The 72,089-nt window shown below is 45.7% G+C and overlaps 3 protein-coding genes across 6 annotated transcripts; 1 reads left to right on the forward strand and 2 right to left on the reverse strand.

The window, feature by feature from the left end:
* The first annotated feature begins 4,508 nt into the window (after positions 1–4,508).
* Positions 4,509–16,304, forward strand: LOC141161181 (forkhead box protein J1.2-like). 2 transcript variants are annotated; one of them, XM_073645955.1, is made up of 3 exons: positions 4,509–4,635; positions 13,044–13,530; positions 15,131–16,304. In XM_073645955.1, the coding sequence occupies exons 2-3, from the start codon at positions 13,072–13,074 to the stop codon at positions 15,776–15,778; spliced, it is 1,107 nt and encodes a 368-aa protein (XP_073502056.1). In that variant the 5' UTR covers positions 4,509–4,635; positions 13,044–13,071; the 3' UTR covers positions 15,779–16,304. The 2 variants fall into 2 exon arrangements, with proteins under 2 accessions (XP_073502056.1, XP_073502057.1); XM_073645956.1 differs by having other exon boundaries at positions 4,522–4,635; positions 13,066–13,530.
* Positions 16,305–28,347: 12,043 nt separating this feature from the next.
* NAA60 (N-alpha-acetyltransferase 60, NatF catalytic subunit) lies at positions 28,348–42,120 on the reverse strand. The gene is made up of 8 exons (XM_073648232.1): positions 41,851–42,120; positions 38,718–38,800; positions 33,334–33,449; positions 32,004–32,133; positions 31,825–31,921; positions 31,520–31,754; positions 30,653–30,815; positions 28,348–28,441 (listed from the first exon to the last, which is right to left on the reverse strand). Exons 3-7 carry the CDS (start codon positions 33,441–33,443, stop codon positions 30,659–30,661), a joined length of 729 nt encoding a protein of 242 aa, XP_073504333.1. The 5' UTR covers positions 33,444–33,449; positions 38,718–38,800; positions 41,851–42,120; the 3' UTR covers positions 28,348–28,441; positions 30,653–30,658.
* A 3,196-nt stretch (positions 42,121–45,316) lies between these two features.
* On the reverse strand, positions 45,317–52,754 carry INTS15 (integrator complex subunit 15). 3 transcript variants are annotated; one of them, XM_073648233.1, is made up of 7 exons: positions 52,630–52,754; positions 52,127–52,325; positions 49,601–49,822; positions 49,323–49,488; positions 48,761–49,246; positions 48,149–48,188; positions 45,317–46,938 (listed from the first exon to the last, which is right to left on the reverse strand). In XM_073648233.1, exons 2-7 carry the CDS (start codon positions 52,316–52,318, stop codon positions 46,581–46,583), a joined length of 1,464 nt encoding a protein of 487 aa, XP_073504334.1. In that variant the 5' UTR covers positions 52,319–52,325; positions 52,630–52,754; the 3' UTR covers positions 45,317–46,580. The 3 variants fall into 3 exon arrangements, with proteins under 3 accessions (XP_073504334.1, XP_073504336.1, XP_073504337.1); XM_073648235.1 differs by having other exon boundaries at positions 52,612–52,720; XM_073648236.1 differs by having other exon boundaries at positions 52,590–52,711.
* Between the last annotated feature and the right edge of the window lie 19,335 nt (positions 52,755–72,089).

Genomic DNA, 72,089 nt, shown 5'->3' on the forward strand with positions numbered 1-72,089 from the left:
GAGGACCCTACAAGACCTGCCATATACAGGGAAAATACTCCAAGACCCTTTGTATACTGAGAGCACCCCACAAGATCTGCCATATACCAGGAACACCCCACAAGACCTGCCGTATTCCGGGAACACCCCACAAGACCTGTCGTACACAGTGAACATCCCACAAGAACTGCTGTATACTGGGAACATCCCACAAGAACCGCTGTATACTGGGAACACCTCACAAGACCCGCCATATACAGGGAAAACACTCCAAGACCCTCTGTATATTGGGAACATCCCACAAGAACCGCTATATACTGGGAGCACCCTACAAGACCTGCCATATACAGGGAAAACACTCCAAGACCCTCTGTATACTGGGAACAATCCACAAGACCTGCCGTATACCAGTAACACCCCACAAGACCTGCCGTATACTGGGAACACCCCACAAGACCTGCCGTATACCAGGAACACCCCACAAGACCCGCCATATACCAGGAACACCCCACAAGACCTGCTGTATACCGGGAACACCCCACAAGACCTGCCGTATACAGGGAACATCCCACAAGAACTGCCGTATACTGGGAACATCCCACAAGAACCGCTGTATACTGGGAACACCCCACAAGACCTGCCGTATACCGGGAACACCCCACAAGACCTGCCGTATACAGGGAAAACACTCCAAGACCCTCTGTATATTGGGAACATCCCACAAGAACCGCTGTATACTGGGAGCACCCTACAAGACCTGCCATATACAGGGAAAATACTCCAAGACCCTCTGTATACTGGGAACAATCCACAAGACCTGCCGTATGCCAGTAACACCCCACAAGACCTGCCGTATACTGGGAACACCCCACAAAACCTGCCGTATACCAGGAACACCCCACAAGACCCGCCATATAACAGGAACACCCCACAAGACCTGCTGTATACCGGGAACACCCCACAAGACCTGTCGTATACAGTGAACATCCCACAAGAACTGCTGTATACTGGGAACATCCCACAAGAACCGCTGTATACTGGGAACACCTCACAAGACCTGCCATATACAGGGAAAACACTCCAAGACCCTCTGTATATTGGGAACATCCCACAAGAACCGCTGTATACTGGGAGCACCCTACAAGACCTGCCATAAACAGGGAAAACACTCCAAGACCCTCTGTATACTGGGAACAATCCACAAGACCTGCCATATACCAGAACACCCCACAAGACCTGTCGTATACTGGGAACACCCCACAAGACCTGCCGTATACCAGGAACACCCCACAAGACCCGCCATATACCAGGAACACCCCACAAGACCTGCTGTATACCGGGAACACCCCACAAGACCTGCCGTATACAGGGAACATCCCACAAGAAGTGCTGTATACTGGGAACATCCCACAAGAACCGCTGTATACTGGGAACACCCCACAAGACCTGCCGTATACCGGGAACACCCCACAAGACCTGCCGTATACAGGGAAAACACTCCAAGACCCTCTGTATATTGGGAACATCCCACAAGAACCGCTGTATACTGGAAGCACCCTACAAGACCTGCCATATACAGGGAAAATACTCCAAGACCCTCTGTATACTGGGAACAATCCACAAGACCTGCCGTATACCAGTAACACCCCACAAGACCTGCCGTATACTGGGAACACCCCACAAGACCTGCCGTATACCAGGAACACCCCACAAGACCCGCCATATACCAGGAACACCCCACAAGACCTGCTGTATACCGGGAACACCCCACAAGACCTGTCGTATACAGTGAACATCCCACAAGAACTGCTGTATACTGGGAACATCCCACAAGAACCGCTGTATACTGGGAACACCTCACAAGACCTGCCATATACAGGGAAAACACTCCAAGACCCTCTGTATATTGGGAACATCCCACAAGAACCGCTGTATACTGGGAGCACCCTACAAGACCTGCCATATACAGGGAAAACACTCTAAGACCCTCTGTATACTGGGAACAATCCACAAGACCTGCCGTATACCAGTAACACCCCACAAGACCTGTCGTATACTGGGAACACTCCACAAGACCTGCCGTATACCAGGAACACCCCACAAGACCCGCCATATACCAGGAACACCCCACAAGACCCGCCATATACCAGGAACACCCCACAAGACCTGTCGTATACAGTGAACATTCCACAAGAACCGCTGTATACTGGGAGCATCCCACAAGAACCGCTGTATACAGGGAAAACACTCCAAGACCCTCTGTATACTGGGAACAATCCACAAGACCTGCCGTATACCAGTAAAACCCCACAAGCCCTGCCGTATACCGGGAACACCCCACAAGACCGCCATATACTGGGAACACTCCACAAGACCTGCCGTATACCGGGAACACCACACAAGACCTGCCGTATACCGGGTACACCCCACAAGACCTGCCGTATACCAGGAATACCCCACAAGACCCGCTGTATACCAGGAATACCCCACAAGACCCGCTGTATACCAGGAACACCCCACAAGATCTGCCATATACTGGGAACACTCCACAAGATCTGCAGTATACCGGGTACACCCCACAAGACCTGCTGTATACCAGGAACACCCCACAAGACCCGCCATATACCAGGAACACCCCACAAGACCTGCCGTATACCGGGAACACTCCACAAGACCTGCCGTATACCAGGAACACCCCACATGACCCGCCGTATACCAGGAACACCCCACAAGACCTGCCGTATACCAGGAACACCCCACAAGACCTGCCGTATACCAGGAACACCCCACAAGACCTGCCGTATACCGGGAACACTCCACAAGACACGCTGTATACAGGGAACACCCCACAAGACCTGCCGTATACCGGGAACACCCCACAAGACCTGCCGTATACCGGGAACACTCCACAAGACCTGCCGTATACCGGGAACACTCCACAAGACCTGCCGTATAACAGGAACACCTCATAGAATTTGCTGTTGAGGATACATCCCCTCCCTGACAGGCGCCATTGCCCCCAGATGTTAATGTCAGAGCTGAGCAGTGAAATCTTCTGAGTCGTCCTCTACAATCAACTTGCTAAATTTTCTATTCATATATTTCTTATTTATATCTGTTTTTGGGAAAGCTGAGTAGCAATGAATATGCACGAGCCAATGGAGATCCCACAGGGTCGTCACCCAGCTTTTCTCAGCTGTTCTGCCGTTCAGGGCTTTAAGAAAGTTGGGTGGCAATGCTCTGCTATCTCTTATGTGTAGTAAAATCCTTGCAGATATCAAGTACAGAATAATAAAACAGAATACAAGAAGGTTGTGGAGGGTGAAGAACCCTACAACCCAAGATGGCTGGAAAAGCACCTGTAACATAAAAGCCAGGACCACAAATGACAAAATGGCTATAAACTGCCCCCTACATGTAGTAAAGTGTCCGGGCGCAGCCACAGAATGAAGGATCCTGTCCGGTTACCACCTATATTACCCAGAAATGGGAGGCACTAACAACAGTAACATCGTTATATCTATAAAAGTACCATCTACCAAAATATAACGTTTTTTTTTTTTTTGTTAAAAAAAGAAGAAAACGCCAGAATTGCTGTTTTTTTTGTTGCTGTACTTCCCCCCAAAAATGCAATAGAAAACGATCAAAACGCTATATGGACCCCAAAACATACCAATAAAAACTACAGCTGCCATCCTAAAAGAAAAAAGTTTAGAAAAAGAAAAAAGTTACTGGTCTCGGAAAATAGTGACAAAAATCAAACTTTTTTTTTAAACTTTTTACAAAGTTCTGAACTTTTTTAAAAGCATATAACAGCAGAGAAGACCATAGTGGACCTATGTAGGATTACACAAGATTGATCTTCCTACAGAACGTTCATCCATCAAGTCGCCATGGCTCGAGATAGAACCAAAGGCCATTAAATATATATATATATATATATATATATATATATATATATATATATGTATGAAGGAGCCCCCGCCCCCAATCATGATGGTGCAAGTGGGGCAAATTGGGCGAAATCTATCCAAAATGCTGAATGATACAAACTCACTCAACTTGCACATTACACTCTTTTTTTTTACATACATGTATATTAATGACTTGCACCAAAAAATAAAAAATGCTGCACATTTTACGCTACTTATCGCAATTTATTTAAAAATTTGGGCAAATTTTCCCTATAAATGTCCCGCACAGATTAACATTTTTGAAAGTAAATTTTTCGGCAATTTCGTAATAATATTTAATTCTGACATTTGCTACAATTTTAACTATATATTTAACATTGTAGCAAACGTCAAAATGAAATATTATTATGAAATCACCAAAAACTTTACTTTTAAAAAATGTTTATCGAAAGCTCAAGTTTCCATCCCACTCCACCTGCAGAGGACACACCAGGCTGCTCTCCTGCGGCAGCCACAGAGGAGGGGTTTGTAGACAATACCTTTAAACGGTTGAAAAACCTCCACAATCTGATTGGACCCTGCATGCACAGGGTACTTGGCAACCGACAACCAATCAGATGTCAGAGTTCTGTTTAAAGGGCTAAGCTCCCTGGGGAGGTAAGGTGGCAGAGGCTGCAGCTCAGTGTACGGTGGGATCATTTATCAGAGAACATCGGCCCCAACCCTCGAATCCTTCCCCCAGGTGAGACCTTCTTATGCTTTATATGTCTTTCATGCAATTTTAGCTTGTTATCACTTTTAGATTCTTCCTAGAGAAATGCTTCCATAACTGGGGTGGAACTACAAGTCTCAGCATGCCGGACTAATAGGGCACACTTATGGTGGTGACCCATTACCGAGAATTAACCTTAATGATGCAAACCCCCCTCCCAAAAAAAAAAGACAAATTCAGCTCTGCTACATCTCTATAGATAAAAGTGCATAGATGGCATAGGGGTGTTGTAGGGTCGGGGGCATCGTGGGTTCGGAGGAGTATTGGCCACCTGTTTGCCGATCAGATTGCCAGGTGATTTGATCCGGTCACACATATCTCAGGGAAGCGTCACCTCCTGCACATCAGCTGTTACAGGGAAGACCGCCGACATGGCGGATACGCCTCTACTTCTATATCATCTCCATTGATCCTCACATCAAAGGACAAAATCCTCAACTTTCCCCACTTTTTCCGAGCAAGGCACTTTTTTATAGAAAGTATTATATATCTGCAGTTTTCTGTACTGTCCCAGTGCGCGGAGGTAGCAGAGCTGAGCTTGTCATCTGGCACACAGCGTTGTGACACTGAGTTGTGGGGTCTATGGTAATGCACAGTATCGTCCTGCATCTGTATAGTCATTTATCACACTGATAAGCAGCCTGGTAGAAGTGCACGACACGTTCAGCTCAGCTACATCTGAACATTACAAGTACCATTCTCTTCTTACATTGATTGTAATACAAACCACAGCGATACTGTATCCTGCTATCACATGGGGCATCACACTTTACTACTATATCACCCTGTAATACCGCTACATCTTACTAGCATGTCACACCGTAATACCATCATATGTTACTAGTGTATCAAACTGTAATACCACTGTCACACCGTTATACCATCATATGTTACTAGTGTATAAAACCGTAATAACATTATATCACACCGTAATCCTATCATATGTTGTTAGTGTATAAAGCCGTAATACCTCTGTCACACTGTAATACTATCATATGTTACTACTGTATAAAACCGTAATACCACTTTAATCACACCGTAATCCTATCACATGTTGTTAGTGTATAAAGCCATAGCACTATTATATGAAACCGTAATACTATCATATCATACTGTAATACTATACTACCACCCCATAATACTATCAAATTACATTGTAATGCTACCATATCACACTGTCATACTATCATATCACACCATAATGCAATCATATGTTGCTAGTGTATAAAGCTGTAATACTACATGACACCGTAATACTATTATATCACACTGTAATACTATCATATCACCCAATAATACTATCAAATTACACTATAATACTACCATATCACACCGTAATACTATCACATCACCCATAATACTATCATATTAAACCGTAATGCTATCATATGGTGCATCACACTTTACTACAACTATGTCACCCTGTAATACCATTATATTTTACAAGCATGTGACACTTTAATACTATCATATCTTACTAATGATTAAAACCATAATAATAACATATCTTATTAGTGTATAAAACTGTTATACTATAATATCAAACCATAATACTATTATATCACACTGTAATGCTAGCATATCTTAATAGCTTATAAAACCGTAATACTATCATATCACATCATAATGCTAACATATGGTGCTCCACATTTTAATACAACTATGTTACCCTGTAATACCATTGTATCATACTAGCATATCATACCGTAATAGTCATATCTTACTGATGTATAAAACCGTAATACTAACATATTTTATTAGTGTACAAATCTGTAATACTATCACATCTCAGTCGTGTATCACACCGTAACGCCATCATAACTTACTATCCCTGGGGGACACAGGCAGAAGAGGGCCCCTGTGCAGGAGCGATATATGGGCCCTTCACAGTCCAATATATAGTCATAATGCACAATTCCACCTGCTCTGGGGGTGGTAGTGGTCTCCTTACCTCTTGGGCAACTGTGCGGTTGTACAGGTTGCACCAATGGTATGTCCACCCCTGCTTAATACCATATTACACCATAATACTATAAAATCACACCGTAATCATACCATATCGCACTATCCTACTATCATATGTCAACTATATTCAACCAGTGTTTGATCATGTAATGTTATCACCTGACTACTATATCCTACTATCACGCTATTATATCGTACTATCAAATCAGAAAGCACTGAAAGAAGAGGACCCTCTATACCACACTTGTGAAACTCTGGCCCGTGGGCCAAATCTGTCCCGTGACCCAAGAACCATCACCCCTATGTGGGGCCCATTATACTGTATGGAGGACTATGTGGGGCCATTATTCTGTGTGGGGGACTATGTGGTGCCCATTATACTGTATGGAGGACTATGTGGGGCCATTATACTGTATGGAGGACTATGTGGGGCCATTATTCTGTATGGAGGACTATGTGGGGCCATTATTCTGTATGAAGGACTATGTGCCATCATTCTGTATGGAGGACTATGTGGGGCCCATTATTCTGTATGGAGGACTATGTGGGGCCCATTATACTGTATGGAGGACTATGTGGGGTCATTATTCTGTGTGGGGGACTATGTGGGGCCATTATTCTGTATGAAGGACTATGTGGGGCCATTATTCTGTATGGAGGACTATGTGGGGCCATTATTCTGTATGAAGGACTATGTGGGGCCATTATTCTGTATGGAGGACTATGTGGGGCCATTATTCTGTATGGAGGACTATGTGTGGCCCATTATACTGTATGGAGGACTATGTGGGGTCATTATTCTGCATAGAGGACTATGTGCTGCCCATTATACTGTATGGAGGACTATGTGGGGTCATTATTCTGTGTGGAGGACTATGTGGGGCCATTATTCTGTATGGAGGACTATATGGGGCCCATTATTCTGTATGAAGGACTATGTGGGGCCATTATTCTGTGTGGAGGACTATGTGGGGCCATTATTCTGTATGGAGGACTATATGGGGCCCATTATTCTGTATGGAGGACTATGTGGGGCCATTATTCTGTATGAAGGACTATGTGGGGCCATTATTCTGTATGGAGGACTATGTGGGGCCATTATTCTGTATGGAGGACTATGTGGGGCCATTATTCTGTATGGAGGACTATGTGGGGCCATTATTCTGTATGAAGGACTATGTGCCATCATTCTGTATGGAGGACTATGTGGGGCCCATTATTCTGTATGGAGGACTATGTGGGGCCCATTATACTGTATGGAGGACTATGTGGGGTCATTATTCTGTGTGGGGGACTATGTGGGGCCATTATTCTGTATGAAGGACTATGTGGGGCCATTATTCTGTATGGAGGACTATGTGGGGCCATTATTCTGTATGAAGGACTATGTGGGGCCATTATTCTGTATGGAGGACTATGTGGGGCCATTATTCTGTATGGAGGACTATGTGTGGCCCATTATACTGTATGGAGGACTATGTGGGGTCATTATTCTGCATAGAGGACTATGTGCTGCCCATTATACTGTATGGAGGACTATGTGGAGTCATTATTCTGTGTGGAGGACTATGTGGGGCCATTATTCTGTATGGAGGACTATATGGGGCCCATTATTCTGTATGAAGGACTATGTGGGGCCATTATTCTGTATGGAGGACTATGTGGGGCCATTATTCTGTATGGAGGACTATGTGGGGCCATTATTCTGTATGGAGGACTATGTGGGGTCATTATTCTGCATAGAGGACTATGTGGGGCCATTATCCTGTATGGAGGACTATGTGGGGTCATTATTCTGCATAGAGGACTATGTGCTGCCCATTATACTGTATGGAGGACTATGTGGGGCCATTATTCTGTGTGGGGGACTATGTGGTGCCCATTATACTGTATGGAGGACTATGTGGGGCCATTATACTGTATGTAGGACTATGTGGGGCCATTATTCTGTATGAAGGACTATGTGCCATCATTCTGTATGGAGAACTATGTGGGGCCCATTATTCTGTATGGAGGACTATGTGGGGCCCATTATACTGTATGGAGGACTATGTGGGGTCATTATTCTGTGTGGGGACTATGTGGGGCCATTATTCTGTATGAAGGACTATGTGGGGCCATTATTCTGTATGGAGGACTATGTGGGGCCATTATTCTGTATGAAGGACTATGTGGGGCCATTATTCTGTATGGAGGACTATGTGGGGCCATTATTCTGTATGGAGGACTATGTGGGGCCCATTATACTGTATGGAGGACTATGTGGGGTCATTATTCTGCATAGAGGACTATGTGCTGCCCATTATACTGTGTGGAGGACTATGTGGGGTTATTATACTGTGTGGAGGACTATGTGGGGCCATTATTCTGTATGGAGGACTATATGGGGCCCATTATTCTGTATGGAGGACTATGTGGGGCCATTATTCTGTATGGAGGACTATGTGGGGCCATTATTCTGTATGGAGGACTATGTGTGGCCCATTATACTGTATGGAGGACTATGTGGGGTCATTATTCTGCATAGAGGACTATGTGCTGCCCATTATACTGTATGGAGGACTATGTGGGGCCATTATTCTCTATGGAGGACTATATGGGGCCCATTATTCTGTATGAAGGACTATGTGGGGCCATTATTCTGTATGGAGGACTATGTGGGGCCATTATTCTGTATGGAGGACTATGTGGGGCCATTATTCTGTATGGAGGACTATGTGGGTTCATTATTCTGCATAGAGGACTATGTGGGGCCATTATACTGTATGGAGGACTATGTGGGGTCATTATTCTGTGTGGAGGACTATGTGGGGCCATTATTCTGTATGGAGGACTATGTGTGGCCCATTATACTGTATGTAGGACTATGTGGGGTCATTATTCTGCATAGAGGACTATGTGCTGCCCATTATACTGTATGGAGGACTATGTGGGGTCATTATTCTGTGTGAAGGACTATGTGGGGCCATTATTCTGTATGGAGGACTATGTGGGGCCCATTATTCTGTATGAAGGACTATGTGGGGCCATTATTCTGTATGGAGGACTATGTGGGGCCATTATTCTGTATGGAGGACTATGTGGGGCCATTATTCTGTATGGAGGACTATGTGGGGCCCATTATTCTGTATGGAGGACTATGTGGGGCCCATTATTCTGTATGAAAGACTATGTGGGGCCCATTATTCTGTATGGAGGACTATGTGGGGCCCATTATTCTGTATGGATGACTATGTGGGGCCCATTATACTGTATGGAGGACTATGTGGGGTCATTATTCTGTGTGGGGACTATGTGGGGCCATTATTCTGTATGAAGGACTATGTGGGGCCATTATTCTGTATGGAGGACTATGTGGGGCCATTATTCTGTATGAAGGACTATGTTGGGCCATTATTCTGTATGGAGGACTATGTGGGGCCATTATTCTGTATGGAGGACTATGTGGGGCCCATTATACTGTATGGAGGACTATGTGGGGTCATTATTCTGCATAGAGGACTATGTGCTGCCCATTATACTGTGTGGAGGACTATGTGGGGTCATTATTCTGTGTGGAGGACTATGTGGGGCCATTATTCTGTATGGAGGACTATATGGGGCCCATTATTCTGTATGGAGGACTATGTGGGGCCATTATTCTGTATGGAGGACTATGTGGGGCCATTATTCTGTATGGAGGACTATGTGTGGCCCATTATACTGTATGGAGTACTATGTGGGGTCATTATTCTGCATAGAGGACTATGTGCTGCCCATTATACTGTATGGAGGACTATGTGGGGCCATTATTCTCTATGGAGGACTATATGGGGCCCATTATTCTGTATGAAGGACTATGTGGGGCCATTATTCTGTATGGAGGACTATGTGGGGCCATTATTCTGTATGGAGGACTATGTGGGGCCATTATTCTGTATGGAGGACTATGTGGGTTCATTATTCTGCATAGAGGACTATGTGGGGCCATTATACTGTATGGAGGACTATGTGGGGTCATTATTCTGTGTGAAGGACTATGTGGGGCCATTATTCTGTATGGAGGACTATGTGGGGCCCATTATTCTGTATGAAGGACTATGTGGGGCCATTATTCTGTATGGAGGACTATGTGGGGCCATTATTCTGTATGGAGGACTATGTGGGGCCATTATTCTGTATGGAGGACTATGTGGGGCCCATTATTCTGTATGGAGGACTATGTGGGGCCCATTATTCTGTATGAAAGACTATGTGGGGCCCATTATTCTGTATGGAGGACTATGTGGGGCCATTATTCTGTATGGAGGACTATGTGGGGCCCATTATTCTGTATGGAGGACTATGTGGGGCCCATTATTCTGTATGAAAGACTATGTGGGGCCCATTATTCTGTATGGAGGACTATGTGTGGCCCATTATACTGTATGGAGGACTATGTGGGGCCATTATACTGTCATTATACTGTATGGAGGACTATGTGTAGCCATTATGCTGTATGGAGGACTATGTGGGGCCATTATTCTGTATGAAGGACTATGTGGGGCCCATTATACTGTATGGAGGACTATGGGGGGGCCATTATACTGTATAGAGGACTATGTGGGGTCATTATTTTGCATAGAGGACTATGTGGGGCCATTATTCTGCATGGACAACTTTATGGGGCCATTATTCTGTATGGAGGTTTATGTGGAGCCCATTATTCTGTACACTGGTTGGCCCGCGACTTTGTCCAAGTTTTTCATTTTGGCCCTCTGTGTGTTTGAGTTTGACATCCCTGCTCTATATGGTACATGGGTCTCTATATTTTCAATAGCTCTTCATCAATTGCCACCATTATAGGCCGACAATTATAAAATCTTCAGTAAATGTGAGCCGTAAAATCCATTACCTCTGCCCCTTATACAGTGTCCTCCTTTATTAACTTCTAGTGCCCGATGTATCTGCACTTTACAAATATGTTATAGCCGCCTCTGATCAGATCTTATTATCCCACCCTCATACTTTCATGTCTCACTCTTATGTCCCACTGTCACATTGTCTGATCTAAGTACGGTATTTCGTGTGATCACGGTATGCCATAATGGGACATGGGATCCTTATAATTTAGTGATTCCTCGTTACAAGCTAGGAGAGGGTTTGCATTAGCGTATGTGACTGCGCTCCCTGGGTGACCCGGGCACACGCGCAGGCTGCTGGAACAAGCGCTATTTGTTCTGAGAACGTTTGAACAAACAGTCCCTGGGGTGAGGTCTTGGGGGAGGTGGTGCCGCGGTGACTGTGCCCATTGCGGGATATTATCCGGCTATATTTACTGTCATTAGGGAAGAGGCAGCTAAATGGAGAGCAAACGGCAAACAAGTGGGGACAGAGGCTTGAAGGAAAGGCATGTAACTAGCCTGTTTTATATGGCACCATATAGATGACAACCTATGTTACTCCCTCCTCCCTCTTGTAAATTGCCCTAAACTGCAATACCATATACAACCTGCAGACAGGGGGGCGCTGTCTTTTTTTTTTTTTTTATTGGTGGAAAAACCCTTTTAATAATTCAATTTGCTACTGTTGGTAACTGTGCATGTGCGACGTATAATACAAGACTCTCCCTCCAGTCTCACAGGTACCAAGGCATGGGTGCCACTGGTACCTCTGCAGCCCTATGGCTATGACCATGTGGTTTTTTATGACATATGGGTAAGATGAGTTAATCATTATCGTATCTCTGCTAGAAGTAACTTTAATCGTCATCATGATAAATAGATTAAGGAAATTATAATAATTTCTTAAAGGGATTGTCCATGTTCGGAAAACATTTTTTTGGGTAAGAAGGGTCACACAAGATAATAAACTGATAGAATAATTGTAATCTACATGGAGCATCCATTCATCACCCATTTTAGATATTTTAGAACATTCCTTAAAGGGACTGTCCACTATCTACAAGAAAAAAAGGTTCAAAGAAAATAGAGGGTCGGACAGTGCCCTGAATGTAGTGGGGAGGGTAGAATATTTTTTTGTAACCCATTAGGAAACTTAAAAAAAAAAATGGTAGAAGTGGACAACCCCTTTAAAAGATATTAAAGGAGCATCATTCAAGCATATGGACTGCAGTCTCATGGTACAGTGACCTGGGCATGCATGCAAGGAATTTGGGTTTGTTATACTAGTAATGATTATGGGAGTTGCTTTATCTCTTAAAGTGATATTCCAGAAAGATGATTGCACACATCCCTGGTTCTCCCATACTCCATGATTGAGAAGGGTCATATAACACTGTTCATCCTAAGCATCCTGGTTCATGCAGACCTACTTTGATAGTTACACAGATGGAGCAAAATAATAATAAAAACAAGGACCATAGATGGATGTAGATGGTTGTATGCCAACAGCTAGGTCTTACTTACTAAATAATTGTGATGAATTTATTACAGATCTGCCATTGGTCCTTTGCAGGGGACCATGCCTGTCCTTTCTTCCAACCATCAAACTTCTCACATGGATAAGGACAATATCCGAGAAGATGACAGTTTAACCAACCTACAGTGGCTTCAAGACTTTTCCATTTGGAGCTCAGACTTGACTTCATTTGCTAATTCTTGTCCTCCTGCAACCAACAAGACTCAAGGTCCGTGTAGCCCTCCAGCTGGAGATACGGCCTCCTTCCAGGCTCCTCGTACAGGGAAACAGAGGTCCAACATCGGATCCAATGCCTGGCCATCTTTACCTTCTTCTGGACCAAATCCCATGCAGGAAGTGGATTATAGAACAAATCCTAATGTTAAACCGCCATATTCCTATGCCACCCTCATATGCATGGCCATGGAGGCCAGCCAGCAGAGAAAACTGACCCTGTCCGCCATATACAACTGGATCACCCAGAACTTCTGCTACTATAGGCATGCTGACCCGAGCTGGCAGGTAAGATCTGTTTACTGCTATAACCTTGGACAAGATCACCAATTTCCAAAGTATCTAGATGGAGGTCCTAGCAAGAGGGATAGCCAAAGCTGCCACGTACCATGTCCCTACCTGATGTGGCCCCCAGAGTCACCAGGGTCAGGTATAACTTAGGTTCTAGTAGACCATATTGTGGCCATAAAAAGTGAACTAAGTCAAGGCCTACTTGGTTTTAGGACTGGTACCAACTCAAGTTTTCCCAGTATCAAGGACGATTGAAGCGTATGAGTGTGTATGTTGTAGATGTAGGCATGTGGCAGAGGACCAAGGGTAGTCTCGTAGTCAGGAAGGTGTCCCATAAATGTTTGTTCATACTATTTTTTGCTGAGTTTTTGGAATTGAAACTGAGCAGAAACTCCAATTTTTTGAGGAGTTTTGTGTTTTTGAGGAAAATTTGGACAGTCACCGGCCGCCAACTTCCTGCTCCAAAAACTCTATAGAAAACTCAGTGTGAGCATACCGTAACTGTTCTCTGAAATAAGCCCCCAATCTGGTCCTTTAGTCCACATATATTGCATAACTAGTTTTCTCCCAGACCTTCCAATTCAGAACTCTAGAAACTCAACGTAGAGTCCTCTAACAGGTCCCTTAAGGACTTTTTATATCTGGTTCATCTGTAGTATTTAATGACGCTACAAGTATAGGATCGAGGTAGGACCTAATTTGAAAACTTGAGGATCAGCAAATCTTAACTATAAATCTAAATAAGAAAACGGAGATTGAGATGGTGATGACTGACATCATCTTTACTGTCTGTGTAGGAGACACGAGGTCTAGGATATTGGTGACCTAAAGTATCTGCATACAGAAGGTAATAGCTATAGGACAAAGGTAACTGAGCTTTGTCAGTGACGGTAGATGTAATTCAATAATTTAGGGTCATATCACAAGGTAAAGGCATATTTTGGAAGCCCCTTCACATGTGGTTGCAAATTCTGCATCCCCTATAATTACGTCCCCATCAGGCAGCAATGTGGACATAGACTATCTTGCATAGCCTGAATTTTTGGCTAGAAATACTTCCTTCTTAGATACATACCCTGGGATATTACATTTGTCCTTTTTTTGTTTTGACCCACAGAGCATCTGTGCGTCTACTCTTACTTCTTGATAGGACATGAAAGGACTTCAGTGTAAAGGGCATAAGAGGAGTTTTGTATGGCGAGGGAATCAATGACCTGTTCATGTTGAGGTGGGAATCCTCCTGTGACTATGGTACACTGCATTATTCATGACCAGCCTCATCTTTTGGTGAGGTCCTTGCCAGGTGTCCTTCTATAGTCAACTGTAGACTACCTGCCTGGCTGTCAGAGACAGCTGCATAATGGGGCACTTTGTCCTGCCAGTAAGGGACACCTGAGCAGGTATGATGTGGGGGAAGACAGAGATGATGGGATCATTCATCAACTTTTCAGCAGTCATACTCCATTAACCAGACTTGAAGTAGGCAACGTGTTGCACCAATTGTGGTGGAACCGCACATCTTATGTATGCATAAACTTGTACATTAGAGCATCTGTCTCATCATTCCTTCCATCTTCCATCCTTTTTTCCATTTCAGAATTCCATCCGGCACAACCTCTCTTTGAATAAATGCTTCATGAAAGTCGCCAGAGGAAAGGATGAACCTGGGAAAGGAGGATTTTGGCAGATGGATCCTCGTTACGCTGATATGTTCGTGAATGGAGTATTACGAAGGAGAAGGATGCCAGCTTCTCATCTTGACCCTCCAAGGTGCAGCAACGTACCGATCCACCATCCCTACCAGTCATCACCAAATAACCGCCAAAACCCACGTTCTTCTTGCAGTTACAAGCAGCTAAGAAGACAAGAGAAGCCCAGTCCTGTTTTGCCAGCCCTGAGGTCACAGGAACGACATGGGGACAACTTCTTTTCTTCTGAAAGTGATCATCTGCATGGAAGCAACTTTGATGACCTTGATCTGCAGACAGCCTTAATATCAATGTGGTGGGAAGGAGACATAGGACCTTCTGGGGTCAATGCCTCAGTTGTGAACGCTTCCAATTTGGAAGTAGCCCATCAGGAACCTGCCATAATGGATAGCCAATGGTTCCTGCCTACTGACCAACATCCAACTTGGCAAGAGTTGAAAGAGGAACCTGTGGCGAATCAGTGGTTCATAGACAATGGTTATGTCGAAGATGTTTTGTATGAGTGCCCACCATGGGAACGGGCTGAGACATTATGACCTGTTGACAGGAAACCCAAGCCTTAAAGCAACTTATGGTTGGATTTCAGATTATAAGGACTGATGAGAAAAAAAAAAAACTTGAACTGAGGAACTTTTCAGACCTTTGGTCTCCTTGACCTTTCATGGCCAGAAAGTTGCATTTGAGGTGGGTCTTTAGGTCTAAGTAAAACTCACATTGGTGAGGATATGAGGCCATTTGGATCACCAAAACCTAAAGGACCTTAGCCATATGACGACACGCAGGTGTTTTTTTAAATTCCAGGCCTGGACTTTAGGCCTTTTCTTCAGCCTGCACTAATGCGACAGCACCACTTCAGAGAACTTTAAGGTCACAGCCATTTTATTACATCAAGCAGAAATATATTTTTACAAATCCTTTAAAATAATAGGTTATATATGAACAATGCGGAGAGCTATATTGAGAGCAATTATCATAGACTTTATGTTGACAGTACATGGATTTCATATGTGATGTGAAGGATAGTCAGATCTAGATATGAGGCCTAGGAATCGGGCCCATCTGACATATGCAAAATAAATGAAGCAAAATTAAACAGTGTCTTTTTGTTTTTTTTTCCTCTGGAATATTTAATGTTTGTTTTTTTGGTTTGTTTTTTTATTCGTTATCATTTGGTAATAGGATTAATTAATTTTATTTCCTTAAAGTAACAGCGCCGCTTTTATCCACAGGCTGTGTCTGGTATTGCAGCTCAGGCCTATTCAAGTGAATACTGCAATACCACTCTCAGCTCTTTGACAAGAGTGGCGCTGTTTCTTGAAAATATTTTGGTTTTGAATCGCATACAACTTTTTAAACCTTTTATGCATCTGACCAATAACTGATTATATACTTGTTGTGTTCCAACGGAGGGGGCAGATCAAGGTGATTTATGATGGCTGAGGCTTATCTCTGGACACCAATACATTCTCTATAACAGGACAACCCTGCACCTACCATCAAGGCATAATGCAAGTGAACGGGGTCGTATTGCAACCTGCAACATACCGCAGCAAGCAAGTTGCAAAAAAAAGTTATAACTAGTTTGATTTTTCATGATGTACTTGTCGTGGCACTTTGTGAGTTGCTATGCACCTGTATTATTCTGCATAGAGAGTAGTTTGGCCCACTCTCCTATATATTTTTTTTTTAGAAACATGGCCACCATTGTCTCTAGGTTATGCCTGGTATTGCAGTATTCACTTCAATAGGGCTGAGCTGCATTACCTAACACAACCTATAGACAATGGTGGCGCTAACGAACAGGACACTCAAGGAAGGGCAGCATACAAAATTAAAGTTTTGGGCTTTTTGTTAATCTTTTGTTTTCAGACTGTTCTTCGTTGTGGGTAGCTAATAGTCCCATACACTGAGGTCTGAGGACAGGGTATGGGAACCTCCCCGGCGAGCGCGGTCCCTGCATTTTATCATGTTCCCTGTGTAATCTTAGATCTCTGTGTGATTAGCTCGGCAGATGACAGCTCATTATTTCCAGCAGGGGCTCAGTTTCCCGTGGTATAATTACACAGGAGGGAGGGAATGAGGTGTAGGAGTCGGATTTGGATATAAGGCACCATGTCACCCCCGTGACCTCACATTTAATGAGACTATGTGGGAGTCAGACAAGGTTGGCAGACCCCAAGTATGCAAGTCACTGAGCCTATTGGTTATCGGTGGTCTTTATCTGCGTCTCAGTCCATGCACTTGACTATATCCTCCATCAGTCTTCAAAATCTCTCTTCATGGTCAGCAGGTCATGTCAGATTAGGGAGGAAATATGGGAGTGCACACTTCACTTCCTCTATGGATGGGAAGATTTGACATATAATTCTCTTTATCCACAGCTGAATTAATCGTCCTGTATAGTAAATTCCATATTCCTTCACTATTAGGCCGATTTCACATATCCGCCCGAGTGTGTAGCGCGATGTACGGACCGGCCACGGGTCTCCTGGCCTGAACTCAACAGTCTCATAGGCATATAGGTTTGGATCAGGGAGTCCGCGGCCATTTAGTGCATCACGGTCCATAGTCGGACCATGATACACAGGGAAGTCTGAGGCTGAGGGCGATGCTAGCGGCCATGTTGATTTCCAGGCCTGACTACATGGTTTCCTAGGTGCCCCGCAGCAGAGCGCTTCCTCAGCCAACTCGTCACCCGCTCCAGCCTCCACTCCACCAACTCTCCCACAACTGACAAGTCCACGGCTAACGAATATATAGACCAAAACATCCTCCTCATGCACCAGTGCTAAAAAACACTCCCATATTTACACTTTATTTTGCCTCTCTCGGCCATGTTGTGGCCCTATTGTTAAACATCACTACTGCTAAGTCAGCGTGAGGCGTTTTCTGGTCCCAAACAGACGCTGGCACCTTCTCCGTTATTATGACAGGATATGGCTACACATTATGACCTGACAGGCACTGAACCATAGTAAAATGGTGGCATTGCTGCAAATCACGAGCAAACTCAATGTTCCCTTATGTGAAAAACAACAAACAATTTTGCGATCTGAATGAGTTGTGACTGTTCCCCTCAAAAAGGGAACATTGAAGTCGGTTTAACAATTACCGTTGTTTTTTTATTTAGTGCACTGGACCCATTTTTGGTCCATGCATCAGTTTTTGCAATCGTTGTTGCATCAGTTTTTGCAATCATTGTTGAATCAGTTTTTACAATCGTTGTTGAATCAGTTTTTGTAATCGTTTTTGCATCAGGTTTTGCAATCGTTTTTGCATCAGTTTTTGCAATCATTGTTGAATCAGTTTTTGCAATCGTTGTTGCATCAGTTTTTGCAATCGTTTTTGCATCAGTTTTTACAATCGTTTTTGCATCAGTTTTTGCAATCGTTGCATCTGTTTTTACAATCATTGTTGAATCAGTTTTTACAATCATTGTTGCATCACTTTTTACAATCATTGTTAAATCAGTTTTTCACGTATGAAAAAAAAAATCTTAGCTTTTACTACCCCTTAAACAGCTGCGTGCTATCGTTTTTTTTTTTTGTTTTCTGTGGGGTTATTGACTTGCATTGACGAGTTAAATAAACCAGACAAAAAAAAAAAAAAAAAAAATCAACTAATGTGTCAAACCGGCCTAATGCTGCAGTCTTGGGCTATGGCTATGTCTTACTTTCTTAATTGCTATTTCTTAAAATGTTTCCTGATGTGGTTTTCAATAATTTTTGAAAAGTTTTTTTTTTCCTGAAGCATTTTTTATTTCTGCAGTGTTTTGATTGAAGAGTGCCTATATTGGAGTCGATTCCATTAGCGCCCGCACTTGCACTTTTTTTTCCACCAGACGTTTTTCAAAACTTTGTCAGGAAAAAAAATTGCCAATAAAACCCTCCTTATAAGAACAGAAAAATGGATTTCCCAAATGATTAGGAAAAATTATCCAATTTTTTTAAGCGGTTTCTAAGGGGGATTTTGGAAAGGATCTGCTCTAAAACTCTTAAAAGAATGGATCAGCCCCAAAACACTTTAAAAACTGTTCCTATTCATTTATGCAGGAAATCCAATTTTTTTTTGCTTATTGCATTTTTTTTGTGATTTTTTTACATGAATTTTTATTGCATACTTTTCAGATGCGGTTTTTGCCTCTTTTTAGTATGTCTTGTTTAAAATAAAACTACTTTGTTTTGGAAACTTCCTGTTTGCTGAGTTATTAAGCTTTTTGGTAAAGTCATGTATGTATTACATGAGATTTTACTACGTTTCGGCTGCTGAAACGCACTAAAAACACATTTGCAGCTTTAATCTGCATGTTATTTAAGTCTATGGGGAAAATCCGCGAATAAAGTGCGGATTTTAAAAAAATGCACCACAGGTTAATTTCTGCAGCGTAAAAAAAGCACAGTAAAATGTATACAAATCTGGAATGGTAATACGCTCTGTTTTTGTTTTGTTTTTTTTTCATGGAAGAAAGGCACCAAATACTCATTGTGGGAACTTAGCCTTAAAAATGTTTCAGGAATTGAAACCTTCTTCAAAAATTCTTAAAAAAGTAGCATTTCGAGAAGTGGTTCCCACTTGACTGCTGAGCACTTTTGATCGGATTCCAGTGTCGTGGCCCTACCCTTACCAGTTCTTCCATACTTCCGAACTGGTCTATAACTGGTCTACCGGATACCATCTAATTTGAGACTAAGTTAACTCATTCTGATGTAAGCAGGAACGTCTCCCCTCGTGAAATGGATCTCACGGGCATGTGTGGCACCACTCCCTCACTAACACACAAGCTGTGAGCAAACACGAGCTCGATAAATATTCCAAGACTGAGTGAATTATTAATGGGATCCCGTCACCTGTCAAGGACCTGTCACGCACCTGTCGCCCCACACTCATCCCTCCACTCTGTAATGTGCTTTCATCTCAACTTACCCCATGATATGGTGGCTGACATATCAGACCCTTCACTGTGGGTAAATTATTATAGCATAGTATTAGGCAATTTATTAAATTCTATTAACAGTGAGGAATTAAAGTACAGTGAGGCATAAAAGAGTACCAATATTAACATATTATATAATAACACCATTATAGACCCTTGCCCCTGAGGACACCAGTCAGGCGAAACATGCCAGAGAGGTTATGAGAGATTCTTTAACAGCATATGCGACTGTATCAAGCATTACTAACACAATCTAAATGTGATACTGTTATGGGCTGCAGTCATCACAGTTATTAATATAGTATTACCTCCTACCTTAATGTTTCGCCTGACCAGTGTCCTCAGGGAGATGGGTCTATAATGGACATAGTATTTAGCCAGTTTCATAATGGTAGGTGTGATTATTCAATATAAGCCCGGGGCCAATACCTGAGGCCTATATATAGTATTTACTATGTACAGATTGTCAAACTCAAAAAAAATCGCTAAACTCTAAACTGCAAAATAAAACATAATTTTTATAGTATCCTATTAAGGCCATGACACCACCATCAGCATTTGGACAGTATTTTTTCTCAGGAGTGGGAAGCAAAACCAGGAGTGGGTGATAAATGCAGAATTGGTGACTTGTTTCTATTATACATTTTCTCTGATTGTTCCTCACCTGGTTTTGGCTCCCACTCCTGAAAAAATATACTGACCAAATACTGATAGTGGGGCCGAGGCCTTACAGTGTGGAACTAGAGTACAGTGAGGCATAAAAGAGTACCAATATTAACTTATTATACTATAACACCATTATAGACCCATACCCCCCTGAGGACGCCGGACAGGTGAAACATGTCAGATAGGTTATGAGCTATTCTTTTAACAGCATATGCGACTGTATCAAGCATGACTAACACAATCTAAGGCCTCGGCCCCCACTGTCAGTATTCGGTCAGTATTTTTTCTCAGGAGTGGGAGCCAAAACCAGGTGAGGAACAATCAGAGAAAAGGCATAATAGAAACAAGTCACCAATTCTGCTTTTATCACCCACTCTTGGTTTTGGCTCCCACTCCTGAGAAAAAATACTGACCAAATACTGATAGTGGGGCCGTGGTCTAAATATGATACTGTTATGGGCTGCAGTCATCAGTTATTTATATAGTATTACCTTCTATCTTAATGTTTCGCCTGACCGGTGTCCTCAGGGGGATGAGTTTACAACGAATCTATAACATGAAATCTTAATATTGCTACTCTTTTATGCCTTCTGGTTAACATAGTACTTATAATATTTGCAGTCTAGACTTTAGGGTCTTTTTGCCTGTTTATTACAAATGTATTATCTCATGCCCACCTAAACTTGCTGGATGTTGATATTTTTGCTTACATATGGTAGACAGCCTCTGGCATATTACAGGTGGAGCAGAATGTATTGATACTGGCAGCAGGCACCGTGTCCATCCCTTTAGGTCAGTCAGACAATAACGTGTGACGTGACCACGCGACAGTAATTTCCCGTTCTCTTCCTTGTGTTACATGTAAAGAATAAAGCCACGTAACCTCATCTTTTAGTCGCGCGCAGATCGGGTGTCGGGAGGGTTAACCCTTTTACAGCTGAGCTGGGTGTAAGGAAATATCACTTGTGTAATTGGAATGACTTCTTTTTTGTTAACTGGTAGAAGCTGCTGGGAGTTGTAGTCCCACTTGTGTTGAAGATATATTGACAACCCCTATGGTCGCTTTAATGGTTGCTAGTGGTGGGTGTCAGCTTTGGGAAAGCAAATTTTATGGTGCTAGGTATAGAAAGCAACAAGGGGCACCCACAGAAAGGAGCACCCGCAAAAAGGGGCACCCGCAAAACAAGAGAGCACCTGCAAAAAGGGGCACGATGTGATCCCATTAACCAGCTCCTTCCTGGCCGCCAACATTCCAACACACTGGTAATCCACCGGCTGCAAAGGGCTCGGCCATTCTGAACAGGTCCATCAACTTTTTAACCCTTCATACTATCACCTAGGAATGTTCAGCATGAACGGACCTGCCCGGGTGGTTGACAGCCCCCCTCCGATTCTTTCTTTTATACCTCCCAGGGCATTGTGACTGGCAGGGACACAAAGTGCACTATCACCCAGGCCTGCCGAAACATGTCCCCTTGTGTCACAGCATGCATTCCTCCAACCGTAGACTTAACTGTTTGATGGCCAAAGAGGTCCAGGGTAATTGTTGCCACATTGCAGCGACATTAACCCACGATGATATAACAGACTGTCCAATCTTACAGAATGCAGAGCGGTGACGTTCACACGTTTGATTTTCCACATACGATAAAGATAGACCAATTATTCTGATCAGAGTTTGGTCCTAGTGTCATCCGTTTTTATTGTACGAGATATAAAAAAAAAGTTTTTCCATCTTCTCCTTTCTGACAGTCCATCAAAATCAGACCGCACTCGGATGTCACCCGAGTGCAGTCCAATTTTTTCACGGACCCATTTAACTTGCATGGCCAATTTTGATCCGACCCTCAAAGCAAAATTGGACACGTCTCCGTGATTTTTCACTGACGTCTCCATCCGCAAAAAAAGATCACAGACATGTGAATGGCCCCATACACTATCACAGGTACGAGTGCTCTCTGTGAAAACCACGGGCGGCGTTCGTACGTGAAAATGAGACGTCTGAATGAGGCCTAAACCAAAGAGTCTTTATGGCATACAGTGAATTGGCACTGATCAGAGATTCTCCACGGGTATAAAGCGTGTAAAGCAGCAGGCACCTAAAGCCAGGTTCAGATTAGCGCGTTTCGGGCAGAGTGCAAAACGGGAGAGACCACGGACCGCCATAAAATGTCTGAAATCGGTCTATGGTAGCACCGCATTCTTCATTGGGCGCAATTAGAGGTAAGCAAAAATATTCAGAGTGCGGTTTGCTTTTCGCAGAGTGTCAGTCTGGAGAAACTCATTTTTTTTCTTTCCGTGTACAAGAAAAACTGATGACACTCGGACCTCACACTGATGGACGTCAGATCGGAATAATCGTATCCGTTTTTCTCCTACGTGGAAAATACTGGCATGTGGATTTCTGAAATCTCATGGATGTTGCTTATTTTTTTTCCTTCCTAATTTGAAACAATTTCAACGTCAGTTTTTCAGCCTTTCTTCGCTTATTTTAATTAAAAAACACAAAAAAAAAGTCAAAAATGTGCGTATTTTTTGTGTTTTTGCTGCCAACACGTAAGTATAGGCAGCAGAAAAAATCTGAACGTGTACACATACCCTTACATAGGTTTTTCATCTGGCTGCTTTATCCCCAAAACAGCGCCACTTCTGTTCACAGGTTGTGTCTGGTATTGCAGATGAGTTGTAGTGCTATAAGATTTCTCCAAATCTTCTCCTAAGCTGTGTGCTCCCCTCGTCTACAAAGGAGTTGGTATAGCAGATACTCTGTGATGGAGGGGGGGTTTGTGGCCTGGCTCTATGACAGTATAGGAAAATTGCACAACTAAAAACTCCTTAATGGCGCAGTCAGATGGCCGTAAAAAAAAACGGACAGAGATCGGAATGCAGTGCACGGACTGACCAGCGGCTCTATCGACCAGGGCGTGACAGCTGCATAGAAATACATGAAGATGTCACGCTCGGGTGAGGAGAGCTGCCGGCCAGTCCGTGCCCTGCATCCGATTTATACGGCCGTCTGACTGCGTCCTAACATTAAGTCATTGGTCTGCAATGGCTCCATCTATTGTCTTCTCTCTATGCAAACCTCATAGCAGTTATTATGATGCTGCCAGTAGGACTTTTTATATCGGACCCCATCGATACACAGGAAATAGGCCAAGAAACAATGGTTCTAATATACTTTATTATTTGACAACACTTTTGTCATAAATAGAAAACATCCAAAGGGTTTCACAATGACTGGTGCAGCGATGGAGCAAAAAGCAACCCATGAGGAACCAAAATGTTGTGTAAGCACACTCGATCACTCACACACACGGTATAACCTAACATACAAGACACGTATTCATGTACAGCTAGGTGGGGGCATATATACTGTATAAAAGTCTAGTTCTCTAGATTTACCATTTACAGAATGACAACTGGTAGGATTCTTATATAATGTGCATGTAAAGGTGTGCAATAAACATACTACACACAAAATAATATAATGGAGAACGGCCGCATAGTCCGTACACCCAGGACCCACGCAATAGAGAACGGCCGCACAGTCTGTACACCCGGGACCCACACAATGGAGAAGGGCTGCATAGTCCGTACACCCGGGACCCACGCAATGGAGAACGGCTGCATAGTCCGTACACCCAGGACCCACGTAATGGAGAGCGGCCGCATAGTCTGTACACCCAGGACCTACACAATGGAGAACGGCCGCATAGTCCATACACCCAGGACCACGTAATGGAGAACGGCCACATAGTCCATACACCCAGGACCCACGTAATGGAGAGCGGCCGCATAGTCTGTACACCCAGGACCTACACAATGGAGAACGGCTGCATAGTCCGTACACCCAGGACCCACGTAATGGAGAGCGGCAGCATAGTCTGTACACCCAGGACCTACACAATGGAGAACGGCCGCATAGTCCATACACCCAGGACCACGTAATGGAGAACGGCCACATAGTCCATACACCCAGGACCCACGCAATGGAGAACGGCCGCACAGTACGTACAGCCAGGACCTATCCAATTCATAACATACTGATATCCCAAGACATGGACTACATCGCTAAAAGTTTATCTGCACTTTCACAAAACATTTGACAGAAGTTGTATTCTGGTTGCTAAAACGGAGGATCATAAGTGCCGTCTGGTTCTGCTTTCCTCTGCCGGGCTCATATACCTTCTATAGAGCCCATCTTTCGATTTGGAGGTCAGGTGAACGCTTATGTTCTTCCATTTATATGTGCAATCATAATATATAGCATGTGAAAAACTTTTGTGAAAGTTCGAAAACTTAAGTAATTGTCCATTTTTCTTTATGTCCTCCATATGCTGTGAAGCCCCTCTGCCCAAGTAAACCAATAATGTAAAATCGCCCACTAAGGTGTGGTCGATTGACGGAGTCCCTGCTGTGTGTCAGCAAGGGAGGTGGAGCCCTCTACACGGAGGAAACAGTAGATGACTTCTAAGAGATGATTCCCCGTCTGTCCTCCTTTCTGCTGCTACAAGGAAAAGTGCAACAGGGTTAGATCAAGTGGAGAAGTCTCCAGATTATTGCAATAGGTGGCGAGTTTTTATTTCACGATTAAGCTTCTTTTCCAGAGATGGATTTTAGAAGGTCATAATGTAAATACAGGACCCTTACACCTCCCCCCACCCCAACTAATTTTACTGAAGTGAGGTTGAATCATTATGGAATCCTATGGTGATCTATGGCTCTGTCCACGTTGTGTTCAGAGTCTTACGTGTAAATGTTGGGCTTTGTCCACACATATAAATTATGCACCTTTACTTTTTAATAAGACCCTATGCCTGACATTTGCTACTGGAGGCCTATATAGTGGCATACGTCGGGCTCTTACATCAAAAATCTTTCCAAAGCATGAAAAGCTCCACGTAGTGTGCAAAGAGCCCAAGCTTGGATTAGGAAAGCCACAGGGTGGGGAGGGGGGTCCGAATCTTACAGATGTAACAAGGACACGCAGATTTCTTTAATAAAACCTGGTTCACATACACCAGGAAGAGCGGAAAAGTCCACCGTTTTGGCAATACGGAGAAAAAAAAAAAAAAAACTTAAAGGGATTTTCCCCACGAAAAAAAGTATATTTTAATTAACTGATCTTGGAATAACAATAAGTTACACAATTGGATGTGTTTAAATAAAATGTTCCTGTGCTGAGATAATGTTATAAATGTGCCCCTGCTGTGTACTGTGTAATGGCTGTGTCTGACCGTGCAGGAACATGGTCTGATCATACCACAGCTCCTGGGCAGGGGAGGAAGCAAAAGAGTATACAGACATTACAGCAGGGGATCACAAATAATTCTTTCTTTGAGGTAAAACATTGCTTAAAAAACAGGCAGTGAAATGTTTTGCCTCAAAAAGTTATTTGCAATTCCATGCTGTAATGTCTGTATACTCTTTTCCTTCCCCCCCCTGCCCAGGAGATGTGGTATGATCAGACCATGTTCCTGCACGGTCAGACACAGCCATTACACAGTACACAGCAGGGGCGCATTTATAAGATTATCTCAGCACAGGAACATTTTATTTAAACACATCCAATTGTGGAACTTATTATTATTATTCCAAGATCTAGTTAATAAAATGAACTTTTGTTCGTGGGAAAAGCCCTTTAAGTGCATATGGTAACATGACTATATCCTTAAAGGATGTGTCCGGTTCCTTTCAATTCACCATCGAAAGGCAGCTAATGAGATTATATCAGAAGATGCCTTCCAGGACACATGAACGACGTGCCATGAGTCGTGACGCTTGTGTACACGCATACATAACCTCGCAATGTGAGCTTCGCCAGACCACCCTTTTAAATATAACCACTCTCCGGAGGAGGCCTACACTATCTTTAGTGCCAATCCTGGATCTGCAATAGTTCAAATTTTTGGTCAAACCCGCAATACAGAGCTGTCTGCATATCCCTTAATATACCTGTCATCATCACGGTCAGTTATACGCTGCTACCCACGCGGTACATTGTCTGATAAAACATAACCCGCCATCTACGGATCAAAATGACAGAATGGAAGGGGTTAAAATCCGCAGGCGATTTGCACAAAAGTCTTCTGCAGAAAAAAGTTTCTTAGAAAAACTGATATTGAGAAATGCAAACTGGAGAGCAATGGGCATACGTAGTCAATTATGGTGGAAGGTTTTGAAGTGAAGGGACTGCGAATTTTTCCCCCTTCTCACATGTTTATTACCACCCAATTACGAAGTGCACGGGGCCGACTAAGGCCGTTACAGTATGTGCTGGCGAGATAATAGATTGATTTTGTGTAACAGATCTTACATTTAGTTCATGTACTTATATGAGCAAACGCATGTACGTGGACAAATGCAAATTCAGTGCTAAATATATATATATATATTTTATTATATGTATTATATAGATGTGTTGATATAATATATTATATCAACACATATATTATAATAATCATATATATATATTTGTATTATAACGTGTATATATATATATATATATATATAATAATATATATAATATACACACACATAATAATAATATATATTATAATATATGTGTGATGTGTATGTATGTATATATATATAAAATTGGAGAGACACCCCCCCCCCCCCCCTCAAAAAAAAAAAACAAAACACAAAAACATGCTGCAAATATGATACAGGCCATAAAAGGTACACAATGTAAATGTATGGATTAGGAAGCCAAGGCTGGACAAAAATCTGATTAATAAGCCGGGCAGAGACGTGCCATGATGTGACGGTGGCCATTCAGCTTTTAATCATTAAAGTAAATTAAACACATGGAGCCGAGGTCGGGGGCAGCCCCATGCCACACTTTGTGCCATTCATTACCGTTATATTAATCAGGTATTTGTGGCATAAGTATAATGAGAATGCTTTTGCAAAAAAGAAAAAAAAAGGCTAGCAGTAGGGTTAAAAAAAATTGCACAACGCAATTACTTGGCATCTGCCTCAGTTGACGCCAACTCTTGCCAGTTGGCATATAGATAGGACCCCAATGTACACACCCCACCATTGTGTTCTGGGATGGGTCCTCACCTACACTCTGTAGGATAATGTCAGTATCGGTCGGACCGCATACAACACATAAGGAAGACCTGAATGGGAAGGGAAAGGCGATCATGTCCTCTACATAGCAGAGGCCTCATAAACCGCTGCATAGTTCTGCATGGCCCCCACCCATCCCATAGATATATGTAAAACTCAGCAACCATGTAGACACCAACATCAACTGATTGTAAGGAAAAAATATAAGTAATAATAATAATAAAAAAAAATTAGACATGCAGCTCCAGGCTACAAAAATAGGGCAGAATGTAGGCTGCTTCCTGTGTCGCCGGAGAGAACGGGATCTTCTTAGAAAAGTTTTCATTAGGAAACCATAAGGGTTATATAGCAGCAGCCAGAAAGTAATGAAGATCCCATTATAAGGTCCTGTAAATAAATGTGTGCAGGACAGATCCTGGGCTGCCGAGAGAGCGGAAGGGATGGCCGACCCCGTGTCCTATGACCGTGTCGCTCCTCTGGCAGCCAGCGTGCAGTCACGGAGATGTGCAGCCATGGGGATCTGCGGGAAAATGGAGAAATTATTAGGTGTCTGTGTACTGTCACCAGTGACGAGTAGTCCCATCAGCATAAGTGTATGATCATTGGGAGCCCCAGCTGTGGAGATCCCCCACAAGGATCCCAAAGTCCCATGACCATGTGAGACCACCACTCCTGTGCAGCGATGTAGGCGCATCTCCAGGCGTGCAGCGATGTAGGCGCATCGCCAGGCGTGCAGCCATGTAGGCGCATCGCCAGGCGTGCAGCCATGTAGGCGCATCGCCAGGCGTGCAGCCATGTAGGCGCATCGCCAGGCGTGCAGCCATGTAGGCGCATCGCCAGGCGTGCAGCCATGTAGGCGCATCGCCAGGCGTGCAGCCATGTAGGCGCATCGCCAGGCGTGCAGCCATGTAGGCGCATCGCCAGGCGTGCAGCCATGTAGGCGCATCGCCAGGCGTGCAGCCATGTAGGCGCATCGCCAGGCGTGCAGCCATGTAGGCGCATCGCCAGGCGTGCAGCCATGTAGGCGCATCGCCAGGCGTGCAGCCATGTAGGCGCATCGCCAGGCGTGCAGCCATGTAGGCGCATCGCCAGGCGTGCAGCCATGTAGGCGCATCGCCAGGCGTGCAGCCATGTAGGCGCATCGCCAGGCGTGCAGCCATGTAGGCGCATCGCCAGGCGTGCAGCCATGTAGGCGCATCGCCAGGCGTGCAGCCATGTAGGCGCATCGCCAGGCGTGCAGCCATGTAGGCGCATCGCCAGGCGTGCAGCCATGTAGGCGCATCGCCAGGCGTGCAGCCATGTAGGCGCATCGCCAGGCGTGCAGCCATGTAGGCGCATCGCCAGGCGTGCAGCCATGTAGGCGCATCGCCAGGCGTGCAGCCATGTAGGCGCATCGCCAGGCGTGCAGCCATGTAGGCGCATCGCCAGGCGTGCAGCCATGTAGGCGCATCGTCAGGCGTGCAGCCATGTAGGCGCATCGTCAGGCGTGCAGCCATGTAGGCGCATCGTCATGCACGCAGCAATGTAGGCGCATCGTCATGCACGCAGCAATGTAGGCGCATCGTCATGCACGCAGCAATGTAGGAGCATCGTCATGCACGCAGCAATGTAGGAGCATCGTCATGCACGCAGCAATGTAGGAGCATCAAGTCTAGTAATCAGAGGCGGCTCTGGGGTTGCCGGCAGTTAGGGGGAAGATCACTGGGCTACCGCTGTGGCCACTGAACCAGTGTCCTGAAACTCTAATGACCAATGCTCCATTGCCTGTCATGTGAATGGAGCAGTAATGCACATGGGGACCCCCCGTTATCAGGGTCGGTGATAACCATTAATGCAGCAGTTAATAAAAAAAAAAAAACATATCTGCGGACACATGCAGCCATCTCCCCCACCAACCAAGGAAGGGTGTCCCCCAGTTCTTTCTATAGATAGGAAAACCATTTTTAATTGTATTGTTACATCTGATAGGACAGCGCCCCCTGTGGCCAAAGGAACTTCCGGATTATACGCAGCACAGGAATACCCTCGTGTTCGGTTTTATGCCTAATAGGATTCATTGATATAAACTCATTTACATTATTATTTTATCCTTAATGGATAAGGGATTTCCCAGTTGGCGGAGTCCATTTCTTCCATTCACTGCAAGCATCAGTTCTCCCTCCGGAAATAGGGGTAGGGTACCAATGTCAGGAGGGGTCTATGGTGACCAGACATTTATAGTGTATCCATGGTTAGCACTGCAGCCTTGCAGCGCTGGGGTCCTGGGTTCAAATCCCACCAAGGACAACATCTGCCAGGAGTTTGTATGTTCTCCCCGTGTTTGCGTGGGTTTCCTCCGGGCTCTCCGGTTTCCTCCCACACTCCAAAGACATACTGATAGGGAATCTAGATTGTGAGCCCCGATGGGGACAGTGACGATAATGTATGTAAAGCACTGGGGAATATGTTAGCGCTATATAAAAATAAAGATTATTATTATTATTAAAGGGCTTGTGTGCGGTGTTGCAGCTCAGCTCCATTCACTGGGGATGAGATGCAGTAACACATATAACCCATAGTCGGGGGTGGTGCTGATTCTGGACAAAATCAGTCATGTTTTTTTCTAATCCTGAAAAACCCCTTTAAGAAAATCAACTCGCTCCTTCTAGATGCTTGGAATAATATGACCTTTACTCAAAATGTTGACAAGAAGTTGACGAGAGACAGTGCCGCGAGAGACAGTGCGCCGTACCTGTTATCACATGGTGCGACTGTACTCAATGCCGCTCTTTGCAGAGATGCCGGACCAGGGAAGTAAGCTACGCAGCAGGGTGTGGGCCTGGCGGTAGATCCTCTGTGGCAGTGAGCATGGGCTGAGACCGGCCAGGGCAGAACCCAGGTGCTGCAGATAGTCCGTAAAGAAACGTTAAGGAAAATAAATAATTAGAGAAAGCATGGACAACTTTCAGTGTTGACATTAACGGTCTGTGCTTAGTATGTCAGATTGGAGGGGGTCCAACACCCTGCACCCCGACTGATCAGCTGTTTGCAGCAGGATGCATAGTGCACTACGTAGTGGACGCTTTGGGGTACTGCAACTCAGCTCCTATTCACTTCAACAGGAGCTGACCTGCAGTACTCGATAACGACCACTATACAGTGCTATTCCGGTGCAATACATCAGGCCGCAAAGAGAGCTGCGTAAAGTTGATCGGTCGGAGGGCTGGGTGTCGGACTCCACCGATCCGATATTCTAAGGAAAGAACAACAATATCCAAGTAGAGGAAAACCCTTTTCAGGTGGCCAAACCTGCAAAGTGTGTTGGAAACGACTGACCAGTAAATGTGTTTGCAGGCTGGACTCTCCTCTGACAGCAAATGTTTTCGAAGGGTCAGGCATGTTGGATTTTAACATGCCTGATCCTTTGTTCTCAAAGGAGTTAACCCACTGACAAAAGGTGCCTGGCAGCTCCTTACATTCCTCTTCCCATTCAGAACACATGCATGCTCAGCCGAAGTGAGCGTGCATGTGTATATGGGAGGAGAGGAAAATCTGTGTGAAGGATCTTCTATCCTGACATATTAGTGACATAAAGCCCCCATTAATCTGTGAAGGATATATCACAGTCCAGGGCGGGTGGCCTCCGTTGAGGTATAGCACATAAGTGTAGGCGTCCTGTAGCACCCCGCGGATGGAGTAGTAGTACGGCAGATAGTGGTGCTGATGGAAGTGCCGGTTCTCGTAAAAGCGAATGGCGTTGCTGTTGGTGGTCAGCACGTGCAGGTATAGCGCCTTGCACAGGTCCTGGGCGGTACTGGAGATGTGACTCTTCAGACTTTCCAGCAGCAGGGACCCTGATAAAGAAAAGCCCATTAGTGAGTAACCACAGATGCCAATGCCAGTCTCCGCAGCAGTGCGTCTTACCAATACCCTGCTTCCTGAACTCCTTCACCACGCCCAGGCTCAGGATATATGCCACCTGTGTGTCGCTGGTGAAGCTGGATGCCAAGATGTCCCCATCCTAGGAGCACAGAAATCAAGACTTACACAAGGTGACGATGCCAAGGAGGGCGATATAAGATGACGGAGAGGCGTTCACCCACCTCTTTGTGCACTTTGGTCCTGCTCTTTATTTCGGCTACAATCATGCCCACTATTTGCCCATTGCAGGTGGCTGCCAGGGAGAAGAATTTCTTGTTCGATGTGATGTCTCGGTACCAGGAATCCGGGTACCTGCGAATTATGGTAATAAGGGATGACTTACCGTATTTTTCGTACTATAAGACGCATTTTTTTCCTACAAAATTTTGGAGGAAAGTGGGGGGATGCGTCTTATAGTCGTATTATTGTATGGCCGCATGGTGGTGGGTTTGGGGGAACGGCAGCCTAGCTGTGCCCGCTACTAAAGAAAATGAATATTCCCTGCTCCCCACGCCCATGGGCGTAGAGAGCAATGAATATTCATCTCTCTTAATAGCCGGCACACTGAAGCTGCAGCACGACTCCTGCTGCGCTCTGTGGTCAGTGTGCCCGCTATTAAAGCTCATGAATATTCGCTACAACCCACTCCCATGGGTTGTAGTGAATATCCATGGTCTTTAATAACAAGCACACTGACCACAGAGCGGCAGCAGGAGCCGCACTGTGGTACAGTGTGCCGGCTATTGAACAGACTGAATGGTCACTGCTCCCCACGCACAGAGCCCGGCATGGGGAGCAGTGACTATTCCAGCACAGCGTCTCCTGTGTGAGGGCGCATGGCAGGGACACAGTGAGTGTCAGCAGCAGAGCAGGACAGCGCTGGAGGAGAGAAGAGGTGAGTAGGATTGTTTTTGTTTTTTTTTTTGCAGCGTGATGGGGGCTCAGAAGGTGCCATGCAAACCAGCATGGGGACTCCGAGGGGTGCCATGCATAGAAAGGATGGGGACTCCGAGGGGTGCCATGCATAGAAAGGATGGGGACTCCGAGGGGTGCCATGCATAGAAAGGATGGGGACTCCGAGGGGTGCCATGCATAGAAAGGATGGGGACTCCGAGGGGTGCCATGCATAGAAAGGATGGGGACTCCGAGGGGTGCCATGCATACCAGGATGGGGGATAAAGGGTTGCCATGCATACCAGGATGGGGAATAAAGAGGTGCCATGCATACCAGGATGTGGGATAAAGGGGTGCCATGCATACCAGGATGGGATGGGGGCCACTTATACCAGGAAAGAGGGGATTGGGGGACATTACCCCAATACCAGTGTCAGCAGCAGACCCCCTCCCCCATAACAGGACATCATGACCACATTTTTTTGCTTACATTTTTTTTTTACATTTTCCTCCTTTAAAACCTAGGTGCGTCTTATGGTCTGGTGAGTCTTATAGTCCGAAAAATACGGTACATAGCATATTCACTACTGGCCGGGACCCCCTCAGGAATAGACTTACTCGATGGGAAACCAGTCGGCACATAGTTCTTTCACTGAGTCTATGTCATCATGGCACAGGAAGCGCAGGACCGTGTCAGCGAGAGCAGCGGGGGAGCCCTCCTCGCTCATTCACACCTGGCAACGACAGAAGAAGGAAAAAAAAAAGTTTCATGGGAAATTCTCCTACAGGGGGCAGTACAGTTTTATGTGAACAGCTTTTTCCAGGTCTTCTACCAATCCCCACCCAACCCATCCAGATGCTGCTACCACCCCCTACCCAACCCATCAAAACGCTACCACCCCCACCCAACCCATCCAGACGCTACCACCCCCACCCAACCCATCCAGACGCTACCGCCCCCCACCCAACCCATCCAGACGCTACCGCCCCCCACCCAACCCATCCAGACGCTACCGCCCCCCACCCAACCCATCCAGACGCTACCACCCCCCACCCAACCCATCCAGACGCTACCACCCCCCACCCAACCCATCCAGACGCTACCACCCCCCACCCAACCCATCCAGACGCTACCACCCCCACCTAACCCATCCAGACGCTACCACCCCCCACCCAACCCATCCAGACGCTACCACCCCCCACCCAACCCATCCAGACGCTACCACCCCCACCTAACCCATCCAGACGCTACCACCCCCCACCCAACCCATCCAGACGCTACCACCCCCCACCCAACCCATCCAGACGCTACCACCCCCCACCCAACCCATCCAGACGCTACCACCCCCCACCCAACGCCTCCAGATGCTACCACCCCCACCCAACCCATCCAAACGCTACCACCCCCCAAACAATCCATCCAGACGCTACCACCCCCAACCCATCCAGACGCTACCACCCGCCACCCAACCCATTCAGATGCTACTATTCCCCATCCAACCCATCCAGACGCTACCACCTACCACTCAACCCATCCAGACGCTACCTCCCCCACCCAACCCATCCAGACGCTACCTCCCCCCACCCAACCCATCCAGACGCTACCTCCCCCCACCCAACCCATCCAGACGCTTCCTCCCCCCACCCAACCCATCCAGACGCTACCACCCCCCACCCAACCCATCCAGACGCTACCACCCCCCACCCAGACGCTACCACCCCCCACCCAGACGCTACCACCCCCCACCCAACCCATCCAAACGCTACCGCCCCCCACCCAACCCATCCAGACGCTACCACCCCCCACCCAACCCATCCAAACGCTACCACCCCCCACCCAACCCATCCAAACGCTACCACCCCCAAACAATCCATCCAAACGCTACCACCCCCAACCCATCCAGACGCTACCACCCATCCAACCCATCCAGACGGTACCACCTACCACTCAACCCATCCAGACGCTACCTCCCCCCACCCAACCCATCCAGACGCTTCCTCCCCCCACCCAACCCATCCAGACGCTACCTCCCCCCACCCAACCCATCCAGACGCTACTACCCCCATCCAGACGCTACCACCCCCATCCAGACGCTACCACCCTCCACCCAACCCATCCAGACGCTACCACCCCCCACCCAACCCATTCAGACGCTACAGCCCCCCACCCAACCCATGCAGACGCTACCGCCCCCACCCAATCCATCCAGACGCTACCGCCCCCACCCAACCCAACCAGATGCTACCACCCCCACCCAACCCATCCAGAAGCTACCTCCCCCCACCCAACCAATCCAGACACTACCTCCCCAACCCAATCCATCCAGACGCTACCACCCCCACCCAACCCATCCAGACGCTACAACCCCCGACCCAACACATCCAGACGCTACAACCCCCAACCCAACCCATGCAGACGCTACAACCCCCCACCCAACCCATGCAGACGCTACAACGCTACCAAACAATCCATCCAGACCCAACCCATCCAGACGCTAACACCCCCCACCCAACCCATCCAGGCGCTACAACCCCCCACCCAACCCATCCAGGCGCTACAACGCTACCAAACAATCCATCCAGACCCAACCCATCCAGACGTTACAACCCCCCACCCAACCCATCCAGACGCTACAACCCATCCAGACGCTACAACCCCCCCACCCAACCCATCCAGACCCTACAACCCCCCCACCCAACCCATCCAGACGCTACAACCCCCCCACCCAACCCATCCAGACGCTACAACCCCCCCACCCAACCCATCCAGACGCTACAACCCCCCACCCAACCCATCCAGAATCTAAAACCCCCCACCCAACCCATCCAGGCGCTACAACGCTACCAAACAATCCATCCAGACCCAATCCATGCAGACGCTACAACCCCCCACCCAACCCATCCAGACGCTACCACCTCCCCCTCAACCCATCCAGACACTACCATCCCCCACCCAACCCATCCAGACGCTACCACCCTAACCCAACCCATCCAGACGCTACCACCCCCCACCCAACCCATCCAGACGCTACCACCCCCCACCCAACCCCATCCAGACGCTACCACCCCCCACCCAACCCCATCCAGACGCTTCCACCCCCCACCCAACCCCATCCAGACGCTTCCACCTCCCACCCAACCCCATCCAGACGCTTCCACCCCCCACCCAACCCCATCCAGACGCTACCACCCCCCACCCAACCCCATCCAGACGCTACCACCCCCCACCCAACCCCATCCAGACGCTACCACCCCCCACCCAACCCCATCCAGACGCTACCACCCCCCACCCCAACCCATCCAGACGCTACCACCCCCCACCCCAACCCATCCAGACGCTACCACACCCACCCAACCCATCCATCGCTCATTCACACCTGGCACAGAAGAAGAAAAAAAAAAAGTTTCATGGGAAATTCTCCTACAGGGGGCAGTACAGTTTTATGTGAACAGCTTTTTCCAGGTCTTCTACCAATTCCCACCCAACCCATCCAGATGCTACCAGCCCCCACCCAACCCAACCAGACGCTACCACCCCCACCCAACCCATCCAGACGCTACATCCCCCCACCCAACCCATCCAGACACTACATCCCCCCACCCAACCCATCCAGACGCTACATCCCCCCACCCAACCCATCCAGACGCTACAACCCCCCACCCAACCCATCCAGACGCTACAACCCCCCCACCCAACCCATCCAAACGCTACCACACCCACCCAACCCATCCAGACGCTACCACCCCCACCCAACCCATCCAGACGCTACCACCCCCACCCAACCCATCCAGACGCTACCACCCCCACCCAACCCATCCAGACGCTACCACTCCCACCCAACCCATCCAGACGCTACCACCCCCACCCAACCCATCCAGACGCTACCACCCCCACCCAACCCATCCAGACGCTACCACCCCCACCCAACCCATCCAGACGCTACAACCCCCCACCAGGGCTGTGGAGTCGGTAAGTCAAACCTGCGACTCCGACTCCTACATATATTGCTTATATTTAAGTGAAAAATGTATTGTAGTACAATGTGAACATCAGACATTTAATCATTTTTATGATACAATAATCAAGATATTTAGATAGAATATAATGATGGATAGATGGATAGATACAGTTAGGTCCATATATATTTGGACAGAGACAATATTTTTCTAATTTTGGTTCTAGACATTACCACAATGAATTACTTTTGGTCCCTTTAAAAACAGGGTGGCACATGTTAAGGAGCTGAAACTCCTAAACCCTTCATCCAATTTTAATGTGAATACCCTCAAATGAAAGCTGAAAGTCTGAACTTCAACTGCATCTGAATTGTTTTGTTTAAAATTCATTGTGGTAATGTCTAGAACCAAAATTAGAAAAATGTTGTCTCTGTCCAAATATATATGGACCTAACTGTGGAGGGATGGATGGATGGAGGGAGGCATGGATGGATGGAGGGAGGGAGGCATGGATGGATGGAGGGAGGGAGGCATGGATGGATGGATGGAGGGATAGATGGAGGGATAGATGGAGGGATAGATGGAGGGATAGATGGAGCACTGCAGCAAACAAGTGAGTTTTGATAGGTGCGTGCCCCTGCTTCTATGGGGGGGGGGCAGCTGCCCCCCCTGCCCCTCGCTGGCTAAGGCCATGATTCACGCACAGCGTTTTTACGGATCCATTTTTTTGCAGTAAAATGCAGTGACTCTGGGCATCCCAGCAAAGTCAATGGGTTTCAAGATATGACATTCAGACACATCGTTTTGGGAGGATCAGTTTTTGGGCTCAAAAACGGATCCTCACAAAGAATGAGCATGTCAGTTTGTTCGGCGTTTTTCTAATCTGCTTTTGCTATTGAAAACATTATCTATGAGCTCAAAAACCTTTCAGGTGATGAGGTTTTTTAAAAAGCTAATCTGCTTTTGCAGCTGAAAAAGGTATCCTCAAAAAACGTAGCAAAAACGCTGTGTGTGAATGTAGCCTTAGAACAGGAATAGGACAGCCATTTATAGGACATTTCATAACTTTCCCAAATTCCTATCAAAAAATATTCCCCACAAACTGCATTGATCTACTGTACCCAATTTATTATATATTTTAGGAGTCGGAGTCGGTCCATTTTATACCGACTCCACCAAATGAGCACCGACTCAGACTCCACAGCCCTGCCCCCCACCCAACCCATCCAGACGCTACAACCCCCCCACCCAACCTATCCAAACGCTACAACCCCCCACCCAACCCATCCAAACGCTAGCACCCCCCACCCAACCCTTCCAAACGCTAGCACCCCCCACCCAACCCATCCAGATGCTACCAGCCCCATCCAAACCCATCCATCCAGACGCTACTACCCCCCACCCAACCCTTTCAGACGCTACCTTACCCTACCCAACCCATCCAGACGCTACCTCACCCCACCCAACCCAACGCATCCAGACGCTACCACCCCCACCCATTCCGAAGCTATCACCTCCCACCCAACCCATCCAGACGCTACCACCCTCACCCAACCCATCCAGACGCTACCTCCCTCCAACCCAACCCGTCCAGACGCTACCACCTCCACCCTAACCCGTCCAGATGCTACCACCCCCCACCCCAACCCATCCAGACGCTACCACCCCCATCCCAACCCATCAGATGCTACCACCCCCACCAAAGCCATCCAAACGCTACCACCCCCAGCCTCTTCCAAAGAGATGAATTACAGGATTATACTTCCCGTATCCTGTATCCAACCATTGTAACCCAAGAGCAGTCTCAGGTATCAGGCACCCAAGTCACAGCGGTCTCCTGTATGAAGTGCCAAGAAACAACCGCCTTTGTCTACCCAGACACAGAGACTGTGTGGCCAGCAGTGATTGCTGTACCCTGGCACGTAGCGGCACTGGCACAGCAAAGATTACACACACGCCCGGGAGATCAAGAGAGGACGTATCCTACATGTAGTACAGGCATGGAGGCAGCGGATTACGGGGCGACAGAAAGCAAACAGCCTCACCTTGGTTCTGGAGCAGCGTGGCCTCAGATCAGCGTCTCCCGGCCGATCCCCGAGCTCCTCCAGGTTTACAGAGACTCCATGAGCTGCAGACAGAAAGGAGACGAGAGTACAGATTACTCACGATGGTGCTGCAGATCCTGCTCACTACTACTAGCAGATGGCTGGGTTCACAACTATATGGCGGCATAATATCTTGTATACGTGGGGTGGTCTAAAAGCCCTGAAAGAAGGCAGACATGACTTTTTTTATGTTTTTTTTTTTTTTAAAGGGGTTGCTCTGGTGCGATTCACTTCTGCATCAGGAGAGGATGACGTCCCGTTGACAAGTGCCTGACAGGGTGCACACGTCCTGGCAGACACCTGCAATCCCATAGAAAATTAATGGGGTGTTCCAGCGTCGGGACCTCCAGAGACCACCTATCCTATGGATCGGAGATAACATGCTACGATAGAATACCCCTTTAAGCTGAATTAAAGAGGTTACACAGGTATTAATAGACTCGGACAAATTAAAGGGGTATTCCTGTGATCTCTCTTCACGAGCTCCTGATGATTATGCCGCAGGCCCGAACTGTCCTCTTTCTTTTTGCAAGCAGAGGAAGACCTCAGGGGCACCGAAGCTGGATGTATCCAGCCAGCTACAGATCGGTGCTTACAAGCTCTACATCAACAAGCTTGTAAGCCCTGTGCTCTTTCCTATGCTGCAAGCAGAGACCGCTTTACCGCCGCAGCATAGGAAAACGGCGGCTTCAGAGCACCGCTTACAAGCTCTACATCAACAAGCTTGTAAGCGCTGTGCTTTTTAAAAAACAAAACAAAAACAAAATTGCTTGTTTTTACAAGCGCTTTGCAATTTTACCCATTTAAAGGGGTTCTCTGGCAATGTATAGATACACAGCTGTCATAGCGATAAATACACAAGAAGCGGTCAGTTTGCAAAATACAGTAGTGTGAAGGAGGATGAGATCTTAACAACTCTTATCCACATCCCGTGGAAAATTTCCAAGCAGAAAGTGACCGTGGTGCAGATTGTTAAATACGGTGCATGTAAATTCCTGTCCGGTCCCCATCGATGACGTGTAGCCATAGTCTGCAGCGGCCGCACGTCATCCCCCGGTATTTTTGCAGAAAGGAAATCCGCAAGATTCGGTGCCATTTTTTTTCCGTTGCCGACTTCGAAGGGATTTTTCTCAGTTTTGGCGCAGAAATTTTTCCCAGAAAATCTATCATACGTGAATGTGTCCGGCAGGAGGGTCCGCATTGGGCAGAACTGCTGCGGATTTTACCAGCAGATTGGAACAGATAAAATCCATTAGTAGGCGAGTGAATGGGACTGCACTTTTTTATGCACAAAGTGAAGTTAAAATCTGCACCTTTTGACGATTTTCACTGCAATAGGGGTGAAATCAGCAGCGGAATTTGCAGATTTGCCGTGAAATCCATCAGTGGATTTTCCAAAAATTTAAAGGGGTCTTCAGCCAACGCTAAAGCTGTAAATCACCAAAAAGGCTGCGTGCCCAAGAAGCAGTTTCCAAGAGTTTATGCTGTGGAATTTACGCAGCGTCAACGCTTGGGAAACGCTTGATAATCCGTCCCCCATGGTCCCCAATGACAAGCCGCAATGTCAACGCCCATGCTGCGGATTTTTACGCAGCATTTATATTGCACGCAAAAATCCGCATGTCCATTAATTTTTGTGGACACGCAGACTAATCGCCGCCATTGACTTGCATTGGACCGCGTGACATCCGCATCACTGCATCTGCACAAGCGGATATCACACGGTTCAATGTGAGGATGGTACCCGGGTCTGGAGAAGAGGAGACTCTCATCCAGACCCGGGTACCATAGAAACTGTAAAAAAAAAAAAAAAAGAATTTAAAATAAAAAATAAAGCTTATACTCACCTTCCGATGTCCTCCGGGTGTTTTCTCCCCTCCGTTTGGTCTGCTGTATGGGTAGCGGTGTTGTGAAGGACCTGCCATGACGTCATTGAGTCATGTGACCTGTCACATGACTCAATGACGTCACCGCAGGTGCTTCACACCACCGCGAGCCGCCCAAGACACCGGACGCAGCAGAGAAAACACCGGGAGGACATCGGAAGGTGAGTATAAGCTTTATTTTTTACCATTCTTATTCTTTTTTTTCTAACTAACTTGGTCACACTACTATAAATCCATGCCGGTTGCATGGATTTATATAGTGTGAACAAGTTGTCAGGCACTTTCCAAATGATGCTAAAATCGCTTGGAAAAGCGCTTGATAACCCTCAAGCAGAAATGCATGCAAAAACGCTTGACAAACGCTTCTACCTGGCGGGAAAAACACATTTTAAAACCGCATGCGTTTTTCCTGCCAGGGAGAAGCGGAAAAAATCTGCAGCATTTCTGCATCGTGGGCGCTTAGCCTAAGTTGCACGCGACTCACACTGAGGAGTAATGTTGCTGCAACCGGCAAGTTTTGGGGTCTTTAATGTGAGGCCAGGTCTACGTTCCGTGTCCGGACCCCCCCGGACCCAAGCTCACAAGCTTCGTGTATGCCGATAAGGCCTGTGGGTCAGGAGACCACCGGACCATGGCTGCCAGACATGTGGACTGGCCTTAAAGGGGGTTCTGGTGGCTCAGTGGTTAGCATTGCAGCGCTGGGGTCCTGGGTTCAAATCCCACCAAGGACAACATCTGCAAGGAGTTTGTATGTTCTCCCCATGTTTGTGTGGGTTTCCTCCGGGTTCTCCGGTTTCCTCCCACACTCCAAAGACATACTGATAGGGAATCTAGATTGTGAGCCCCGATGGGGACAGCGACGATAATGTATGTAAAGCGCTGCAGAATATGCTAGCGCTATATAAAAATAAAATAAAGATTATTATTATATATACACATACAACTCAATTAAAGGGGTCCTGCAGGGAATTAAAAGTGTCCTTCACATACAGAAATAGATACCAATTAAAGGGGCTTTGAGGTTGCGTTATTGGATCCCTTTAATTCAGGAGGAGCCCTTTAATAAGGAGATGGCAGTGCTGGGGATGACTTATCTGGCAGGTGTATGGTTTCCTGCAGCTCCCAGGATCTGATCTCACTATGTATCCCTCCGCCAGGGGCCTCACACACACTCATGGCCGTATTACCCGCGTCTCCTCCGCGCTGCTCTCTCCTTCCTCCCGGTACTTCCGGTGTGGTGACGCCGTCGCCGCTGCTGTTCCTCCGGTTGTTTTGCTGTCAGCAGCACAGGAACAGGAAGGCGATCCTCTCCTGCTCACAGGCACGAGCGTCCCCGGCAGGCCGCCTGCTGCGCGCATAGTGCGTGCGTGAGTGAGTGAGCGCGCGCGGCGATCTCCATAGCAACAAAGGCCGCGAGTCCGGTCTCTACGCGCAGGCGCGACCCGGTCATACGCTCACACTGACCCCGGCGCTGACGGATACACACATGGGTACACTCCGTGTCTGAGTTATGGCACCTGCTTGTGGCTGGTTCGGAAACTGCAAACGCACCGTGTGAACTGTATATTGTTCTAAATGAGAAATCAACTTAATAAATAAATCTGTGGCCCCTATGAGTGTATGTAGGGGGGTCAAAGGAGAGCCGGGACACCTGCCAGACCCAGTTTGCTGCAAGTTATTGTGCACCGTCCTTATTTGTTACAGAAACTGTGATAACGGTACCGGATCCTTTATTGACATAATGGCGTCCGGATCGCTGGCGGACTCTACCAATGCAGCCTAACGCGGGGGAATGTTGGGTCCTCCAGTAAAAAGACTGTGAAGACCCGGGGTCGTCCATGGGTGTAATACCACTCACAGAACACGGTGCGGGTAAAACAGCGTGGTAATACTTTATTGACCCACAAAGCGGACAATAAACAGAACAGTCCCAGCAAATACCCAAGATGGTGCAACATTACACAGTCTCACGCTTCTGCTCCGCCCGCATTGGGGTAGAACAGCTGCGACTTTGGGACTTCCAGGGCCGACTACCTCAACCAGTGACCCCTCCCCACTCCCCCCCCCCCCACACTTGTGGCGGGCCCCCACAGAGAGGATAGGAAGCCGACAGTCAATTGAGGTACAAGGCCAGGAGACCTGAGGGGACAAATATGGCCTCTCCGAGAGTTTCCATGGGGCTAGGCGACCGGTGGGTGCCTCCTGGCAACTCCAAATGGAGCAAATCCGAATCTTTCCAGTCAGGGCCGGTACCCTTAGGCTAGAATAATATAGAATTCAAATCTGTGTCTCTTTGGATAATGCCATGCAATCCATCTGCTGCCCTGAAGGATGTCTCTCATTCTCCTTCTAAAGTCTTTCTGATTCTCTGTCCCAAGAGTGAATCTGTCTCCAGCACTACAGACATTCCTGTTTAGATTTACATCTGTGTGAGGTCATCAGGCATAAGTAAGAGGTAAAGGTGCAGGGCTCAGTTATTATTGAGCTAATCTATTTATATAGTTGGTAGCACAGGGACTGTTGTAAATAGATGGATTTTAGTGCAATTAGCATATTAGCAAATAACACTGTTTCCAGGAAGAGACCACAATCAGGGTTAGACAAATACTGGTCTGACATTTAGAGCTACACAAATATGTAAAGACAATTTAAAACACAATAGTGTATTCTCTTGACTTAACAAATCTAAACGTCTGGCTTATTAAGATTTTACTTAGTATCTTCACACAGACCCTTTTTTGTAACTTAAAGGGAGTGTGTCGGCCCAAACTGACAGTATAAATAAAACGCACACCCTTGTAGAGGATATCATCCCAATAATAATCGCAACTTTTGTTATTATGATCACTGCCTCTGTTCTGCAGAAACTGAAGTTCAATTACATATGCTAATGAGGTTATTAGTGTACCCTGGGCGTGGCCAAGCTTAATGCCCTGCCCACTGATCTTGCATGCCCCTCCTGGTGATTGACAGAACTGGCTTGTCTATGTTTTGTCACCAGGTATCAATCACCAGAGGGAGGCGGGGCATGCAAAATCAGTAAGTGGAATGGTACACTGAGCCTCTTGGCACCGCCCAGAGTGCACTGAACACCTAATTAGCATATTGGATAACACCTTAGTTACTGCAGAACAGAGGCAGCAATTAGATCTCTAAAAGGTGCAATATCCCCTCCAAGGCTGTGCACTTGGGCAAATCCATAGGGTAGAGGATAACGTGCAGATCGCTGGAGGTGCGACTTTTGGGATAAGTAGTGATCAGAGCTCTGTTGTCCCATCCTGAATGCAGTGGCAGTGCGCCTGCTCACTGTCTGCACCATTCATCGTCTATGGCACTGCTGAGGACAGCGCTCCGCTATTTCTGGCAATCCCATAGACAATGAATGGAGCGGAGGTGGAGTATAGGCACCACCACTGCATTCAGGATGGGGCAACAGAACCCTGATCTCTGGGGTTCCCAACGTCGCACCCCCAGCGATCACCAAGTTATCCCCCAAAAATCAAGTTAAGATTCCCTTAAAACGTGGTAACACTTAATATTTTTTTAATATGTTGTAGATGTTGAAAAGTTCTGCAGATCGGTGGGGGAAGCCGGGTCACAAGACCCCCACCGATTGCAGACGAGAATTGTCAGAACTGCACAGAGTAGTGTATAGATCAGGCTACCCCTAAGCACAGCACTCCCACCTGCTGAGCAGCACACTCCTGACTAGTATATTGAGTGATCAGTGGCAGCCAGTCCCATTCACCCGAATGGTCATCTCACTGGCAAGGGAACGCCATTCCTTCCTGATCAGTAAGGTCAGACCCCCCCAAGAGTGACAGGGCCGCAGCGCTGCTGTAATTCAGCGGCACCATCAATGTGTCCCCTGCACAGCTGCCACCTGCTGTGAAGAAACGCAGCACCACCTTGTTCAAATGAATGGCCCCTGCAGTGAAAGGGTGGAAGCACTGAACCAGACCGCAGCCTCCCATTGCTCAGGATCAGTGGGGGTCCCAGAGGTCAGACTCCCACCAGTTATGAAGACAGCTGAACGATTCCAAGAGCCATTTTTCTCCCTCGTAGGCAAGCGAAGACCATAAAATTTAAACAGGATGCCCAGTCAATATAGCAAGGTGGTCTTATACTTGCATCTCTTCAGTACGACTCCCACCAGGCCCTATTAGAGCATGATGGGGGTGTTACTATTAGCAGAGCTGAAGCAATGCAACAAGTGGATAACATCTCTAGGTACAAAGACCTGGAGGCTCTAACCTGTTCCTATTGTGCCACATGAGATATTAATGTATAATGCCAGCCCACAGGGAAATTTCTGTATGTGGATCCCCCCCCAAATCCTGTGCTTCCGAGGCGGAGGATGAAGGGCGAGGGGGCCGTGTACATGGGCACCCTTGTTTGCCAGGCAGGACAGGGGTCTTCTGGATATAGATCAGACCTCACCAATCAGACATGCATCTATAATAGATGTCTGAGGTTACACTACCCCTTTAACATCCATAAAAGACCCTCAATCCAGGTAGCGTAAGAAGCGTTAATATTCGGGTCTTATTACACAGATGCAAAACCAGCCTTACCTGTCATTCAGAAAGATCTGCTCGGCGGTGTCTGATAATTAGCATTTCATTTCTTTACACACACACACACACACATATATATATACATCTATCTATATATTTTATATATACATAATAAAAAAAAATTCCAACCCAATAGCCACTATGCTTCTTCCCAATCCAGCTCCAACATGACCGCACAAGGTAAAACAGCCAGAAATCTATAGGGTAGGGGATAACTTACTGAGCGCTGGGGGGCCTGATGTTGGGATAACTGGGCTCACTATGAGAGGGTTGTACTCCACTCTTTCCGTAGACAATGAATGGAGAGGTGGTCAGATCCATAGCAATTAATAAGTTTCCCACTATCCCACAGATGGGGGATAACCCCTTACGCTGTGTGCCCACGATGCGTTTCAGCGTTTCCGCAGCGGCAAAAACGCTTAAAAAAAGCATGGTAGAAGGCCTGCCATGTCCCCCAAAGATAATCCGCATGTGCTGTGCACATGCTACGGAAATTTCCGCTGCAGATTATCATTGCGGAAAAAAACGCAGCACTACCAATTATTTTGCGGAAGTGCAGCGTTTTCGCCGCCATTGACTTGCATTAGAACGCGCCAATTCCGCAAGACTGCATCTGTACTTGCATAATTGGTGCGTTCTAATGTGCGGAGGGTACCCGGGTGTAGAGGAGAGGAGAGTCTCATCCACACCCAGGTACCATTAAAAAAGCTGTAAAAAAAAAAAGAATAAAATAAAAAATAAATATATACTTACCTTCTGGCGGCCCGCGCTGCACTCCTCCTTGCTTCCCGGCACTTCACGATGGAATGAAGGACCTGCGCCGATGTCAGAGTCATGTGACGGGTCACGCGACGCTGACGTCGGCAGGTCCTTCAGTGTACCGCTGCCGGCAGCCGGGACGGTGAAGCAAGACAGCGCGGGCCATCGGAGGGCAAGTATACATTTATTTTTTGACATTCTTTGGGGTCACACCATATAAATCCATGCTGGTTGCATGGATTTATATAGTGTGACCAAGTTGACAAGCACTTTCCAAGTGATGCTAAAATCGCTTGGAAAGCGCTTGTCAACCCGCATGCGGAAATGCATGTGAAGAACGCTGAGCATTTCTGCATCGTGGGCACATAGCCTTAAAGAGAATAGTCTCTTTTTTTTTCCCCACCTACATCCAAAATGTGAATGATATTGATCTTCTATTACAGTCCAGACAGGGCAACTGTGATCTAATGGTGGAAGCTTGTCCGTCCCTGGCCTACTGTAGCCTGTGTGTGATGCCATCTTTCCGTTTACGTCAGTCCTCTGTGACTATGAGTCCATCTCCAGAAGATTGTAGGAGGCAATCAACGCATCGGTCGAAAAGGAAAGGTCATGCCAGGCATGAATGTCTGTACAGGATGTCCTGGTAGTGCGGGGAGTGTTGGCAGCGCTGCATGGGCGGGCAGAGCAGGGTGTGTAGGCAGCGTTGCATGGGTAGGTAATGATGCATGGCCAGGTAAAGCAGTATGAGCGGGTAGGGCAGTGTGTGCTGGAAGAGCAGCATGAGCAGGCAATGCCGTATGTGCTGGTAACGCTGCATGAGCCGGGAGTGTGGGGTAACCCAGAGGTGGCGTATGAATGTGAGGGTAGAACGCAGGGGTCAGAGTCGGATGTGAGGGTGGCTGCGGCTGCACAGGACCGGACACCACCAACTGCATCAAGCTGGAAGAGAAAAAAAAAATTATGTGGAAGGAAAGGCATTAAATAAGAGTTGTCTACAGTTTTGGACATTTTTTGTTTTACTTAAATGCATGCATTCGGTGCTAAAAATAATTTTTGCAATTGGGTTACATTTCAAATTTTGCACCGATTTGCTTCCTGCACATTCAACTTTAATGTGGTCATAAATCAGCTGAGATGAGCTCAGAAAAAAGATGAATAAAAGAAGTACAAATTCCCTGTCAGATCTTCATAGTGAGCTCACTAACAGATACTCAGTTAACTCATTCTGCAGCCAGCAATAGACAGTGCAAAATTGTAGATTGTGAGTCCTCACGGGCAGGGTCCTCGCTCCTCCTGTACCAGTCGGTGACTCGTTTGTGTTCAAATTATTGTACTTGTTTGCTATGTATACCCCTTTTCACATGTAAAACGCCATGGAATAAATGGTGTTATAATAATAAATAATAACAAAGAGGCTGTAGAAAGCAAACGGTGCAAGATGTTTAATGAAACCCAATTGCAAAAATGATTTTTATTAGACACTTTAAAACAGAGAATATACATACTTATACAAGTGTGTGTCCCCACCCTCCCCCAAAGTAGGACTCCCAATAGGATCTAATAGATTTTTTTTCAAAAATTAATTTTATTTTAAAGCCGAAGAAGTTAGGTGAAAGGAGTTAATTTTTCTATTTTAAGTCTAAGGCGATGTTCACACATGTTGGGTTTTTCAGCGGGACAAATCTGCAGCAAAACTTAATCTCTGGCAGGAAATCAGCTGCATGAAAAACGCAGGTTTTGCTGCGTTTTTTCACTGTTCTTCTGTCTCTATTTACGCATCTACATAAAGTTCTGTGAAAAAAAAAGAACCCCATTCTATTTTGCCATCAAAAACGCTGATGCAAATTTTGGTGCATTTTTGATGCGTTTTTTTTCACCATCCATTACATCCTATGGGTGAAAAACCGCTGAAAGAAGTGACATGCTCTATTTTTCAGAAACCCAACCAAGGCACAAAATACGCAGCAAAAAAACAAAAAAAAAAAACAAGATGTGTGAACAGAGAATTCTGGTTTCTCATAAACTTTGCTGGTACTGCAAAACGCAGCTGAAAATTTGCATAAAAATCTGCAGCAAAATACGCTGAAAAACCCAACATGTGTGAACATAGCCTAAAACATCAGTCCATAGTCGACAATGGGGTACTCACTTGTTATGGGGGAGTCGTGCGCAGAGGGTCCTCAGGTCATCTGCAAGGGAAACAAAAGTGATAAACTGTTAAAGACTTGCGGTCATACATCGAATCCTGTAGGACGTGCACCGGGTCAAATCAGAATTCAAGCTTCCCAGTTTTGCCATGATACAAAGTGACGGCAGATCCCTTGGATTTGTGATCAATGGGGAGTAGAGATTTGCAGGTCTCTGATCGAGCAGCCATGTCTGTAGTCAGTGGCGACCAGATTAGGGCCCTGCAAACCTCCTACAACCTACGGTATTCCCAACGCCCTACTAATCAGGAAAGGCGACCAGGATACTGCAGGCAGGAGGAGGTTCACGGTGCTCAGGTCTGGTGGCCGCTAGACCAGGATCCTGCATCACCCTAGTGCTGATCCAATGTCTGGGACCTTCCCCAATCCCAAAAATGATGGCATCTTGGTGCTGCAGCCCCGTCACTGTGCTGTGCAGGGAACATTCACATCACAGGAGCGGCGCTGCGGTTCTCCTGCACAGTGGGCATCAACTCAGAAAGTGGCACCGTTGATTACAATGTGACCCTGCCATGAGGCCCATTAGTCCTGGATTTATCTATTGTAAAAATTACCCCGAGTGCAAAGTAACGCTCCGGTAGCCATAGAGACTTGTAACGCTTGCGCCAGCCGGTCCAATGCCAGTTCCATCTCTTGCTCGGCATTCAGCGGGTTAAGCTCTTCGCAGAGTTGCCCCAGTTCCTCCACCAGCGGCACGAGCTGCTCAAATATGATCAGTGCTAGACGCCCATACAGGCTTTTCTCTGTCAGGTGGGCCTGGAGGACCATGAGACCTTGTAGGACACTCAGATGTAGCTTGGAGTAAAGGTTCTGGTCTTCCCCAATAGGAACGCCACCAGCAGCCTTTTGTTTGCGTCTGTAAGCCAAAGGGGCTATCACACACCACCGCACCAGACCCATCAACGGAGAGAAGTCCAAGTAACCAATAGGCAGGTTGGCCGTAATAGGAGTGTTAAGGAAAGTGATCAGAATGAGACGAGGATCCTCGAAAATCCAAGAAACGATCATTTCCAGAAGGTCGTGAGGGGGAATAAGTTCTTCTGCAAAAATAAAAATAATTGTTTTTATAAAGGTTCATCCACGATGGAATCACCCATATAGGATACAATCTCTTACCTGTGGACATGTCATACAGTGCTGCGACTGCAGTGATGAACTGGCAGCAAAATCGTGGGCTGACATTAAAGATTTGCTTCAGGGTCTGCACAGAGCCAGGAACTAAGCCGCAGTAGTCGCCCACAAGAGCCTTGGCCAGACGTACACAGTACACGGCAGGAGTGCGCTAAGTCAGAGGACACGACAGAAGTGTAAGACGACGTGCAAAGGAAAAAATATTATTCTGCATTCACTGACAGCAAGCAGAGATTGAAAACAGTAAAAATTTGACTTTGTACCTGGAGCCACGACGCTGCACACTCCAGCACCGGCAGCCGGCACACCGCCACTGCCATGGACGTCAGCTTCCCCAGGAGCACCATGCGCTGCTCATCTGCCTTATTCCCCTGCGGGCTGAACAGCGAGGAGAAGATGACCTGGCGGACTGCCTCCTTGGTTTGGTCTTGGAAGTAGTTGCAAAGAATCTCCAGCAGCTGCAGCTCTTGCATGGCGGTAAATCGCTGAAGGGAGGAAAAAAAATCGGGTCAAAATTAAGCATCACTTATTAGGGTCCATATGTTTCCTATATGTACGATATTGATAATACGGGAAGTGGGGCACTGGCCACTAACAAGTATTTGCCTATCCCAGGATTGCACTATTTGGGACACTTACTGACTGAGCCACTTGTCAGTGAGTTGGTGCCACATAATGTGATTAGATAGACATCGTAGCTTTACTTGCAAGATTTTCAAAGCGTGCAGATTAACGAGTTATTCCCCATCTGTATAATAGGGGATGCTTTACTGATCGCTAGGGAAAAGCTGAACATGGCGCTGGGCCACTTCTGACAGATCTACAGACAACGAATGGAGCAGAGGTCAAAAAATGCGCACCACCGCTCCATTCAAGACGAGGTTCTATAGAACCCTTTTCTCAGTGGTCGGACCCCCAGTAATCAGTAAGGAACCCCCTACGTTATGGATAGTAGTGCATAAAGAAAAAAGGAGAAAATGCTTCATAGAGCAACAATACTCATATCAGTAATGCTGCAACAACATAAGTGATCAAATCCTTTCAGAAACCAAAGAGATGATTGGCAGCCACCTCTCCCTCTCGGGTCGCCCATATGGGTTCAGCCATAGTAAAAAGCAAGCAGTATATTAAAAACGAGGGTATAGTAAGGGGCGCCGATAAAAACATAGATGAAGGAATATAATCCAAAAATAGCTTATTTGGGTGGCAGAAAAAAAAACTGGCTTCAGGGCTTAACCGTCTCCTTAGCCAGGCAAGCACATCAATCAATGATTACTGTGCTTCTTTGACGAAGGGGCCGGGTGACCCTAAAACCAGTTAGTTATTCAGGTGGCAGAAAGCATCTTATTCGGGGGGAGAACTAGACCCTGTATCCAAGCACACCAATCAATATTTAGCATGCTTGTCTGATGTAGGAGTCCACTCGCCTCTGAAACACCTTGCTTTCTGCAACCTTAATAAACTAACACATTTCAGGGTACCCCGGCTCCTTTGTATATATATAAAAAATAAAAAAAAAAACACATTTATGACCAGTCCACATAATAGGAGATAAATACTGAATATTTACTCCCTCTTATTATGAGAATAGGTGTCCCATGTCTCCCATAGGTGGTCAATGACATAGACAGCACTTCTCTGCCAGTCTATAAACTTTAAATGACGTAGTAGCGTGGATGCGGGACAACCGCTCTATTCAAAGGGCAGATGAGATCCTTGTACTCGTGACGGATATGATTGCTGTGGGGGATCCTACTATACGTTGAAGAGAAGGGGTTGTCCCAAAAAATAAAGTACATTTTAATGAATAAATTTTGGAATAATAATAAGTCTCGCACTTGGATGCGTTAAAAAAATGTTCCTGTCCTGAAATAATTTTATAAATGTGCCCCTGCTATGTCTGACCGTGCAGAGCTGCACCAGTTCTTGGTCGGAACATATCACAGCTCCTGGCCAGGGAAGGAAGCATCAGTACACTTATGATAAGGGAGCATATAGATGATAGAAGCAACTGCGAGTCCCTGCTGTTTCTGTGAGGCAACACATTTCCCTGCCTGTTTTATCACAGGAGTGAGTGTTTCTGCCATGTCTCCCGCCTTCTGAGCTCATCATAAATTAAGTCAGTGACGTACTGGGGTATGATCACACCAGTGGCCATCGGAGCTTGAATGTCTTTGACTTGGTTTATGATGAGATCAGAAGGCTGGAGACATGATAGAAACACTCCTGTGATAAAACAGGCAGGGAAATATGTTACCTCACAGAAGCCCCTGCTGTGTCATCTGTATGCTCCCTTATCATAAGCGACTTATGCTTCCCCCCTTCCCAGGAGCTGTGGTATGATCAGACCATGTCCCTGCACAGTGAGACACAGCCATTAGACAGCAGGGGCACATTTATATAAGATTATCTCAGCACAGGAACATTTTTGAACACATTCAATTGTGAAACTTATTATTATTCTAAGATGTACGTGGTTCACTGGAGAGCCCTTTAAAGAGCAGAGATCTGCAATAACAGAAGACAAAGCTGGAAGCAAAATGGGCTGCAGAGGTTTTTGTTACTTTTCCCTTCATCTGAACGGGGCTTGCAGAGAACCATGCGCTGACTACAGAAATGGTTATGAGAATCAGAAATTTCTGCAGGACACAAATACTGTGATTTTATGATCCTTTTCCCCAATATAACCTTAGATTTCACACATCCCACTCATGGGCTGTGACCGGACATCAGGGGAGCAGGACCTGACCTTCCTGCAGAGTGATACAATCTAACGAGCAGACAGAAACCTTGTTGTGGGATCCTCGATCCTTGGGAACTTGGAAGATGAACTCTTCAAGCAAATCGATGGGTCCCTTCTCCACCATGGGCACGGGGGCGCTCTGGAGCTGGCTGCTGAAATAGATATCCAGGTGGTAAAGGACCTCCTTGGCTGCGCTAAGGGCGTCCCGCCGCAGGAGAGAATGGCGGATGTCGCTCATCGCACTTCTGTGGGAAGAAAACAGATACTTTGCCTTTAATAAGTGCAGCATGCGTCAACTACAGTACTACAAGTCCCAGCATACCCCATCAGGTAGCACAATAAGAGCTGTAGTTCACAACTACCAATGTGTCCCCTCTTAAAGCAACAATACTGAAAACTGACAAATCCTATATTACTGCCAGCAAGCAGAGGTATTGAAACTACAGCAAGTGCATTACATGGCTGCTGTCAGCATGGAGCTCGGTCACCCCTCCCCAGCACACACATACATCTTTATTATTATTGACTTGCCCTGCTGCCTCTATTCACCTCTCGCCTCTGACCTCGCTCTTCCAACTACCGTTTCCTTTCCTTTACAGGAACCACGGGAGCCGAAAAGGCTCAATTTGTGTCCCTCCCGGCTACCGTAGCTGTGGATGGGCGTGGTTATAACCAAGCCTCGCTACCAGCCACGCCGTAGGAAGACAGTTTTTTTTTTCTTCAATTCAAAGATAACTTTACTTATAACGTACATTATGAAAGCAGACAAATAATATAAAGTTAGACCTCTTGATTGCGATCTGATCGATGTTCTATCTTTATACAACGATTAGGTTTCAGTATTCAGTTCAGATTAAGGAGAATTTTCCCTATAACTTCTGAAAAATCTCAAAGTGAATATAAGTCCAGGTTGTGTCCTCGATTTATCCGATTGTTGAAAAAATGTTGTTCTGACATTATATTATTCTATCAGTGTCTGGGAAAGCTGGGTGGTGGACAATACGGACACTCAGGGGCGGTCACCCAGCTTTCCCAGAGTCCTGCATGGCAATCTGGGATTTTGGAGCTGATTCTGCGCTGAAAAAAAAAAACATATTATAAAGAAAAGTTTAAAGTACGCTATAAAGGGTGGTCCGGCCTTAGGGTACAAGTCTTCAGTCACTCTACGTTGCTAGCTGTCAGGATTCTCTGGCGCCAGGAGCGGCAGGTGCATGACCGCAAGGTATGTGATTTCATGCACACAGTCACGTGCCGACTAGACGTGTCCAACCTTGCTCTATGCAAGTGTATTGAGAGAGAATGGACACGTCTAGTCGGAATGTGACTGGAAGTATGTGATTTGCATGCATGCGGTCACATGCTGACTAGATGTGTCCAACATTGCTCTGTATTGAGAGAGGATGGACACATCTAGTCGGAATGTGGCCAGAACTATGCAAATCATATAATTGTGGTCACATGACCACCCGCTTCCAGCACCGGAGAATCCTCATAGCATATTCTCAATTCAGCAGTCACATGGATGGAGTGCAGACTTGAAGCCTAAGGTCGGACGACCCCCTTTAACCTTTTCAGGACCGTGCAATTTTTCATTTTTGCAATTTCCTTTTTTGCTCCATTCCCACCTCCCCTCCAAGAGCCATCATTTTTTTATTTTTCCGTCCACGAGGGCTTGTATTTTGCAGGACAAGATGTAGTTTTAAATGACATCATTAATTTTACCATTCGATATACTGGAAAACGGGAAACAAATGGCAAGTGGAAGAAACGGTGAAAAAAAATGTAATTCCACCATTGTTTTTTGGGGGTTTCCTTTTTTTATGCATTCAATGAACGGACCAAAGTAACCTGGTGACATGATTTGAATACACCAAACGTGGAATAGCTTTTTTTTATTATTATTATTATTATTTTAGAGGTAAAAAAAAATCAGAAGTTGTTTGGGGGAAGTGCAGTCACCGGAAAGAGGATAGAGCTTGTAAATACAAGCAATTTTGTAATTTACTGCTTATTCAAATTTTCAGCCGTTCTTGAGACATTAACACTTTTCTTCTGTGAACAACTCGTTTCCTTGGAGACCGACCGCCGCTGGAAGACAGAAGAACATGTACAGTGCTTACAACCTCTTTTTTATTGAGCTTGTAAGCACTGTTCTGAATCCGTCCAGAATCGTAGGAGTATGCTGTTGCCTCCTAGTCATGGCCAGCTTCAGCGCAGCGCTTACAAGCTAGACAGCAGCGGTGGTCGGTCTCCTAGGCAATGAGTTATAATCAATTGTTAATATCTGAAAAACTATTGCAAATTTTAACAAGCTTTACAGTTGTTTGGTAATAATGGAGATTTACGGTGGATCAGATGATAACAAATCAATTCATCACTAATCGAATTTGTGACAAATGTTTACAAATTTGTTCAACATGGCGAATTTGAACAATATAAAGTTCGCCTGTGATGGTCACTTCATTTTTCCCAAGACTTTCAAAAGACTGCATCAGCCAGTGAAGGCTCACATGGCCTTGGGAACGCCAGGCCAGCTTCCTCATAATGCATTGCAGTTATCACATCACATAGTTTTGCACAGCCAGTTAGCAGGGACTATCATAGCCTGTATAAAAGCCGAGGCAGGGAATGCAGGAGCTATATTGTACTGAATCAGGAAAATGAGAGGACGTCACAGTTTGCATCACAGCTTAGCCAAAGAGATAGGGAAAGAAAAACATAAAGCACTGAATAAATATTACAGACCGTGTGTGACAGCATGGCAGTGACAAAGATTAGTGTGTGAGGAAAAGAGAATAGTGTTATACACATTTTCCCAGGTAACTAAAGGCTTTGGAGCACTTTAGATTCATAGTGAACTGATTTTTCACAAATTGACCTTCTTGGGTGACTTCGGCAGAGCTGACAAATGTGAATTCTAAAAGATTCATTAGTCTATAGCAGACCTGGGCAAAGTGCGGACAGTGGGCCACGTTCGGCCCTCTGGTTGTTCCTGTCCAACCCGTGGACCGAGACAGCTGAAGGGCCGAAAACAGTGGCCCACAAGCCGCATCATGCCCTCGCCTGTCCGCCACCGCCGGCATCCCGATGTCACTATTAGGGTACGTTCACACTGCCATATAATACGGACGAGTGCTATGGAATGTTTTATTGTATAGAACGCGGCCCAATGTTATACTATGGGTTAGTGCAGATCTCATGCCGAGTGGCTTTGATATTCGGAACAAGCTCACCTATACAAGTCTATGGGTGTGTGAAACTTCGGACTGCACTCGGATGTCATCTGAGTGCAGTCCGATGTACTCGCACAGAGTCAATGGAGAAGATGGAGAAATTAAGTTCTCCGTCTTCTCTGCACCTGTGCTGCGATTCTATCATGCGAAAGAATCGGATCACAGAAAGATGACACTCGGATCAGAGTCTGATAGAGTTTAATCCGAGTGTCAGCATAATTGGCCCGATTCTCTTGCAAAAGAGAACATACAATAGTGTGAGCGAACCCTTATTTGCATCCTCAGGATACAGGCAGCAGTAAGTATAATGGCGGAGAAGGGAACCGGCGGCTCCTTCCACCAATCTGCGTGTGCGACTGAGACAGCAGATGCAATGGTGTCACTACATCATGTCTGCTGTGCGGAGCCTCAGGGCATCGGAGACTGGAGGAGAGTGTTAGGGGAACGGGAACAAGGTGATTATGTTGTTTTTTTATATGTGTATGGGATACCTATAGTATATATGTGAGAGCTCATACTCTATTTAGGGGGCTATGTGGGGACTCTTACTGTGTATAGAGGGGCTATGTGGGTGTTCACACTATATGTAGGGAGCTGTGTGGGAGCTCATACTGTATATAAGGGGTGCTGTTTATTGGAGCTCATACTGTATATAAGGGGGGCTGTGTGGGGGCTCATACTGTATATAAGGGGGGCTGTGTGGGGGCTCATACTGTATATAAGGGGGTTGTGTGGGAGTTCATACTGTATTTAAGGGGGGCTGTGTGGGAGCTCATACTGTATGAAGGAAGATGTGTGGAGGCTCATGTTGTATATAAGGGGGCTGTGTAGGGGCTCATACTGTATATAAGGGTGGCTGTGTGGGGGCTCATACTGTGTATAAGGGTAGCTGTGTGGGAGCTCATATTGTATATAAAGGGGCTGTGTGGGGGCTCATACTGTATATAAGGGGGGCTGTGTGGGGACTCATACTATATGTAGGGAGCTGTGTGGGGGCTCATACTGTATATAAGGGGGCTGTGTGGGGGCTCATACTGTATATAAGGGGGACTGTGCTGTGTGGGGACTCATACTCTATATAAGGGGGGCTTTGTGGGGCTCATACTGTATATAAGGGGGCAGTGCTGTGTGGGGGCTCATACTGTATATAAAGGGAGCTATGTGGGGGCTCATACTGTATATAAGGGGGGCTCATACTGTATAAGGGGGGCTGTTTTGGGGCTCATACTTTGTATAAGGGGGCTGTGTGGGGGCTCATACTGTATGTAGGGAGCTATGTGGGAGCTCATACTGTATGTAGGGAGCTGTGTGGGGGCTCATATTGTATATAAGGGGGGCTGTGTGGGAGCTCATACTGTATATGAGGGGAGTTGTGTGGGAGCTCATACTGTATGTAGGTGGCTGCGTGGGGGATCATACTGCAAATAAGGGGGCTGTGTGGGGGCTCAAACTGTATATAAGGGGGGCTGTGCTGTGTGGGGGCGCATACTGTATATAAGGGGGGCTGTGTGGGGCTTATACTGTATATAAGGGGGCTGTGCTGTGTGGGGGCGCATACTGTATATAAGGGGGGCTGTGTGGGGCTTATACTGTATATAAGGGGACTGTGCTGTGTGGGGGCTCATACTGTATATAAGGGAAGCTGTGTGGGGGCTCATACTGTATATAAGGGAGGCTGTGTGGGGGCTCATATTGTATATAAGTGGGGCTGTGCTGTGCGGGGGCTCATACTGTATATAAAAGGGGCTATGTGGGAGCTCATACTGTGTTTAAGGGGGCTGTGTGGGGCCTCATACTGTATGTAGGGAGCTGTGTGGGAGCTCATACTGTGCAGATCTGTGCAGATCTAAGCAGATACGTCCCTATATATTGAGACTTAGTTAAGGGGAGGCATTTATGCGGGGGCATTTATGCATATAGCATTTATGCATACTTTATCGAAGTGCCATAATTTAGCAAAGTGCCCTGGCAGTTAGAAAATGGCATTGCTAATATTCATCTTTCTTCTCTTCTTACAGGTATATATTTTTCACTGCTTGTGTGATCTGTCCTGAAAACTGCATTATATCTCCATGCAATGCTCTGCAGCCTATCAATTTCTGGTATATATTTTTCACTGCTTGTGTGATCTGTCCTGAAAACTGCATTATATCTCCATGCAATGCTCTGCAGCCTATCAATTTCTGGTATATATTTTTCACTGCTTGTGTGATCTGTCCTGAAAACTGCATTATATCTCCATGCAATGCTCTGCAGCCTATCAATTTCTGGTATATATTTTTCACTGCTTGTGTGATCTGTCCTGAAAACTGCATTATATCTCCATGCAATGCTCTGCAGCCTATCAATTTCTGGTATATATTTTTCACTGCTTGTGTGATCTGTCCTGAAAACTGCATTATATCTCCATGCAATGCTCTGCAGCCTATCAATTTCTGGTATATATTTTTCACTGCTTGTGTGATCTGTCCTGAAAACTGCATTATATCTCCATGCAATGCTCTGCAGCCTATCAATTTCTGGTATATATTTTTCACTGCTTGTGTGATCTGTCCTGAAAACTGCATTATATCTCCATGCAATGCTCTGCAGCCTATCAATTTCTGGTATATATTTTTCACTGCTTGTGTGATCTGTCCTGAAAACTGCATTATATCTCCATGCAATGCTCTGCAGCCTATCAATTTCTGGTATATATTTTTCACTGCTTGTGTGATCTGTCCTGAAAACTGCATTATATCTCCATGCAATGCTCTGCAGCCTATCAATTTCTGGTATATATTTTTCACTGCTTGTGTGATCTGTCCTGAAAACTGCATTATATCTCCATGCAATGCTCTGCAGCCTATCAATTTCTGGTATATATTTTTCACTGCTTGTGTGATCTGTCCTGAAAACTGCATTATATCTCCATGCAATGCTCTGCAGCCTATCAATTTCTGGTATATATTTTTCACTCCTCTAGCTTTTTTATTCCATGATACTTAAAGGTCATCACACTTACTTTAAGAGTTTATGATCCATGCCGAGTTTACTAGTCTGTTTTTTTTTTTTTTTTTTTTTCCCTGCACTTTATGGTCTCCTGTTGTCTTTTAAGCTAGTGATTGATTGTTAATGAGTTAAATCTGTGCAGATCTAAGCAGATACGTCCCTATATATTGAGACTTAGTTAAGGGGCAGCATTTATGCGGGGGCATTTATGCATATAGCATTTATGCATACTTTATCGAAATGCCATAATTTAGCAAAGTGCCCTGGCAGTTAGAAAATGGCAGTTGGACAGGGCAGGAGACAGGTAAGACATGCAAGACAATTAAACAAACTTGCTTCCAGGTCATCTTTTTGGCAAACAGTATTCACCATTTGTATCTGTGCCATTTATACTCTGGTTGCTACAATCATCCACATTCACCGTTCTCCCACAAATGCGGCACACTTCATCCATATTAATCCCTCACTCCTCTCTTCTCCTATGTACAGTTGTCATGCTCTCTTCACAATGTTATACCACGCAGATCCATTCATTCCCACCATACAACGCAGGAAACGCTCTCACAAATCACTCAATCATCTGCTCACTCTCTGTATCTTCCTTCTATTAGTCGCAGGTGATATTTCTCCCAACCCAGGACCCTCCAGTAATAATAACACTAACTCTTTCCCTGTTACATTCAGAAACCCTGCTAATCTCATTAATATTCCCTGCATATCTTCTGTCTCATTCAACTGTGCCCTTTGGAATGCACGCTCAGCTTGTAATAAACTCTCTTACATCCATGACTTTTTCCTCTCTAATTCCCTCAACCTTCTGGCTCTCACTGAAACCTGGATCCAGCAGTCGGACACCACCGCCGCTGCAGCTCTCTCCTATGGTGGCCTACATTTCTCTCATACCCCGCGACCTGACAACAGATCAGGTGGAGGTGTTGGTCTGCTTCTTTCAACAAAATGTACTTTTCAGGTTATCCCCCCTGTACCCTCCCTTATCTTCCCGTCCTTTGAGGCCCACACAGTCAGACTCTACCGGCCCTTCTCCCTGCGAGTGGCGGTTGTCTATCGCCCCCCAGGTCCCCCCCGTCAATTCCTGGATCACTTTGCTGCCTGGCTTACAAATTTTCTATCCTGCGACATCCCCACGATAATCATGGGAGACTTTAACATCCCAATTGGCGATCCTCTTTCCCCATCTGCCACGCATCTTTTATCATTAACCTCCTCCTTCGGCCTTTCACAGCTTGCTAATTCTCCTACACATGAGGACGGGAACACATTGGACCTGATCTTCTCCCGGCTTTGCTCAGTACATGACTTTACTAACTCTCCCCTTCCACTCTCTGACCATAATCTTCTTTCATTCTCTGTCAAGAACTGTGACTTTACTCAAGACACTCCCACCGTCCACACTTATAGAAATTTACGCGCCATTAACACCCAGAAATTTATAAAAAGGTTGCAATCATCATTGGCCCCAATCTCCTCACTCTCATGTCCCGAATCTGCATTGAAGCATTATAACAAAATAATGCTATGCGCCCTGGATGAAGCCGCACCTCCTACACAAAGAACAATTCGGCATAGACGGCGACAACCCTGGCACACGCCTCAAACACGTCTTCTCCAGAGGTACTCCAGGTGCGCTGAACGGCTGTGGAGAAAATCAAATCTGCCCGAAGATTTCCTCCACTATAAATTTATGCTGAAAACATATAACTCTGCCCTTCACCTCTCCAAACAAACCTACTTTAACAACCTCATCATCTCACTTTCCAATAATCCTAAACGACTCTTTGACACGTTTCATTCTCTCCTCAATCAAACAGCACAGGCCCCGACCACCGACCTCAGCGCTGACGATCTGGCTAACTATTTCAAAGAAAAAATTGACCATATCCGACAGGAAATTTTCTCCCAATCCCCAAATGTTATGCATGCTCCCCCCCGCCACATTGTATCTTGCTCATTTTCTGACTTCGAACCAGTCACGGAAGATGAAGTGATCAGGCTCCTTGCATCTTCTCGCCCTACCACCTGCACCAGCGACCCTATTCCCTCACATCTCCTTCAGTCCCTTGCTCCAGCTGTCACCTCTCACCTAACTAAAATTTTCAACCTTTCCCTCTCATCTGGTATCTTTCCCTCTTCTTTTAAACACGCCAGCATACAACCATTACTTAAAAAACCATCCCTCGACCAGAACTGCAAGGCCAACTACAGACCTGTTTCCAATCTTCCCTTTATCTCTAAACTCCTGGAACGCCTGGTCCACTCCCGTCTAATCCGCTATCTCTCAGACAACTCTCTTCTTGACCCTTTACAATCTGGTTTCCGCTCTTTACATTCTACTGAAACTGCCCTCACTAAAGTCTCTAATGATCTACTAACAGCTAAATCTAATGGTCACTACTCCCTGCTGATTCTCCTGGATCTCTCTGCAGCATTTGACACTGTGGATCACCAGCTCCTCCTCACTATGCTCCGCACTATTGGCCTCAAGGACACGGTTCTCTCCTGGTTCTCCTCTTATCTCTCTGACCGCTCCTTCTCTGTGTCTTTTGCCGGCTCCTCCTCCTCCCTACTTCCTCTTACTGTCGGGGTTCCTCAAGGATCAGTCCTAGGCCCCCTTCTTTTCTCCTTATACACCGCTCCTATTGGACAAACAATCAGTAGATTCGGTTTTCAGTACCATCTCTATGCTGATGACACCCAATTATACACCGCTGCTCCGGACATCACCCCTGCATTACTACAAAAGACCAGTGATTGTCTTTCTGCTGTGTCTAACACTATGTCCTCCCTCTACCTAAAACTGAATCTGTCAAAAACTGAACTACTCGTCTTTCCTCCCTCCATTAATCTACCTGTGCCCGATATTGCCATCTCCGTTTGTGGCTCAACCATTACTCCCCAGCTACAAGCCCGCTGTCTTGGGGTCATTTTTGATTCAGATCTTTCTTTCACTCCTCACATCAAATCACTCGCTCGTTCATGTCATCTACACCTCAAAAACATCTCAAGAATCAGGACTTTTCTCACCTTTGACTCGGCAAAAACTCTTACTGTCGCTCTTATTCATTCTCGTCTTGACTATTGCAACGCTCTACTAATCGGTCTCCCTCTTACTAAACTCTCCCCTCTCCAATCCGTCCTGAACGCAGCAGCCAGGATCATATTCCTCGCCAACCGCTACTCAGATGCCTCTTCCCTGTGCCAGTCATTGCATTGGTTGCCCATCCAATATAGAGTTCGTTTTAAACTTATCACGCTTACCCACAAAGCGCTCCATGCTTCAGTACCCCCCTACATCTCCTCCCTTGTCTCAGTCTACCACCCTACACGTGCCCTCCGTTCTGCAAATGACTTGAAACTAAAATCCTCCATAATCCGAACTTCCCACTCCCGTCTCCAAGATTTCTCGCGTGCTGCGCCAATTCTCTGGAATGCATTACCCAGGACAGTTCGATTAATTCCCAATACCCACAGTTTCAAGCGAACCCTAAAAACACATTTCTTTAGACTGGCGTATCACCTAAACACACTCTGTCCATCCCAGCTTTCCCCCATATTAAAATCTTCTTCAACTTCGGGTTCAAACCAACCATGCACATAAAAGCCTCTGTCAGGACTGCACACATACTGGCTGGCGACCAGTCCATGTATTATTATTTATCCTATTCAGTATATCAAGGCTGCATTATACAATATATGTACTTTTTACCTTTTGTGTCTCCCCCACTTCCTCATAGACTGTAAGCTCGCGAGCAGGGCCCTCACTCCGTTTGATATGAGATATGCTTATTCTGTATTGTCTGTATAAGTCCCCCCTAAAATTTGTAAAGTGCTGCGGAATATGTTGGCGCTATAAAAATAAACTATTATTATTATTATTATTATTATGTAGGGAGCTGTGTGGGGGCTCATATTGTATATAAGGGGCTGTGTGGGTGCTCATACTGTATATGAGGGGAGTTGTGTGGGAGCTCATACTGCATGTAGGGAGCTGTGTGGGGGCTCATACTGTATATAAGGGGGGCTGTGTGGGGGTTCATACTGTATATAAGGGGAGCTGTGCTTTGTGGGGACTCATACTGTATATACGGGGGGCTTTGTGGGGCTCATACTGTATATAAGGGGGCTGTGCTGTGTGGGAGCTCATTCTGTATATAGGGGGCTGTGTGGGGTCTAATACTGTATAGGGGGTGTCACCAAACTTAATTCTGCTTATAATTAAGTGATACAAAGACTATTAATCTAAAATATTAATTATGATTAATATGTTACTATTAATATTGAGCAGAATTAATTTCAGCCTATTGGTTTGGCCTCCACAATATTCATGGTTTCTCATGTGACCCCTTGGGAAAATTAATTGCCCAGCCCTGATCTATAGTGATAAATATTTTGTACAATATACATCATTTGGCAACAAAAAGGTGTAGCGCCGGCGTCTCTGCATTCTGCCTCTGTTCCCCGGCAGAGACGCCAACCCCCTTACAGCCGCGGTCCCGGTCCTGTGCGTTCCGCTCCTCCTTCCGGTTTCCAAGCTGAGCCTGCCCGGGGTGCGCGACCGTGTGCAGATCCCCGGGCTCTGTGCTTAGGGCGAGCGCGCTCCCTGTCCCTTAAAGGGGCCGCACGAGCGCCGTCCTAAGATATCCCCAGCCAATGGCCAGAGAGCATCTACTACTGCACCTGACGAAACAGAGGAATTGAAGCATGTGACACAGAGAAGCAGGAGGATCGAGAGGCAGTCAGCACCCATACTGCTCAGGAACCAGTACCAGGCTCTCATGCAGGAGAACGATGAAGAAATACAGCAAAATAAGACTTTGCCAGCAATGAATAACCTTGTAAGCCCTCAGAATCCTCCTGGATGGAGAAAGAAGAATGTTGTGAAGAAAAAACGGAGAGTGGTGGTCATGGGGGATTCCCTGTTAAGAGGAACAGAGGCCGCTATCTGCAGACCAGACATAACCTCAAGAGAAATGTGCTGTCTTCCAGGAGCAAAAATTAAAGATGTGTCTGACAGGATATCAAGACTCTTCAGACCTACAGATCACTACCCATTCCTGCTAATACATGTGGGGACAAATGACACCGCAAGAAAGGACCTGGAAACCATCTGCAGTGACTTTGAAGACTTAGGCAAGAAAGTGAAAGAATTGGGAGCGCAGGTGGTCTTCTCATCCATCCTCCCAGTGGATGGCCATGGAACAATGAGGTGGAATAAGATTCTACAGGTGAACAACTGGCTACGTCGATGGTGCCGTCAACAAGGATTTGGATTTCTGGATCACGGAATGAATTACCTATACGATGGACTACTTGCTAGAGATGGGGTGCACCTTACGAAGACTGGAAAACATGTATTTGGAAGTCGCCTTGCTACACTCATCAGAAGAGCTTTAAACTAGAACAATGTGGGAAGGGAAGCAAAAGGCCAGAAAAAGCCATACAGCTGACAAATACTATTGAGATCTCTGCTACTGGAAGTGGAAAGGAAGAACAAAGACAAAACAATTTAAATAATAAAAATATGGGAGGAAGAGAAACCAATCACAAACTAAAATGTTTTTATACAAATGCACAAAGCATGGGCAACAAACAAGGAGAATTGGAACTACTAATGCAGGAAAAGGAATATGATGTCATTGGAATCACTGAAACTTGGTGGGACGATACACATGATTGGAATAAAAGGCTAAAAGGATACAACTTATTTGCAAGAAACAGACTTGATAAACGAGGAGGAGGTGTTGCATTGAATGTTAGAAAAGCGTATATCTGCACAGAGATTGAAGCTTCAGAGACTGGGAGTTCTGTGGAAACTGTTTGGGTAAGAATACAAGGAGAGAACAACGGAAAGGACACCATTGTAGGCATTTACTACAGGCCACCTGGGCAAGCTGAAGATATGGATGAACTCTTTATGTATCAAATGACCAAGTTCTCCAAAAAATATGACGTAGTGGTCATGGGAGATTTCAACTATCCAGACATTTGTTGGGAATCTCTCTCAAGTAAAACTAACAGGTCAAGCAAATTCTTATCCTCTCTTGCTGACAACTTTATCTTCCAAAAGGTAGGGGAGAAAACAAGGGGATCTGCTACTTTGGATCTAATCCTTATAAACAGGGAGGAAATGGTTGAGGAGGTAAAGGTGGCTGGGACGCTAGGAGGCAGCGATCATGCTATTATAGAATTTTGGATAACTAGAGGAGGAAGACATGTGAAGACTCAAACTTCAAGGTTAGATTTTAGAAAGGCAGATTTTAAGAGACTCAGAAAGAGAATAGGAGGGATCCAATGGCTGGATGTCCTTAAGGACAAAAATGTCCAGGAAGGATGGGAAATTTTTAAAAATGAGATTCTCAAAGCACAATCATTAACAATCCCGAAAAGTAGGAAGAATGGGAAGCATTTAAGGAAACCAGGATGGATGAACACAGAACTTAAACACATGCTAAAAAGAAAGAAAGAAATGTTTATTAAATGGAAAGAGGGAGGCATATCTAAAGAAGATTATAATGCAGTCTGCAGATCCTGCAGGGCACGTATCAGGTTAGTTAAAGCTGACAATGAATTAAGGCTTGCAAGAGATGTCAAAAGCAATAAAAAAGGATTTTGGGGGTATGTCAAAAGTAAAAGAAAAGTCAAAGATGCTATAGGATTTTTACAGGATGAAAATGGAGAAATGGTAAGAGAGGATGTTGAGAAGGCCGAACTTTTTAATTCCTATTTTACATCTGTTTTCTCTCAGAAAGAAAATGTAACATCAACTGATCTTCACTGTCCTTTTAAAGGAATAGAGGAATCAAAGTTATCTGTAAACAGAAAGATTGTGAGGGAATATTTAGCTAACATAAATGAGTTCAAGTCTCCAGGTCCAGATGAATTACACCCCAGAGTACTGAAGGAGATCGTAGAAGAAATTTTAGAACCACTCTCCATAATCTTTGAAAATTCTTTGAGAACAGGAGAAGTCCCAGAAGACTGGAGAAGAGCAAATGTTGTTCCTATCTTCAAAAAGGGGAAGAAGGTGGACCCAGGGAACTATAGGCCGGTGAGTCTGACTTCTATACCAGGAAAGATCTTTGAACAAATTATTAAACAACATGTATGTAAGTACATGGATAAGAATGAAGTGATTAACCAGAGTCAGCATGGGTTTGTAACTAACAAGTCATGTCAGACTAACTTAATTTCCTTCTATGACAGAATCACTGACTGGGTGGATCAGGGAAATGCTGTAGATATAGTATATCTTGACTTCAGCAAAGCATTTGACAAAGTATCTCACACCATCCTTATTGAAAAAATGACCAAGTATGCAATGGACCAGGCAACTGTTAGGTGGATTCATAACTGGCTTAGTGATCGGACTCAAAGGGTGGTTGTAAATGGCTTCACATCCAGCTGGATGAATGTCTCAAGTGGGGTACCACAGGGCTCCGTCCTGGGACCTGTATTGTTCAACATCTTTATCAATGATTTAGATGAAGGAATTGAGGGTAAACTGATTAAATTTGCTGATGACACAAAGCTAGGAGGGATAGCTAATACTAGAGAAGAGAGAGAGAGGATTCAAAAAGACCTAAATAAACTGGAGCAGTGGGCAGCAACCAACAGAATGGTTTTTAACAGGGAAAAATGCAAAGTACTACATCTGGGCAATAAAAATGAAAAAAGCATATACAGAATGGGAGGAATAGAGCTAAGCAACAGTACATGTGAAAAAGACTTAGGTATACTAATAGATCATAGACTAAACATGAGTCAACAGTGTGATGCAGCAGCAAAAAAGGCAAATACAATTCTGGGATGTATTAACAGAAGCATACAGTCTAGATCACGTGAAGTCATTATCGGTCTTTACTCCTCTTTGGTCAGACCTCATCTGGAATACTGTGTACAGTTTTGGGCACCACATTTTAAAAAAGACATAGACAAACTGGAGCAAGTTCAGAGAAGAGCGACCAGAATGGTGACTGGTCTGCAAACCATGTCCTATGAGGAACGGTTGCAGGATTTGGGAATGTTTAGCTTGCAAAAAAGAAGACTGAGAGGAGACTTAATAGCTGTCTACAAATATGTCAAGGGCTGTCACATTGTAGAAGGATCATCTTTATTCTCATTTGCACAAGGAAAGACTAGAAGCAATGGGATGAAACTAAATGGGAGGAGACACAGATTAGATATTAGAAAAAACTTTTTGACAGTTAGGGTGATTAATGAGTGGAACAGGCGGCCACGAGAGGTGGTGAGTTCCCCTTCAATGGACGTCTTCAAACAGAGGCTGGACAGACATCTGTCTGAGATGATCTAGTGAATCCTGCTTTGAGCAGGGGGTTGGACCAGATGACCCAGGAGGTCCCTTCCAACTCAACCATTCTATGATTCTATGATTCTATGATTCTATGATTCTACTATATAAGGCACCTCCCCCAACATGCAGGTGCCTGACCAATGTTATCTATTAGTGTCTAATACTTCTATCAGCCCCCAGGTCCCAATGCTGCCCACCAGCCTGTCTATCAGCCGTACCCGCCAGCCTGTCTATCAGCCGTGCCCGCCTGCCTGCCTACCAGCCGTGCCCGCCTGCCTGCCTACCAGCCGTGCCCGCCTGTCTGCCTACCAACCGTGCCAACATGCCTAGCTGCCGTGTCAATCAGCGCCTGTCATCAGTCCGGTGGGAGTCGCCTGCTCTCACACGAGGTCAGTCCCGGAGTTGCACCTGGTTCGCCTTCCCGGTCCTTCCTTGGTTCACGTAGTCGACTAAGCCGCCGTATAGCCAAGGTCGGTCCAGGGTGAGGTCCCACAGTGGTTCCACCACCCAGCTCCGTAACAAAAGGATAATGTGCCTAACTCTAGAAAACCTCTGTCAGCTCTCGAAAACTGGCTATCCTCTAAAGGTCTGACAAGGGAAACAGGAGGACAGTGACCAGTGTTTGTGAAGATATTAGTCAAGCCTTATAAAGGAGAACTCCCAATGTCATAAATCCGCAGAGCAAAGTTTACATTTTGGACAAGGGAACATCCGGATAATGTTCTGGGGTGGCATAATGTACGGTAGTCGAACCTCTCAAGTCTTTATTCCAGGTGCACTAACAGCTTGGCTTTACAATGATTTGGTGGTGGAGCCAATGGAGCGGTCATTTCTCTAAAGTGTCCCAGGAGCCAATTTCCAACACAACAATGCCAGGCTACATGTTGCTTGTGCTACTGTGAGCAGCCTATAACAAGCTACCAAGGTCTGCAGCATCCGGACTTGTCTCCCATCGAGCACATCTAGGACGTCATTGGTCAGTGATTACACAGGAGCTGCCAGCAGCGGATCTTGATGATTTGCCCAAGAGCTTTCAGAGCAAAACCTTCCTCAGTCGTCCATCAATAACCTCAGTGATGGCAGCTTAGGCTGTAAGTGCCGGGATTTCTGCACGTGGCGCTCATTCTCCCGACTGAATAAATCGAGATGTTCTAAATATTAGGTTTCCATTTTTTCAGCATTTTTAGATCAATAGCATCTCCATCCTGTGAGTTCCTTAATTCAAAGACTTTTCCTTTTTAGTGTTGTAATTTCAATGTGCAGGCAAGAAAACTTGCTTTCTTCCATATCGGAGCTCATATTTAATATTTTGCCCTTCTGTGGCGCAACATAGACCTAAACGTCTCATACAATCTGACCCCATAGAAATCCTACTGTCTGGGAGCCAAGTGATGGATTTCTAAAGTCAATATATAGTGTATAATATACAGGTGCATCTCACTAAATTAGAATATCATCAAAATATCATTTTCCAAGCTGTTGTTATAAAGTATTCTAATTTACTGAGATAACGACTTTTGTGTTTTCATTGGCTGTAAGCCATAATCATCAACATTAACAGAAATAAACACGTGAAATAGATCACTCTGTTTGTAATGACTCTATATAATATAGGAGTTTCACTTTTTGTATTGAAGAACTGAAATAAATTAACTTTTTGATGATATTCTAATTTAGTGAGATGCACCTGTATATTTTACACTATTATATTGACTGTAGAAATCCATCACATTCCTGAATCCATCACCATTATTGATTTGTCTGCTGTTGGCAGAGGGTGGAATTTCCATGGCGTCATGTTTTCTGAAATTATTACCTAGAAAGTGTCTCCCCGGTACAGTGAAAAGCCGGTGAAAAGGGAGCTCCTGTCCATAGACAGCCTACTGATGGGTGAGCACGATGGGACCGTATTTATGTCATATCATAATGACTTATAGTCCTAATTTGGGGTACAGAACTAGATACATCTACTAGGGAAATGTAATGTTGCCAGCAAGGGGGTATGAGTGAAGGTGAGGGGTCTGGTGGTGACCTCCCAAGAGAGGCATGAATATGGAGTAACACACGGATTGCAACTGCAGAAGTCAAGTTTTACTTAGTCAGGGGCACAAAGGAGTTTTCCACTACTTTGACAGAGAAAGTTTTTCTAGGAGAAGCCACTTCAGAAAAGGTCTTTTTCCTAAAGTGGCTCAACTGGCAGCTTTTCAATGCATATTTTTTGTACGTTCCACTATAATGGTGAACGAGCAGAAGCGGCCTGGAGATTGCCCATGCTATGTACATTAACTGCTTCATGGTTTCCGAAACAAAAGACTGAACAAGTGTACAGCAAGTTGTTTTTACATTGTTCTGCACTATGTTAATTTTTTGCTTTGGTTTCGAGTTGCTTTTCCAGGCAGATTTTGCCTGGAATCTGCCTGAAAAAGCAACTAGAAACCACCGTAAAAATACGTCATGTGTCACGATACTATTTTCTGATATTCCGGGAACAGGGGCTCCTACCCTGTCCCTAATGCTATGGGCGCCCTTGCTATCACTGCTGGCCTTTTGACGGTGAAGATGCTGGGGCCACGTACCTTGCTGTTCTCCTGAATCAGCCCTTATCTGTCCCCTCCCCCACCCAGGGAAGTGGGGAGGAACAGTGTACGTAAATTAACAAACCAGACAAACAAGGAAAGGACGTAGAGGGATAAATGAAAATACCAAATTTGACGAAACAGCTTCTAATCTTAATCAGCCAGACGTCCCCTGCTATACTAACTATGTAAATTGATTAAATACACAAACAATGAGACCTGAGCCCTGTGGAATAATATCATCCCTAATCCTTGACCTGTGGATGTGTACTTGAAAGGAAGATTGTAACTATTTAAGGGACATATGACTCTGTAACAGTCAGAATCCAAAGAGAGAATCAAAGATCAATCAGACTCTTCGGGACATGAGCTTGGTAGCATGGCACGATCCAGAGAGTCACAGATTTGGATTCTACGTGATTCTGGCGTAAGGGTACATGGCCCTGACTGGAAGGATATGGATCTGCTCCACTGACCATCAGAAAACCCTTGCATACATTTGGGGAGACCAGGTTGGCGATGAAGTCACCTGGCCCCATGGATATGTTGTTTGGGGTTGCCAGGTGGGACCCTCCGGTCACCTGGAACCCATGGAGACATTCGGAGAAGCCAGATTGGGACCAGCCGGTCATCTGACCCCATGGAAACTCTCGGAGAGGCCAGGGTGGGACCCTCGGGTCTCCTGGCCTTGTACCTCGATGGACTGTCAGCTTCCTAAGCTTGCCGCTACCTCCTCTCTGTGGGGGCCCTATATAGAAGAGGGAGTGGCTGATACTGAACAGCTGAGAACTTCCAAGAAGGAAGCTACAGAGACTCCAAACTGAGCAGTTTAACTCCTGCACTGCTGAAAGAAACCAGCACCATTTAATAAGAGGGAGAAGTGCTTCTATTCAATGCAGAAGTATGTGAACTGAGACAATGCGGTCTTCTGGCTCCTTTCTGTCACGGTAAACCCATGACATCATGTGCATATGTTCTTATAGAATAAAGAATGAAGCGCTACTTACCACTTCAATGGTCCACATTGGTGGTCTCTGCCAGGACAGGAAGCAATTATGACGCGTCCATTAATTCTCCTGACCACTAAGGCCACTGATTGGCTGCAAGGTAGCCAAAAGTGTTGACGTCCCGTCTATCAGTCACCTTACCTTACAGACACTCACTGGCGTTCTGGTGACTTTATGGATGCGATGTTACCTCTTCCTCTATGGTGGAGACCACCGAGGTGGCACTGCTGGAAAGGTGGATGATTGAGATGATTTCTTTATTTTATAATAAAGTTTACAAAGTAGTAGAAAACTTTAAGTTGGTCCTGGTCAAAGCTTAGAAACGGTGTACCATAATTCTGGCCAGCCGCCCAAACTGTCCCGTCCCTTCCATTGGATGCAGCTTGTCCTCTTGGACTGTGTTCCCACTGTGCGTGGGCTACAGCTACACCACAAGCAGACACTCAATAGGAAAATTCAACATTTTTAATCTGGACCTCTAACCCAACCCCATGATGTATCATTTTAAGGTTAAATATATAAAACTATTAAAAAAAGAATAATTAAAAAAAAAAAACGACAAGAAAAAAACAATGGGTTTGCGTTTTTGTTTTTTTTCATGTTTCTATTAATTTTTTTTCTGGATATTACACTGTCCTCTCACTTACCAAAAATGGCCAGATAAGATATCTGAAATTTAATTAAATGGCCCTAATGGGCAATTTTTATTCCAATGCAATTGTGAGCAGCAGTGAGGACACAAACAGTAAAAAATGCAAAAAAATGTATTTATATGTACAGTATGGGGATTATAAAAGTGACGGATTGATTATTGTCCCTTAACGATCCCTAGTGATGTAATGGCATTGGTTGTCATTGAATATCTGGGCGTATTGAGCAGCTATGGGACAATGCTCCCTGGATTCCAGCCATCATCATGGCTGTAATACTTGTCATACTAGTAATATCTGTCTGCACGAGTATTGTCCCGTACAGGTGTGTCCCAAACCGCATAGCTGCCTGGAGGGGTGTATGGGGCGAACGACACCGATCAGCAATGATTAATAGCCAAGGATTTTTGTTATGATCTGCCGATGATTATCTAATCATATCATGTGCATAAATGACTGTCGCTCACAGGTATGATAAGTGCCAGGAAGTGTAACTGAGCGTCATGCCCATACGTATCTGAATAATGCAGCAGCTTTCTAGGTTTTGTTTACTTGGATACCTTAGTACATTGAGAACCATGAACACGTCTGTGATTAACTCGCGTGATGAACCCTTTTGAGACTGCAAACATTTTTTTTTTAGATTACGATCTAAAATTTCTCTCTCTTTTTTTTATGGCTTGATAAAGGCCCAGCGCGGCCGAAACGTTGTGATTTTTCTGTACTAATAAATTTACCAAAAGGAGGACGTCTGGTGCCCTGGTTCCTGGATTTCTCTTGATCGAAAACATGCGTAGCTGCGCGAAGAAGACCCTCATCAAAAAATTACTCTGGTTTCGAAAAATGCATTTTTCTAATATCACGTTCTAAAACTAAGTGTAAAAAGGGTTATTCTCATCATCGTAAATGGATAAGAAAGTACTTGTAAAAGAAGCAAGCTTGCTCTTATTAAAAATACAGTACATTTTCAAGATCAGAAGGATTTTTAATTCGACAGTTTACTCTTTTTTTTTCCTATGTTACCGGCCACCTCTGCAATCTGTCAGCGGTGGCTGAGGGTAGCGCTTGCAAGCTCTTCTCTATAGAGCTTGTAAGCGCAGCGCTGAAGCTGAAAGGATCGCTTCAGTTCTAGCGTTTTTCAGATATTTGCTGGCAGTTAATAGGGAAAATACTATTTTTTTTCATGCTTTTGGTGCATTTTTTTTAATGCTTGTTTTTCCAAA

Source organism: Phyllobates terribilis, unplaced genomic scaffold, assembly GCF_046119375.1.
Source record: "Phyllobates terribilis strain yellow unplaced genomic scaffold, ASM4611937v1 Scaffold_9__5_contigs__length_417890890, whole genome shotgun sequence".
Lineage (NCBI taxonomy): Eukaryota > Metazoa > Chordata > Amphibia > Anura > Dendrobatidae > Phyllobates > Phyllobates terribilis.

What these genes read in the sequence shown, in the direction of transcription:
- LOC141161181 (XM_073645955.1), top strand. Translation starts at nt 13,072, where the DNA reads ATGCCTGTCCTTTCTTCCAACCATCAAACTTCTCACATGGATAAGGAC. An exon ending in ATGCTGACCCGAGCTGGCAG is followed by an intron (nt 13,531 to 15,130) that starts GTAAGATCTGTT and finishes TTTCCATTTCAG; the next exon opens with AATTCCATCCGGCACAACCT.
- NAA60 (XM_073648232.1), bottom strand. Translation starts at nt 33,443, where the DNA reads ATGAGCGAGGAGGGCTCCCCCGCTGCTCTCGCTGACACGGTCCTGCGC. An exon ending in GTTCAGGAAGCAGGGTATTG is followed by an intron (nt 31,755 to 31,824) that starts GTAAGACGCACT and finishes TTTCTTTATCAG; the next exon opens with GGTCCCTGCTGCTGGAAAGT. An exon ending in CACCCGCCCTGGACTGTGAT is followed by an intron (nt 30,816 to 31,519) that starts ATATCCTTCACA and finishes ACGTTTCTTTAC; the next exon opens with GGACTATCTGCAGCACCTGG.
- INTS15 (XM_073648233.1), bottom strand. Translation starts at nt 52,318, where the DNA reads ATGAGCGACATCCGCCATTCTCTCCTGCGGCGGGACGCCCTTAGCGCA. An exon ending in ACTGTATGACATGTCCACAG is followed by an intron (nt 49,247 to 49,322) that starts GTAAGAGATTGT and finishes TTATTTTTGCAG; the next exon opens with AAGAACTTATTCCCCCTCAC. An exon ending in GCACGACTCCCCCATAACAA is followed by an intron (nt 46,939 to 48,148) that starts GTGAGTACCCCA and finishes TTTCTCTTCCAG; the next exon opens with CTTGATGCAGTTGGTGGTGT.